Source organism: Nothoprocta perdicaria, unplaced genomic scaffold, assembly GCF_003342845.1.
Source record: "Nothoprocta perdicaria isolate Ctin4 unplaced genomic scaffold, notPer1 scaffold_13, whole genome shotgun sequence".
In the NCBI taxonomy this organism is placed as follows: Eukaryota; Metazoa; Chordata; class Aves; order Tinamiformes; family Tinamidae; genus Nothoprocta; species Nothoprocta perdicaria.
This window is the reverse complement of record NW_020454427.1, coordinates 5,429,554-5,501,642: the sequence shown is the minus strand read 5'-3', so window position 1 is coordinate 5,501,642 and position 72,089 is coordinate 5,429,554.

Sequence of the window (72,089 nt, the reverse complement as noted above, 5' to 3'; positions counted from 1 at the left end):
AATGATCCAGAACTTCCTCAGGGCATTTTCTGCAAATTGAGAAAGAAATAGACATGTGCCAGAAAACTGTTGACAGGTTTGGTACAGGTTCACAAACCCATTCACAAACCTACGTGGAAATTACATTTTCTTGATCAAAAAACCCCATAGAAACTAACTGTTAAAGACTGTTAAAAGTCTTTTTTCCTTCTTCAGGATCTCTACTTTTCGGGCCTTCAGAAAAGAAATGTGGCTTTATGTTTTTGCAGCCTACAACATTTTATTCATGAGTCAAGAGTTTTGCTTGAACACTGTTGTGAAGGCGTCCTCTGGCAGAAGGCTTCGTCTCAAGGACAGTTAAAAAAATTCAAAAAACACACTATGTCACTTTAAACACTTCTTTCTTGAAGTTTAAACACTTCTTTCTTGAAGTGTTTAAAGTTATTCATTTGCTTTAATATTTATAGTCCTTCACAATCCCACTTTCATTTCTGCAGCAGCAGAAAATACTCCCAAATTCTGTGTTCCACGTAAATAATACTAACAGAATGCAAGGCAAAAATGTATTGGTTTTAACTACTGCTCACACCAGATTTGCAACTAAGTCACATTTTAAGATTTGTGGCAAATTCTATGCTACATGATCCTACCTGGATGTGTGCTAGCTTAGCTACATTGGCTCTGAGGAAGAAAAGACTAATCTTGCTGGACCACTGCGATCCACCTATATCAAGAGAGGAATATTTCTGTCGGCTTGTCTCTCTAAGGGACACTGTAACTCTGCTAAAACAGTTCTTTCCTCTGAAATACATTTTGTCTGTACAGCAGTTCCTTTCTGAGGTGCACAGACAASAGACTCTCTAACAAACACAATTTCTGGGACAAATATGGATAAAATAATTAAAGCCAGGAATTAGTGGAATGGCTTCCTACTGGCAAATAGGAATTCACCTAGAAAATCCTTCTTTGTTGCTGTCTGTTCCCCATGGTCAGTAGGTCCACAACTGACAGAGCCAACGTTTTGGTCTGGTTYCAGGAATATCAGCACCACCACAGCCATTATTACCACAGTGTATTGACTAATAGATATTCTATTCACTCTTATCTGGTCTCAGATAAAAGAAATAAGCAAAGCAAAGCACCATCTAAAATATGAAAAGAAATCCAATCCTCAATTGCTTTTGTTTTAACAAAATGCCTGCGACCACAAAAACAAAGGACAAAACTAGAAAAATCTGTTGAAGGGAAAGGGCATGTTCAAGAGTCCTTGCATTCAATTCGAGTCCCTGGCAGGACTCAACACAGAAGGCTCATGAAGGAATTTAAAGATGGATCAGCCTGAAGAAAAAGGTCAGACATCTGAAGGTAACTGTGTGAACCGCTGTCACGTATGGCTTTGCAAATACTGGATCTTGAAGAGAAAGGAAGTTCAATGTCAGCCCCACTGCATAATAGTGAATACAACTCACCACAGAAACAATAAAATCTAATGACTGAGTTAAGAAGATAACAGTAATGACGAGATTCCTGTCAACATAATTTTAGCCAGAGGAGACTATTGAATGCATGTGGCAGAAAAAGCAGGAATAAACTGAGAAGAATGTGGCTGAAGAACAGAGGGCCATCGACATGGCCAAGGATCAATCAGGCAGCTAAATTAACAATGCACAGTCAGTAATTCTGGTCTGTTATGCCTATAATTTATGAAGATGATGATATGAAAGAAGAGAATTAGTTAAAATTACTGTATTTGAGAAATTGTGAGGAATGAAAATATGATTACATCCAAGTAGTTTATAGAATTTGGTGTTCATAAAAATAGAGCACTAAGTACAGGAAGTTCTACTTTTTTTTTTTTCTGCAATAGCACATCAGGACTTTTTTATATATAACGAATTGATTATACTTATGTGAAAACCAGCAGGCAGCTTCCCTATTGTTGCACTTTTATCTCTGTATTGTTTATTCATCTSCATTAGGTAAAGTTATCAGGCAATATAGATTTTGATGAGATATTAATCATGCACATCTATAAACCTGCAACATAAATAGATCTATTTATAGCCAGGACAAAAATAACAATTAGATAGTATCACTGACCATAAGGACTCAAAATAAGTAGTAGTAAAGGCTTTGCGCAAGGTGGCTGATAATAGGCTGAGAGAATTAGAAGGAAGATATTACATAGAAATAATCAGTGACAAATTATTAATTTCATACGTTGACCATGGGAATATTCTCCTGACTTCCTAAAAATTGCTCATGGCCAAGAATAAATCCATGGAATTCACAATCTCTGTGGAGTAGATTCCATTAGTTCACAGCAAAAGGTAAATGAGGCAGGTGAGCAYCCAAACTTAAAACAGAGTAGCCTAAGTTGGAGTGGATCCGTGGAGATGATCCCTGGTCCAACCATCTGCCGGAAGTATGGCCTTAGATCAGATCCATGGCACCATCGAGTCACATCTTGAATATTTCCAGCAAGGGAAATTCCACCATTTCTCTGGGCAACTTATTCTAATGGTTAAGTGTGGGGTTTTTTTGCTAACATCCAGATGAAATTTCCCCTGAATCTCCCCATATTTTTTAAAACTCACTCAGCTCTTCTTCGTCTAATTTTCCATCCTGTTAAGGCCTCTCTGTATGATAGCTCTTCCTAACAATTTATATATTTGTCCTCCCAGTATGGTGACATCTGCAAAACCRGTGAGGTTTTTGATTCATTTCCAACATCCAATTCATTTATAAAGATTTGAAACAGGACAGGAGCCAGTGTCAGCCTTCGAGGATCTTTTCCGACACGGCCAGTTTAACTTGGAGTCATCAGTTCAGCCAGTTTTCCATCCATCTTGTGATTTCTCTGTCCAGTCCATAATTTATCAGTTTATTGGCATAGATCTAGGGGGACACCACATGGAACACCTTGCTGATATCGAGATGGGTCATGTCCAAAGTCCCCCCTCATCCATCAAGCAAGCTGTTTCACCCTATAAGGCAATCAGGTCATTTGAACCGCATCTTTATTCTGCTGTTCATCTTCCTCACAACCCTGAGGGTCTTAGAATCCATGATCTGATAATCTCTGCAGCCAAGCCTGGCACTGACAGTTGTGCCTCCAGCCAAGTCTCCCTGTTTGTAAACAACAGGTCCCAAAGAGCATGACTCCGACGGCACATCCAGCAATTGGATTACGAAGTCGTCTTCTTCAGAACACATTCCAGTAGCCTCCTAGGTTGCTTCTGCACCACTGTGTTGCTCTCCAAGCAAACAGCTTTGCTGTCCAAGCAGTCATCAATCTAACTAAAGTCACCCATGAGAACTGCAGGGCCTGCACACATGGGGCTTCTTCACACTGTCAAGTAATCACAACCTAGCTCTGAAAGAGTTAGGTAGAAATTTTCATCCTGACCAAAACGCATGACCAAGCATGACCAAAATGTCCAAGCAAAAGTACCTGAGAATGTCTAGTCATGCCAGGCCATGCTTAGCATCAGCACAATATGAAATTTAGGCAAATCAGTCTCAAGAGTGGAGAAAGATGGAGCAGTCCCATGCCCATGCTCCTCAGTCACTAGGTTGGAGCTGGGACAGATGCACGGAGCTGTCTCTTGTTGGCTTGCACTGTAGCCCATGAGGATGGTGTGAAGGCTGCAGCTCCCTGGGCACAATCCTTTCCAAACCTCCCCTCTCCAGTGCCAAAACCTGACCCCGGAAACCCGCTGGAGTCTGTACTCAGCGCAGAAGGAAGCATGCAGGAGGCCTGCTGAGAATGGCCTCTTCTAAGCAATGCGGTGGTATTACCAGCAATCCATGACCTGCTGAGTGAGCGAATTTGGATCAAGTTTCCAGGGAGACTTTGAGCTGGAATTTTAAAGAGTGCCAAGCTTCACCTTAGCTTCCATTGAAGGAAAAGCAACATGCCCACTGTAAATGTCTGTACTACCAACAGTGGCATTTACAGTTTCCTAGTATTTGGAATAAGGTTACCAGCTTTAATTTCTAATAACTGGAATTACTCTCGGTTTAGGAGAGTCAGAGATTATTCTTGCCAAAAAAAATCTGGGTATTTTCCCAGAAAGGTTAAATTAAGATTTAACAGTTTGAGTCTTTTGTTCCATTCTCCTCAAAAGCAGTATCATATTCCAGTTGCATTATTTTTTTTCATTTCTTCACCCCACTCTTCTTTTTTATAGAACTGAATCTCCACTTTGGCAACATTCTCATATCATTTTCTCCAGTCAAATATTACCTCGTTCTAAGCCATCTCATTTCTGCTAGTGAATCCCTTGAGTAATACATCACTTGAGATTACACCACTTCTCAAAGTCAACTTATTGGCTTATCAAAATGTTGCTGGAAAAACTTAGCATTCTTATTTTCAGATGTTTCCCAACAGAGAGCCAATTAGTTTTGGAAGCTTTTAGAATCCCATAATATGGGTAGGAGGGTTTTTTTTTGTTTGTTTAATGATGTATTTATAGATCCAGAAGGTTTCAATTAGACAGTCAAGGTGAAAAAGTCACAGTTAAAGAATGTGGTGGTTTCTGTTCTAGTTGTAGACCTAAAATTATATGATGAGTCACCGGAAGAGAAAACTTACTATTTTCTTTCTTGTCTGACCAGTAATATTCCATGATGGAAAGTTTATGTACTAAAAAAGCATGCCAATGCCACTGCTTGTTTTGTGCATAGAAAACAAGCAAGCCATGTCCTATTCATTTGACTGACACAAGATCAAGAAAATATTTCAGTGCTATTATTAAGCACTTGGATTTTTCTAGGCATTTTTTTTTTTAGGAATTGTTATGCCTTTGGATATTTACACTGGAGTCTCTAGCAGTGACTTCTGCTCAGTCTTAGACGTGTTAGATTTGTTGCAGCTATTACAGAATATGAAGTAGTGATCTGCATTCCTTCCAGTCATCTTATTTATTCTACTACCATAACCAGTTTCTGAAATATCTTTATAAAAATTTCTGAAATATCCTGGTAATTCTTTCCAGTTGCTTCTTGAGATCCATGAATTACTGCTGAACTGGGTATCTGTTATTGTCTATCCATCTTTTTTCCTTCTTCTGTCCATCCTCTCACCCCAAACTTCTTAAAGRACTTCTACGCATCTCTTTGCCCCCACTGCATCCAATATTTTTACAGTGTGGAACAAYGTCAACAGCAGAGGTTCAGTGAAAGCCACAACAGTCAGTTGTCTGATTCATGTGATGCTCACTTAGCTCGTGGGAGACTGAATTTTATTCCTAGGTTTCAAACAGGTAAAGCCCACTCAGCTGAGTGCTCTTCCAACCCCTACTTACAAACACCTTCCTAACTTGCCTACGCATACATCACTGTATTGGGGTTCATCTAGGACTCACCGTGTAAACAAGAGAAATGCAMAGACATTTTCAGATGCTGTTAATACATTGGAAGAAACAGAGCCACACTGCTGAGGTATCCACAACCTCAGTGAAATACACAGCAGCGACAAAAAGACAGGCTGATTTAGGAACTCTTGCCCTCTTTATGTAAGACATACTACATGACTGATGCCACAACCAAAAGCACCAGTCACGTAGGTGACGTAGGTTGATGACACTGCTCAGTTCATACTGCTTCTGCAACTGAAATGTGAAGTTTAATTATTATTCACTTGAACCATTTCAAGTAATTCCTGAAATTAAATTTACACTTGACTAACAACTTTTAGACTAGCAAAAAATACAATCAGAAATGCAAGATGCACTGAAAATACAGCCCTGGCATACAGATCATATTTATCAGAGCAAATATAAAACAAATGCCGACAAAATGTAGAACAAAAGCAGAACTTCCTAAATTGAACAGGATCATTGGGGACCATTATCAAGGTAGCTGCACATACACAAAATGGGCCTCGGAATGGGATCACTGGGATTCAAACAGGAGGCCTAGATAGCTGCTAGCAGCTGAACGTGTAATTGGCTTAAATTTCATTATAGCTAATTGCTGTGAAGAATACCAGGAAAATTGTTTTGTTATCCATTCTGTGAAAATTACAGTCTAGATGAAACAAACGCTTTTCAGACAAATGTTTTTATGAAGSAAGTTATTACAACTTCAAGGAAGAATGCTGCTGTCACAGCAGGACACAAACCGTGGCAATTCACAGGTAAAAAGGCATTTGGCTTCTGTAAAGATCCTGCCACGCTGCAGACCTGTAAGGAAGCAGGGCACACACCTTCCAGTTGGTCTGTTTTAGCAGCATGACTTGCTTGCAGAATCCAGGCAATACTGCAGCTACTGTATTCTGCAATGGACAATAAGCCACCAGAGAATTTGGGGCAGAAAGATGAATTACAACTGCTCTTACTTACGTTTCCTTTGTAAAAGTAAGTTTGGAAAAGCATGTTCATGTCAGTCAGCAGAAGGCAGTAAGGCAGAGTTTTGAGTGTCTTAGCTCTGACTTAAATCGYCAGTTCTGAGAAGCCTGCATTTCTGATATTTTCATTGGCATATTTCAATGGGAATAAGGTTTTTAAGTCGCTAAAGTGTATGTCAAATTTTAATGTACTTGTGGAGCCTAGGGTACAYTCTTTCTCCATGACTGGAACAAGAGGTAACAACAGCAACAAAGAGGAGGAGACAGAAAACATCCAAATACCTCTTTGTGTTTGCCCCTCTGCATGTTGCAGCAAGAACCTGAGTCTTTAAAAAGACTCTTCTTTAGAAAGAAGTTGGTTGTCCAGACTTTTACTCAAGTTACAGAATAYTTTGTGTTCCTACTTTGCTTTAACATGGCCTCAAAATGTGTGCGCGCTCTTGGCCTACCTGAACCRGATGTCAGGAGAAATTTTACTGAGTTCTTGGAAAAATGCTGCTTGCCAGGCTGCCTGAGGTGGTAGTGACTGTCTTCACTAAGCCATTCCGGAGCAACTTGCAAGGGTTTTAAATGAACTCCTGGTCTGTTTAYACCTCTGAAAGATATTGAGCTTGGTGAGGCCCACTACACTTCTGCAGAAGAGCAGAAGATTTTGCTAGATATGGAAAAAAAACACTTTGATGGTAAACTCCAAAAAACATTGGCATTGGGAGGTTGAAGAATCCTTGGCATTGGAAGGTTTGCATTTGTAGGGCTTTTGGCGTTTAATATTAGATTTGTTAAAGATTTGCCATAAATGATCCAGTTATTGATTGTGTTTTAGGCAAGAAAGATAGGATCACTAATAGGCTTCCAGGGATCTTGAATACAGGGTTATGTTTTTCTTTCCCCTTCAGTGTTTTCTTCTCATTCATAGTTCCCATGGGGTATGTCAGGCTGATCATCAACTTCCCTAGTCATTCTCTCCATGCTGGGAGTGAGTTTTCCCCTTCTGATCTAGCATGTCGGATGCAACTTCAACAGTGTCTTCCTGGACATCGGTCCTTCTGCTCTCCTTGGCCAGCTGACACTGCTCTTCTGGTCAGCCTATGASCTCTGCAGCTCAGAAATGGGTGATCCTTGGGCACCAGATCACACGACAAACAGGTTCTGGTCTGACTGGGCATTTAAATCCCTCCATATTTCCCCACTTTTTCTAATGACCACAGCTGGCTGGTACAGATTTTCTGGTAGCTAAAATGAATTACATTTATATCCAGTCAGCCCTGATTAGGTGACACAATATCCACTTAATTCCTTCAGAAAACATCTTCACTGTCCCAATAAGTCAAATGTCAAAGTCCTCATCTCCCAAAATGGGAATCTTGTTCTCATGCTGTATTTAGTTAGTTAGTTAGTATTTAGTTAGTTAGTATGAGCTGAATTCTGTTATTTGCTTCCAGCAATCAGTATAAAATAAAACAGGTTTTTGGTGCCTCTGAGTGTTCTTAGACTAYTACCCCTTGGAATTTTTTTCTTAATTCCAGTTTCTCCTCCAACTCAGTCTCTCTGATGCTTTGGACCATGTTCTTCAGGCCACATCTTTTGTATCTAGAACATGTTCTGCTCTCACTTTAGATATCAACGTTTTTCACCCAGCCACTGATATGAGTCTCACCATGATTAGTGATTTCCTTCCGAGATGCATCTGAATTTTTCTTTTTTTCAATGTGGAAGCTTCCCAGTGGTTCAGCGCTAAAATATTCACGTTTCCTTTAGGCAATCCCTTCCACGTGAGGCTGTTGAGTGCTTTTAGTTTTGCAGAAAGAAGCAAACTTGCAAGACAAGCAGACAGCTTGTGAGCTAAATCTCTTGAGCTTTGAGGGGCTTGTTTGCCTGAAGGGTGAACACAGTTCAGTGCAGCTCTACCAAAGTTCCATTTTGTTAATAAATGTACAGCATGTAGCTGGCTAAATGAAAAATGAAATCCAGTTAGAATTCCTGAAGCACCTCAGGGAGGTGTTATACTGACAGAATGCCGATTTGTATCTTTAATAGGACATAATACTTGTGGAACATCAAAATCATTTTATATAGGTGCAAGTCATAAAATGCTGAAGCATCCTCATGGCTAGAATAGACTCTGTAATGTTGTCATAATAAAATAGCAGTTTTAGCATTTTTCCTTCTGTTCTAAATAGCTTTTAGGAACATGAGAGYACATTTGATATTCCTCAAACATGGCATAACAAAAACAGATTTTTTGGTCAAAGAAAGTTTAAGAAACGTTCAAACATAAGTCTTCCCAAAAGCCACTTTCTTACTCTATTACTAACGTTTACAGTTGCACTATTTTGTGAAATAAACAGCACATCCCACTACTTAAATGGATGTGATGCTTCTCATGAAGGCATAGACTTTTTTATTAYTATTATTTATTTATATTCTTCATCTGCTTTATGTATTCAGTGGATGGAGGAGGTTTCGGTCACCGCTGAAGTCGCTTTGCTGCCAAGCTGTCATAGCTAATCAGTTCTCATCTTGAACATGACTGAAGCTGTATTATCTTCCTGCCTYCAGTGACTACCAGCTGTGGGCTGAAGCAGTGATATAAGATTGACTCAGTAGTCATTTATCTGTCTGCTTCCCAGAATCACTTCTTACAATGACTTTAGGCATTCTGCTCATCTTCTAGACAAGGACCACATATGAAGTATCATTGCTTGAAAAGCCATATGGTTAAAAATGGTGAACTACCCTGTCATGTGAACTTAACCTTCAATTGCTTTCTGATTGACACCCTTTAGAAGGAAGGACTATGAAGTTACCAAGAGTAACTAAGGTGCACAATTGAGCCAGCTTAGCACAATGAGGTTGTTCTGTTTTTTTCTACTCTGATTTGGATCACAGTTTTAGATTCATTTTTTCTCTCCTCAATTTGAAAACACATCAGCGTCATACTTTCAGAATCCATCAAGAAAAGTTCATCTGGGACATCTTCTAGGTTATTACATCAGCATTTCAGCATGCTACAGCTGCAAACACAGCTTGAGCTGCAATTTCCACAGATTTGCATTTACAGTTAACAGCCAGGAACACTTAGACATGCGGAGCTTCTGCTGGATATAAACACTTCAAAAATTCTCTCTCCTTATTTTTTAATAAGGAGAGCCTCTCTCTTGTTTTTGCATGAAAAGCATCAGAATTTAACTCCTGGCGAACGACTCAATAAATCTGTTTTTATACTAGCTACAATCTTGCATCAGTATATAACCTTGGAGGAGAAGTGAAGAAAATTCCGTCTTTTGGTTTCTTGTGGATCCAGCCCTCATTAGCACTACGTGGAAACCAAGGCTATGCAAGAGCTACAGAATAGCAACTGTAATTAAGTAGGTCTTGTCCTAGCAGGTATCTGTGCTTGCAATTAATTGGTATCCATACGGCAAGCCTCAGGTGAGAAAAGCCAAAGAGTGATTCCATGGTCCTCAGGGGCTGGGCAGTCTGCAATTACCAAATTCCCTTTTCCATCTGTTGCAGTTCTGATGCAAAACTACAATTTATTCTCTGATTAACAGCTGGTCTGAAAAATTTAAAGGTGTGAACTTTTTGACTAACTAAAATAAATTAGACTTCCACTAAACCAAATCAACTCAGGGCTGAAAATAACTTCCTCAATACTCCTCTAATATGGACATTGTTTTAAAAATGAGTTGTTGGGGTTATTTTCAGAACTGTATTTCAGATGAATTTGTCTTATCCAGTAAGATAGTTTTAACATACATTATTTGACACAAGGAAATTTCTACATTTATAGAAGTATAGAATTGTCTACTATAGGGTGTCCCTAGTATCACAGTAGGATGATCCTAGGAAATGCTAAAGTGCATTTAAATGTAGCTACTAAAAATAGAGCATGGTTTGTGCTAAAATTTTGTTTATATAGTTTATTTGTCCTTTTGCATTGAAAGGGAATAACTACCACATGAAAGCTTCTCATTTGTGGGAGAAGGAAGAAAGGTGAGAGAGTCCTAAGGGAATATTTCTCAGTTCAGAGCAAAGTAGAAATATTCTCTGYGGTAGGAACTTCTGGGGAATGCAGAAGGAGTGCGGGTCATTGGCACTTCTTTTAGCATCTTGGTGCTAATAGGTTTCCTAGCAAAAATAATTATTTTGAGATACAGCAAAATCGATTCCTGAGCATGGTTTTAAGAAAGAGAAATAGTATTGCACAAAAAAGCACCATTAGCAGCTCTGCTTTCCTCTGTTACTTCTGAATTTCTCATGAAGAGATGTGGAAAGCTAGAGCAGACCTAGAAAAGAGATAGCTCACAAAAAGAACAATTGCATACGAGTTCCTCTTGCCTTTATTCCACTTGAGCTGCTCAGGTACTATTACCCAGACACTTGTCAAATGAAAAAACAAAACAAAACAGCTATGGTTCTAATACCAAAGAAGAAAACTAAAGAAAAAAAAGRAAAATAAGAAGGAATAGTGCAAGATTTGTCTCACTGGAGACCTCTCCACCACCTTGAGACCTGTCCCATTACTGAAACGTTGGATAGTGCAGACAGGAGTAAGGCAAGGGAAGATGAGGAAAGAAAAATAAAAGAGGACAGTAAAAGGAAAAGAGAGTCTAATAAAACTAATGTGAGCTAGAAGCAGAATCTTGTAATTGGAAACTGAGTATAGAAGCTGACAGCTTGGAAGTCTCAAATGAAGTTTTTGGCTCAAGGTCTTCCTGAGAGATGTTACCAAGTAAGGAACAAGATTTACAACTGTGGAAAAAATAAAAAAAAAAAAAGAAAGGAAAACCACCAAATGCACAGGGCTAGCACCAACATGGCAGTACGGAAGCGATTATGCAAAGCAGCCCTCTCTGAAAGATTTCTAAGCTACTGGAGGGCACTCTGAATTTGACTCGGAGGTGAAAAGCGCCAGTAAAGATGATCAACGGCATATTTTTACTTCCCTGGGGAAAGCTGCTTCACAGCCCTACAGATTTAAACTGGCGATTATGATGATTCACACTCCAGGCCTAGAGAAAGCAGACAATTCTTGCAGCTAGCCCAAGCAGACTGGTGCTCGTTGCATTCCTCTGTGTTGGTGGCTAYGGAGAAGAGAGCTGAGGCATCCTCTGAAGGTTTTCAGCTATAGTTTTACAGTTGCTTGATTCTAAGGGTCAGACTAAAYGCATAGATGAATATCACCTGACCTTTCCCAAACACAAACTCATGCCATGTCATGAGCTACCACCTTCTTTCTTATGGTATAGCCCAGTCACATACATGCATGTACACACAAAAAAAATACACGTACACACACAAATGCTTTGCCCAAATCTGGAAAAATCACTTGTTTTACAGGTTTTTTTTAATCTCTCTCTAAAACTGCACAAATGGCCTTTTAATTGTTAAGAAATGTCTGAAACATAAGAGTGTGATATGACCAATGCTGACTTTATTGACACAGGTGCTAAAAAAAGGCTACCTCTCTAAGCCTATACTAACAAGTAGTCTCTGTGCAGATAAGAAGAGAATGGTGGGAAAGTTAAATGTGATACAGATCTTTCTCTTTCCCATGCTAGTCTGWTAAACGTGTCTGTACAAGAAAGAGCAGCAAATTACTTTATGTTATGCAGAACAGTGCTTGAAGCTACAGGGACAAAGGAAGTTATTGCTAATTATTGACAATTATTCTCCTAATTAAAATGAAAAAGAAATTCAGGTCAGTGCAAACAGCAGGCAAATGATTTTGCAGGAATCGAAAAGCCAAAGGAAGGAGGCAGGTTGAGACACAAACCCCTGCGAGCCTGTGGAGCTGTCGGAACAGGATCCTGTGTTCGCATCCAACTTGGCCAGGGCCGTGTCCAGACCGGCTGCCTCCCAGATAATTAAGCTCTTGTCTAAGGGCCTGCTCCTGAGCCAGAGTTTCTCCAGAGAGTGGCTGGATRGACTCTGCATCCATTAGTTACAATCCATCATCTCACTGCCTTAAATCCTGCCTAATAGGATATAAGAAATAAAGTCTCTGTACGCAGAAGACAGTATGAAGACTGTCATATTAAACTGATAATTAATAGAGAGAGTGTTGGRAAAGTCAAATGAACTTGTGCACAAGGGCCTCATGCCTGCGTATCTTCCATTTTCTTCCAATTTCTTATGCAGCAGCTACTCCGGGGTAACACCTGGACACCAGTGCTGTACGAATGCGCCGCTTCCTCTCTGAGATGTATTTTGCCCTGAATAAAAGCTAAATGGCTTAAGAAACAAGTTTTGCAGGATGAATAATTAGCAAGCAAAAATTTTTTTAAATAAAATGCCAATTCAGTTCTGCTTTGTTTAAAATGTGGTGGTCCATCCCAGAAATCAGATTTCCTGCATTTACATTTTTCCTCGCAGGAAATGCAAAGGAGGAAACAAGCAGGAAACAGGAATTGGCCTATGACTCAATACCCAAATACAACCATCACACCCCAAATCACACRCTATTTTTACAGATTTTTTTCGATTAGTGCTGCCACCATTTCTTCCACATAGAGATGGAACTTTCTAAATAGAAAAAGTAAGCAYTTAGGAACATTTTCAAGCTGACCCCTTACTTAAAGATTTCAAATAATAACCATACTAAAGGCAGCATTACTAATGACACAAACAGCTGTCAAAAAACAAAATCACCAAACAACTGCTTAACTTCCATTTTCCAGCCAATTTTAAACTCAAGGTCACAAACATTTAAGCAACAGTAAAGAATAGAAAAAGAAGCAGTGTTTGATACTTCGTTTATTCTTCTGCTAAGCTTATCAGCTGTGTTATTTAAAATACGGATACTTGTGACTAGCAAACCCTGAAAAGGGGGAAAGGGCATTGAAAGGGGAAGCATTTTCCATTCAAAATTATTACTGCATATGGCCTAAAATCACCATTAGAAAATCTGCATTAGAAGTTGTTAAAAACTCTCACACAAAACTTCTGATGCCTTAAAATGTAGCAATGCCCATGTAATTACAAATGCTTTCTGAACTCAAGAGAAATTGCATTTTAGTAACATTAGATAACATCCATTCCATCTTCAGCACACACTGAATTTAGGTCTAATAGGAACTCTAAGTATGGGTGGTAGAGTAATGTAAACTTCAGTGACAGAAAACCGTCTTATAATTCAGTCATTTGCTTAATTCTGTGATATGTAAAATAGTTTAAGGAATGGAGAGTAAAACAATTATTGGCTATAGATTAAGCWGAAGACATTATTATGCTACTGATAAACTGTTGGTTTTTTTCTGTCTTGATTTGTTTATACAGTGTATATTCTGTATTTATATGGTTTTGAATATTTATATAAGAAAATATGATTTTTCACCCCATTTCTCCCATTGGCACAGGTGCAGGTACATAACCACACTTTCAAAGTCACGGTGACTAGCAACTTTGGGAAGACACTCCCTTGCACTCCAGTACACCAGTCTCTCTATTAAAATTGTTTTAAGATTTATTCCAAGTTTTATTAGTCTGTTCAATTAAACCAGGAAATCAATGGTAACAAGCAAGTTTTTCTGCTGTTTGTCTCTCCCTTAAAAGAAAAAGTCCTTGAAAATTCACGTATCGTAGGGAATGGTATAGAAGGGAAAACGAAAAAGAAAACGAAACACAGAATGGATATTTAGCCACTAAATTGTTATTTTCTATGCACATTCCTGCCTGCAGCAACGTGTGTTGGTCATTCTCCTGAAAGACCTCAGGATCATCCACGCTTTGGACAATTGCTGCCATTTGATAAGGTAAATTGCTCACACCCCCTGTGGTAGGTGCTGCTGCTCACAGCAAGGGCCCGTGGCTGCGCCTGGCCCCTCGGGAGGCCAGTGCTCACTAATTATTATTAGGCTTGTTAGTGGGTATGATTGTAAAGGAATAGGCTCTCAAGGCTGGGATAGGAGATACAGAATCAAAATAATCTGTCTTGAAATACCAATTAAGTTTAATGTTTTGTATAAATGGTCACTCTCAGCAAGATGAACTTAACTAAACTAGCTCATTTAAATATTTCAGCTCTGCAATTAAGAGCTTAAGAAATGAAACAAAAAAAACCCGTTTCACCTACTGTCTTCTTTTAATGAAGAACTGTGATGRAAAACAGTGAGCTGTCAGCACATATCTTTCCAACTAGGTATCTATGCACGTATCCACACATTTATATTCATCCCAATTTTTGTCCCAAAGTCTGTCTTTACAATGATGGTGTATGTTTTAAGTACCTGTAGAAAGCAGGCCTCAGTGAAATGCATTGATGGTAGTTTTGTACAGGCAAGTTGAGTTAGCAATGACTGAACTTTCCTTTGTTTAATATTCTAAATAGTTTTGAGTGGAATGTGAATATTCAAGGCCAATATTAACTTTTTTTTTTAATTATAAACCACTTTTTTGGTTTTCATGTCATATAAAACACTACAACCTACTCACTATTRTTATCTAAAGTTTCTCCAGTGAGAGAAATTTTAATACTGTAATCAGAGAAAAGATCTTGTGTCATGAGACTTAGGGGGTCTACTAAAATACTCCCTGTTTTTACACTGGAACCAGTAATTTTGCAAATAGTTCAAGGAAAGGGGTGTCCCAGAGCATTTACAATACAAAAAAGAAAATACTGGAAAGAAAAAAGARAGATTTTAGAGATAGAAATTAAAATCATAGTTTATTCAGTTACAAGCACATAACTGAGAAAACTTCACTTAGGTGCTTAAGATACACATTGCTTCCTGTCTAACCCTTCAGAGACCGGAATTTCTAGAACCTTTCTCAGATCTACAGAATCCAACTCCACCCAACTCCTTAAGAAAGCATCTGCTTTATGAGGAAATGGAAAATTTCTTTCCTTTCTGCTCAAACCAATGTCCCCATCTTGGTATTAAATGCACAAAATACTTTTTGGATCAGARGGAACCCATGTCTTTTCTGTCCAGCAGATACAGTTTCTCCGACATCCAGACATGGCTTATTCCAAGCCAGGCTACTCAGCAGCCTGACAGTTGCAGTGTTTTAATGATAAATGAAAAACATGAGTTCAAATCTCCTCAAACAAAACGAGCTACGAACCTTAGTGTCCCCCGCAAACCCTTCCCTCACCTCAGAAAAAGCCTTTGGCAGAAATCTGCCAGATAAAAGGCAATCTCGTGGGTTCAACAGCATTTTGTGAGAAAGGTTTGGTGCCGATAACTAACTCCAAGATAATTTTTTTGCCTGTGAACTTGGAGAACACRAAAGCTCTGCTTTGCATTACAAACAGTGCATCAGAGAAGGCAAGACTTAATCACACCCTTCTCAGAGTTCCCTACTGCTTCCTACAGCTTCCTTGATTTTGTATTTAATTCTAGAGCCTCCTCCTTTTTTTTCTTTTTTTGTATGCAACAAGGCGAGGAGAGCAGCAAGACAAGCTCCTCTGTCTATGGGAGGATCAAGTCTTTGGTGATCTGAGCTATCGCAGAAGAACACRTTTTTCTTCACTGTCTACAGCAGCAGCCTATATGACCATGAGTTTTCTATTTCACATGCCCCATTTAAACATCTAAAATTAAATGACTGTAGATTTGGGTGTGCAAGATTTATGCTTCAGTACATAACTTCCACAAAAAGGCAGTGAAGTCATCGATGCCAGAGCTCRGGCTTTCACCAGCCCTAGCCAAAAAGAAGTATTTAACAGGACTAGTAACTATATCCCTTTCCTGAGGGTGATTCCAGCCTGTTATCACAAATACAGAATTAGGATTAAACCATTAATGACAGTAAAGCCTATTAACAATATCAATCATTAATAATTCAACGAGCTGTAACAGACACAATAAATCTACTTTTAATGCAATAAATTTAAATAATTTAAATAATCATTTAAAATAATTTAAAATAATGTCACTTTTTCAAGTGATACAATTACACATTACATATAACACAACAGCCATGACTTTGTTCTCTTGTTCAAAACCACGAGGTAAGCTACTCAGCAGAAATACAGGTTTGTCTGCAGCTGGCTTAAATTGTCCTGTAATGGACTAGCAAATTTCAGCCCATTTCCATGAACAAATCAAGGGGAAAAAGCAGGAGAAGAAGAAACAAAACCAACTAAACAAAACCCACCTGCACATTCTCCCAGTYATTGATTAAGTGAGTGGACACTTGCTGTGGCACAGAAACCACAATATGATTTTATCTCACACTGTGGTCTGAGGAGGAGGCTACACTTTCAAGATCATCTGACTCAAAGCGTTARCAAGTATGTTCCTCAAATCCACTCCCCTTCAAGCCAAGCTTTACACACATACCTATGCCTACAGTAAAGAATAAAAGGGACAACATACATACTTAAACTCCCCTTTGCTCAGAAGTGGAAAGATGCTGGAAAGGAACACCTGTAAATATGTGTCCAGAGGGCACAGCCTGGCCCCTTAGTACCTCACCAGAATCTTTTTAGCTTTAACCCAGCTAGATAAATAGGCAAATCACAACAAAATAAAACAACTTCAAAGAGTTGCAAAAGCAAATAAGATTTGTAACACGTACTATAGAAAGATTAACTTATTATTCAAAAAAAAAATGTTTTCTTCAGCAGAACTTCATGAAATGTTCATTCACTGTCTAATGTCTGTGTATCTGTGATGTCTGTGTCTCTCAAGCCTTCTAACTAGCCCTTGTATAGAGTTTAAATTCCATTCTTTCAGAAAATACCTTTTTTCTTGCCTTGAGCAATGTTGTCTTTAGCTGGCACTCCAGTCAATTCTGAGGCAAATCTTCTGGAGTTCTAGTTGTGTACTCACAAACACAGGAGGAAGCCTAGAGGGAAACACTGATCTATATGTACACATTTCTAATGTATATTTTACCAGTCTAACTACATCATCTTGTGTCTCTTCTCCCCATGCTTTGTGCCACACGCTGACTATAGATTTGGCTGATGTTAGACACCTACTGTTTTCACACTATTAATGGCTTTAAGACAAACAAAAATAAAAGTCATACCTTCCTTGTGTCATACAGAAATTTCCATCTGCTTCTCTTCTTTTTCTCCACGTACCTTTCAAGTAGGGAAGAGTAGAACTTCCTTTTCTGGAGACAAAGCATTCAAAGACAGCTCTATCAATACACTTAGAAATATGAAAATTAAACATAAATCTTTCCTTTAATATTTTATATTTGCTATATCTACTATTGAACATGGTATTCCAGCTAAAAGTTGTGGTAGCAGCTACCAGATGGTTTGCATCATCACCATTTCTTGATGTATTTCGTAACCTAATAGGATGTATTTTTAACCTTAGTTCAAGGTCAATACTTTATCCTATCATATTGCTCCATTCACAGAAATATCATCCAAGAATTAGCAAAAATAAAAACAAATACAAAATTCATCCTCTGTCCACTCATAGTAAGAAATTGCCTCATCGTGCTCTATTTTTCTTCCATGCCCTAACCTGAAGGACGATGATGGGAATTGCCTGACTATAGATGTGCTCAAGGAAAATTATTCAATCCATTTGCTCAGAGTAGTATTGGATGGGTGCTAACTAGTTCTGCTGCATTTGCTGACTACTCTTCTCTGGCCCACAGAACATTTTAAATTGAGCGGTAGAACAAGGGTTTAACAAGTGGGGTGTTTGATGCTTCTTTTTCTCAAACCCAATCTGCATAACATGTATAAGGCTACACGTTAACCCTCAAGGTGATAACGAGGTGATTTTCTAAGCTGCACTTAATAGAAAGAGATGTTTAGAAAGGCATATAGTTCACTGCTGGTCTCTGGCAACCTCCAGCAAGTACAGGACACTTCAGGCTCTTCAACCTCCACGCTACACTAATATTTTATTCTATGTATAGATTTTTATGTAAAAGCTGAAGAGCGTGTCACTGGAATAGTAGGTCTCTGTGTTTCAATAAAACCTCTAAGATGCACACAGAAAATCAGATACCTATCTATCTGCCACTGAAATCAATGGATGAGAGAGGATAGGGGGAAATCAGCAGTAGGTAGGCAGTTAAACAGTAGCTGTGTTCCCTAATGCTGCATAGACTTGAAATCGGCAYACCTGAAAAAGAAGACTTGCATTACTAATACTCTGTTCAGCAAGCAGGCTGTAGCATGATTAATTTTAATCATTTTGTTCAAAAAAAGGGTATAACTATCTCTTAAAATTACTGAAATTATCAGATATTTAATTTGATGTCTAGCTTGGCAAGGTAGCAGCATAATTGTGCAGATTTTTGTGTGATTTAATTTTAAATATCAATACTAAGTGAAAAATGACAGGAGACTTTTACAATTTTTAAACTTACCATTTTTTAAAATTCACTAAACCTAACAATGACACGAACAAAAAATGTTTTCAGACTACAAAAAGATGAAGGCAGGAATAAGACAAGGCCATTTGTATTCAGGCTTTATCTGCACAAATACCCAGTTTCTGTACATAGGCCGGCTTCATTCATTATATATTTGTGTCATTCCTACAAGTGCTGTCTCTGAAAGGCTTTGCTTCCACAATCATTCTTGACTGTGAATAAAAATATGTTTCAGTGTTTCTCCATATGACTTTGCCTGATGTGCAAACAGAAGGCACAACTCAGCTGCTCACTTCTCAACTGTGAAAGGACATTGCTGCAGGGAAAAATAAATTAGTCACAAATTATATGGCTGTTAATAAGCACCCATAACCAACTGGTAACAGACAATCCTTTAGGAAGAAAAATCTTCTGAGAGTGTTTTCCGTATTGGGTGCAAACCGTGAAGGGCTGCAAAGATCCTTTCGGTGAGAGGCAGCAAGGGGCACACAAAGGGCATATGAAAATGAGCTGTGCGGCCTTACCAGCTCCTGGAAGGAGAGAACGGAGGCAGGTGATGATGCTCAGGCTGAGGCAAAGCTTGGTGCTCTTTATCTGCTCTTTAAGGCTCCTCTATACCTGACCTTTGCAGGGCAGGTCAGGTCTTCAGGTGAGCCAGTGCTGGTCATTCCAAGAGAGTGGGGCTGATTCCTTCATTAATATGTCTTTAAAGCGTCCTGCATGCTGAGTGACGTTCTCTCTGTGCACACATCCAGCTGGCAGTCACAGGCCATGAGACACAAGCTGATGCAAACTGCAGATTAAAAATAAATAAAAGTTTCCCTCACTGCCTAGAGGAAAAATCCAGATGTGGTCTAATTACTCCCTGGCCTCCACCCACACCATCAGAAATAAAATCTCAACAATATGTGACATATTGTGCGATTAGACACATTGCCCTGCAAATATATATTTTCGGAATACAATTATTATTATTTTTCACTTCTGCAGTTGCTAAGGCACAGTGTGCTGCTGCCTCTCTTACATCTTATCAACCTTTCAGTCCCTGCCTTCTCTCCTCAAGCTGTGCCAGCTTCTCTCGCCTGTTTTGAAGTGTCTTGAATGCTGCTTGTATTCCCTTGCTCTTAGGGAAATTTCCCAGTAACATAAAAAAAAAATTTCTTATAGTCCTTCAACTATTCTTTAATAATTCTGCTTTATCTACAAGGCCCACACAGGTCAGATGATGGGCACTGTGGGGTCCACCTTCCTGCATCTACCTGTCCCTCCTCCCTAGAATCTTTAAGGAGTAATCACCCTCTCATCCATGCTAGAAGAGCAGCCTGGACACAAGATTTGAAGCATTTTTGGCAGATTCTGACAAAATGTTAAACAAAAGAATGAGAGAAGGATTTCTTGACAAAAAGGATAGAAAAAATAAAGCAGAAAAACGGCAAAAGCTAAAAACAAACAAAACATGAGGAATGGAATGGGAAGGAGTCAGAGAAAACATTGTATCAGTATAGGGAAAACGATCTCCTAAGTAAAAGCTATGAAGACTATCTAAGAACTGCAAGAGTCTGTGGGCTGTGGGCCTGTGAGCCTCCRATCTCCTCTCCACTTGGGAAGGATCTTTCCTTGCAGGAGCTCCTGGCCCCTGCTCCTGGAGGCAACATTTCGGGACACTGCCCAGTGATTTCCTTCTCCCTGAGCACAAGTAGATTTCTCTCCTGGAAAGTTGGTCTGAAGGTGACATAGAGATCCTAGGGGATGAAAATCCTCCCACAACATTTCTGGATCCAGGAACTGGGCAAATAAAGAATCCAAACCAAGTCTCGGGTTTCTTCTCCCACTGTGTTACAGTTTGCAGCTGCTTTCCCCTGCAGGAAAGGTATTGGTGCTGGCAGGAGGAACAGCCTGTAAAAAATGTATTCAACCCAAATGGTCCCTTCCTCAGTGCCAAATGCTCATTCAAGAAAACGTGTGTGTGAGCTGGAACAAGTTCTGCTCCCGCATCCCGGGCAGGCTGGAGGCTCCTCTCCGGCTCCGCAGTGCCCAATGCTGCTGCCCTGCCTMATATTTCATATGACACTGATGAGGCAGACGGCTGTAAACACATTCAGTAGCCCAGCAATGAAGGCAATTTTCAATCAGTTCCCTGACAAATATTTATGGTTAACACTAACCCTGAACACTCTCATCCATGTTGAAGGGTCCAACAACCGGCCACTAATCATTCCTGTACATGAAACGCTGCAGTGTACAAATAGATAAAAATTCATTAGGCCAGCAGGACAAAGGAATGGTAACAGACTGACACAGAGACCACAGAAGTGGTTAGGATGGATACTTGAGCATATACATATACCTATGTACATCTGTGATACTCTGATACTTACCTAAATCCAGTAAATATGCATTAACTTATACAAACTGGAATCAATTCAACAGTGGCAAAAAGAGGCATGTCTGATCCAGAATCCCCCACGTGCTTGACAGGACATCCCTCTAGGCTTATCAGGTACCTGGGACAAGGAACCAGAGCAAACTCCAGCTTCTGCTGCCCTGGGGTGGGACGATCTGAAGACATGACTTGCAGATAGTACTGCAAGAGAGAAGAYTTCACTGTTCAGTTTCTCTAATAGATTTAAAAGTTCTTAATTATCTTTGAGTAAATGGCCATAGGCACTCTGTTTCTCCCTGCCTAGTTTAGATCGTTCAGCTTGCTAATTTATTTTCTTTCTTTCTGAGGAAATTAATTGTCCTCAGACAAAGTGATCAGAATATCCTAAGGCAGATATAAGCATTCAACTCAAGGCTCTAACTTTTCCAGCTTTACAGTATCTACATCCTTGGCTGAATTTAACCCCTTCTGTTTTGGGCAGAATGGATATTATTAATCAGAGATTTGACTCATTCCAAAAATAGAAGGATGCAAAAATAGAATTAGGCCAGATATTCAGACTGCTCTAACAGTGCTTGTCCTACGCCATCTGCAATCCTGTACCATTCCCAACTTCACTCCAGAAATTCCACAAGAAAACAAGCAGAATCACTTTTTGACTCCAAGCAAATCAAGCCTGCATGAGGTGCTAGTCATCATTTACAGCACTTGTTTTCTTCAAGGTTTAATGCTTTTGAGAAAATAAAACTGAAAGGAAATCATGCCAAAACACACGGAATGACACTACATGGGGATATTCTGTGTAGGTTAGATTAAATAAAGAAGCCTCCTTCATTCTTACAACGTTGAGAGGTTCATACATGCTTCATGTAACTGCTACGTTCACAAACATATGTATATTTTATTTTTGTCTCTAGAAAACTCAGGGTTTTAATGTGACCCATTGCATTCATGATTTCCCTGCCAGTGTTAGAGTGAAGGATCACTGCCACCTACAGACAGGGATTAGAGGGGAGCACAGCTCATGGGCAAGCAGAGTAAGAAAGAACACCAAATTTTAAGTCCCAGGCCTTTAATAGTTAAAACAATCACTCATTATAGAGAAGGAGCCAACAGTAAAGCACAGAAATATTCAGACCTCCTTCTCTGCTTATACCTACTGTTCATAAGCATTTCCTCAATCAGYCACTGCACAGGATGAATTCTAAATACTGCATTTGGCTGTACTGAGGTTTCTAAAAGCAAATCTTCTTCCCACCTAAACAAAACAGAACAGATCGCTGTCTGCTCTTTTTCTGTGCATGTATTTAATTGAGGCTGGCTGTTGTCTGAGGCAATCCAAAGGGGGAAAGCCTTCCCCCTCAATTATAAGTGCCAGATAGATTCCTGTTTAATGATTCAGAAAAAAAAAAATCAAGCCAGCCCAGCCTCTCACCCCAAACCAAACTACATTGAACCAAATCTAAAACTTAAGAAGAGACTGCAGGAAGGTTAACAGAACAGCACTCATTAATCAAACCAGCTTCAGCCTGGGCAGTGGCTTGGCTTCCCTTCCCTCTGCAGGAAGAAAGGGGCCAGAGGGGAACAGGTTAACCTCCAGCCTAATCTCATTAAACCCATAACAGTTTGCACGCCTTTCCTGTCTCCACACACATACAAGTACACACACAGAGCTAACGGCAGTGGGAAGGCACTAAGCTCTAATAACAACGGATCCAGCTCCACCCGAGCGGCCTCGAGCCGGCCTGGCCGCCCGAGCAGGCCCAGGGTGGCTGCAGGGGCCTGTGCAGGCCGGGCATCRGGAACCAGTGGGGTCTGCAGCCACACGAAGAGAGGGCAGGAGAAATGGGAGAAACACCCTGCAGCTGAGGCCAGGGAGAACAAACACATTCTGCGGCCRCTATACACTTCCTACATAACCTCTCCGAGACTATATGTTAGCTATACGTTAAACAGGGCTAGGCCAGTGGTGCTCACTTACCCGACAAGGTAAGAGATTAGGTTAAACTAGCTGAAATCCTGAGACTATTACCAGGAAAGTTCCTTTGGAGACCTGGCTGTTAAGAATCACGGTGATATTGTCCATCAGGCAAACTCAGCAGCCCTGGGGATTTTAAAAGAGGAGAGTAGGAAGTCGTTGCTGACCTCTCCTTTTAATTCTACTTTCAACTTTGACCTTCTGTTTCACATAAGAGGACAAATATTATTTTATGAGTTGCCAGGAATTTCTTCCAAATTATTTACTGCCAACATGCATTCTACTTGGAAACACTACGAGCACCAAAGGATGAAGAAAAGCAGGCTCAAAGATCTGTAATGCAACATAGATGCCCGTTAGAAAGAGTTGAGATTTTGTTGTAGAAACCATGTTATATGTTTCCTCCTTTATTTTGAAAAAGAAAGTAATATGATAGAAAAAAAATGAATAATGATGTAGAAAATCTCATGATGTTCTGTGCATTATCAGCAGAAATGTGTTAACATTTTTGGATAACTCGAACACTCCTTAATTCTGAACATCTACTAATACATTATCACTACATTTTTAGACAGATATTCAGTTTAAAGTATCACTGATAATCTCAAGGAAACATTCTAACACTTTAAGAAAGCTCTTTTAAATTCTGTCAATTCCTGTTATATGCAGCTTTACACTTKAAAACATACTGTGGCTCTCAAAAGGCCAGTCAGCATATGAGTAGACTGGATTGTATAATTAGGACAGACATTGTGTACTTTCACAATTTAGTGAATTTTAAACCACAGATTATTAAATATCTTCCTATCCATCTCACAAAGCATAGTTAAAATAAGCTAAACTGTCTTGTACTTTATAACTAGATCAAATTGATTCGAAATAGCAATTTCCTACAGCTCTGCAGCACTGATGTAAATCAATTATTCCAGATGAATGAAACCCACAAACGGCTCATCTCTCCTGCAGAAAAAGAAAGTTCTTCATTTATTATCATCAGGGTCCATTTTTGAGCCAGGCCCTCCAATTTTTGCTATGCTGCATTTGAATGATACGCTACTAGAGAAGAAGTCAAAAATAAAATCCAGGCTCTTAAACAATGTTTTTCTAAGACATCAGCAATACTAGAACGTTTTGAATACCCAACTACTCCACAGCAGGGAGAAATGAGCTATATATAAGGTAGAAAGTCTTTTGTTCTAATCTTTCCAGCCAGCACATCACAAGCTCAATATTTATCCCATCAATTATTCCCTCTGTATAATAGAAAAAGTAGCATTTAAATCAAAGAGAGATGATTAAATAATTATGTTCACCAAGCACATTGGCAAGTGGAAGGTTCAATATAAAGGGTGAGGATCATTACAGAACTGGGCATATAATATGTGTTCCTTTTGACTACTTTTGCAGTTCCTGGAAAACAGAAATTTGCCACAGGAATTTGGTAACAAGTGGAAAACAACATATTTTGGAACTGAACTGAATACAAACTAATTAATAAGGCTTGTTTAAAATGAATAGGTTAGGAACGGTTCTAACACTAACAGAAACTTACTCTGCAATTAGTGCGGCATGAAGGCATGACTGCTAGATGTTTATTTTACCTCTTTGGAGGTGGCTACCTATCTCATTTTTCATCTCCTAGATCCCCTTTGCTTTCAGCCTGATGTCCTCATTGCGAACGGCATGCGCAGTTAGAAACCTTTTGATACAAGTTTTAATTATGGTAAGGTTCAGAAGCAGGAGTGTAAGTGAAAGTTCTTATTTTTTAATGAATGTGTTCATTATTTATGGGTATTTCTACAGCACCTATCCTGGTAGCTTCTCTACGCCAGAAATTTAGTCTGCAATATTCCATTCCCTCTCTGATGCTGCAAAGAAATTCCTGTTGGATTTCAATCGCTGATGAAGTTTGGCAGGTTTTGTTCTGAAAAATCAACTAAAATTTGCTAGTCTATTTTGTGTTTGCCAGTAGAAATAAAAAGGGAAAAAAAAAAAGAAAAAAAAAAGAGAAACTCAACTCCAAAAGAAAACTCTTTTTTTTYCCCTCTATGAACTGCAATAATTTCTGCAGGGATTTCCTTAAGATGTGCCATGGCTTGCAGAAATAAGTGCCAGGATGAGTCTGACTAAGTCTTCCTTCAGCAGCTTTGAGCCAAGCACAGTGGGACCGTGTCCATACACACGGGCAATGCAATCCTCTGCTCACGCTCTGCCTCAGAATATGTCTCAACATGTACTTGAGTTTGCTCCAGTGATCTCTGCTTCATTAACTGGGGGTGCTATGAGCTGTTCAAATTCCTTCAGGGACTTTTTGAAAAACAGCCCTTCACAGCTTTTTTGGAATTCTGCAACATTCTAAAATACTGGAAGGAAACCTCACTAAAAACTCTGAAATTCATCGTCGCCAATATTTCTGCAATCCATTTTTAGTACTGTTGTAAAAGTTTTACCACTGATGTACCTAGAGGCTGTTAATCATACAGGTGAGTAAATGAATCTTTAGCAAAGGCACAAGAGAAGCGTAGACAGTTGGAACTCACAGGAACTGTTGCAAAAATGTGTTGCACCAAAGCCCAGAAGGTTTCCCTCAGGTCTCTCAGGTTCAGCCAATGTGGTCTCTACCAGCTGTACAGAGCCTCACATGCCCAAGGTGCATGGGCAGCCTCTCCCATGGGGAATCCTCTTGGGAAAGAGGCTAGGAAAAGGAACCAGCTTCACCCTGCAGCTGAGGGCACAGGCGGTGACACGGGGTCCCCAACAGGCCCTGGCAGGCTGACRAGAGGCTCAGGCCCTGACACGCTCTCAGCCATTAATCAGGTTCATGGCACTGACTGAAATCCAGCCCCAAAACTGTTTTATCATGTAAATACTAGATAACAATTTACTCCAGGACAGGCCCTTTACTATTCAATGCATAAAATCTCTTCATCTGTAAAATAAGATGCAAATAACATTCTATAATTAAATAGACACAAAACCCCTTTAAAAAGCAGCAGATCTCCCATATCCTTCAAAGGCAGTAATGTTCACAGTTGAGGAATGAGAAAATGGAGAAGCAATTACAAGTTTGTTCCTGGTGCTGAAAAGCAAACGAGTGTGAGAACTGGATTTCATGAATGTTAAATCTTCCTGAGCATTTGACAGGAGTGACACAAGCAGAGCAGATCCCATGCGAGGACAAGGGGTTGGATTAAAAATCAATGGAGGCTGCTTTTAATCCTTTGATTCTGCGCTAGGCTGCAGCTTCCCTCTGCAGYTTCTCTAATCTCTTTGTAGATGAAGGCAGGTAAGGGACGAACCACTCGACAGCATCTGCATCCATACGCAAACGCAGGCACAAAACTTTACACGGGAATGTCAATGCAGTGTTGCTGGCCTTTTGAAAATCGGGCAGGCAGACTCCAATTTCCTTAGGAAATAAAAAGCCTCTCTTCTGGTAAACATTTTCCTGAAGATCTGACTGTGCCTAGCAAAATTTCAATGGATCCTAAGACCAGAGCATACTCTGTATCTGCTGGGGAACATGATTGGCAGTCTTCTAGATACGTGCCATCTGTGCCTGGGGCATTGACAAGTTCTTTGAAAATTCAATTATTTGATTACAAAATATGGCTTTTTGCTGAATTCTGTAAAACAGGATTGAATAGCGCAAAGCTAGAAAATGGCTTGTGTCCCTGAACTGATGCATAATAGATATCAATTCTTAACAAAGCAGATGATGAGCACTCTTTAGCACAGGAATAGGAATAGGAAATAGGAATAGGAATAGGAATAGGAATAGGAATAGGAATAGGAATAGGAATAGGAATAGGAAAGAAACTTTTTTTATTTTTTGTAGTTCAGACATATGAACTTCTCCTTCCAATAGGAATTCAGAGAAAGAGTAATCACCTTCAGTTTGTTTTTCTGGTACAGAATACCGGAATGTTCTTGATGCTGATATGTTATATCTCTCTTAGAAAGGCAAGTATTTTTTCCAGGGGGGAAAAAAAAATCCAATTTTTACCTTCTGAACAGATATTTTACAGATATTAGCTTGTTATAATTGCCAAACTGTTGTCTCATCTCAATTACACACTGCATTGGGTACCAAAAATGCAAAGAAAATAAGCACCTGCAGTTGCCTTTGGGTCTCCAGCTACATTTTCTGCAGATGGCTCAGAGACCTCAGTGCTCTTTTGCTCCCATCCATCACAGACACTCTACACCTGCATATATGCACACATATAAACATATGTATACGTATATAATACAGCATATATGTATATGACATTTACAGGATTATGCAATGTACAAGTATGATAGGAAGTACTGTGCTAAAGAGCAGTCACTAAATATACTACAAGAGATATTTGAGATTTATAAGAGATATTTTTAACTGGAGAATAAAACTGAGGAACTATTATTGATGAGATCCCAAACATTTTAAGATAATGAATATCAGTAGGATATACTGATGCGAGGTCACATAACACCTTTGCTGTAGATGAGTAGAATGCATCAGAGGAAGGAAAAGTTTGCATAAGTTCTAGGGGAGAACAGGTTAATACGGGAAAACTAAAAACTAACCAAAATGGGTTCAAGAAATCCAGTGAACTAAAAGCTTTTGGAGGCAAGGAGCGTATCCTTGGAGTAGAAGAGGAAAGGCAAAGGAAAACATATGTGCTGCCTACCCTTTCCTCCCTTATTCTTCTGGTTATAGAAGACAAAGACTCCATTAAAAAGACCATTTGAGTGAACAGAATTATTTTTGTGTCTTTATATGTGATGAAAGATCTTGGTGTTACTAAAACTTGGCCAATTACAGCAGCTCCAACAACTATCCCTGTTAACCCCCGTTAAAAAGAGAAAAAGCACAAGCTACCTCAAACACTGCTCTGAGAGAGAGGAAGCTTTTGGCTGCTTCAGCAACAYGGGATCTATGGAAGCCTTGCCTCACTGAGTACCACTGAAAAGCTGGGCAGTGGACTTACTGCCACTTGCTTTAAAGATATACTACAAGGGCTGTATTTTGGAATAAACGCTCCAAAAAGAACTTTAAACACAGGAGATATTTGCAGATATAAATTATAGGGGACATAACAGATTAAGAGTCTGTTTCTCAATAAAGGTGTTGTATTTCAAAAAGATTAACACACTCTCGCTGCTCACTCTGACAAGGGAAAATGTTTGTTCTCCTACTCACGCCTACGGTTTCCACTGAAGACAACAGATGTTCCATACAACCTCTGTCTGGATGGAAAAACTGTGAAACTGTAGAAGCTAAAGCAACTGAAGGCTTCAAACATTTCCATGTGGAATTTTCAGATACTGTTACGGTTCTATGCCTATCGCAGACTAGTCTTTGGCCAGGGTTTCTTTTGCCTAGGAGCTTCTCTTGTCCTGATTATACATTTATTATTACTTATATTTTAATTGTTCCACAGCTTTCGGGACTACAATTGTTACCATAAAGCAACAATTTATTACTGATTTTTTTACAATTTTTCCATCAATAGACTTTATTAAAAACGAGACAAAACCAACCCCATATCTCTGTCTGGAAGCCCATAATAACTAGAATTATGTTCCTTGAAGGTAAAACTTCAACAGAGAGGTAACGATAGTGATAATGAAACTTTAATTAATCATTAGAGCTCCACAGTCTTAGCCAAGATCCATTACTCCTAACTGATATCTACCTAGTTTCAGAGGATTTCATAGAAGGCCATAAAAGGACTAATATCCTAATATATGTTCTAAACCATTTATTTATGTTTCAAGATGAAGAAAACAGATTTCTGGCCCTTTTTAATCCCCCAAAACATCCCTTAAAGTACTATTAAACTAACTGTGGCATTAACTGATGCATGCAGAATTTTTGTAAAGAAGTTTTAAGGATGATATAGTATTGGGGGGAATGTAGGGCAAAATTGCATGAATAGGGCATAACTGCATGAAAATGTAGAATGGAAAATCTACTCATTGTTCTTTCATATGCGGGACATGTGTAGAAGTAATTGTGAAGAATTTCCAGGCAGAAAGGTCTAGACACTTAAAAAAAAATGAAGATTTTGAAATGGAAATGTCTTCAGACGTGAATCAATTGTGACACCTTGACAATAGTTTGAACACAGATCAATAGTTCAAATGCACTGTCTCTCTTTGAAACAWCACAGTATTTCCAAATGCATTTAATATATTCCCAAATTGTTTATTTGCTGCTTGGCATTATTTCGCTTCTCTCTTGCTCTAGACTCTGCTTTTTCACTCTTGCAGATTAGAGAAGTCTAGCAAAACTCTACAGTCCATAGATTCATTAGCTGTGTAGAATGAACTTTTTATTGCTTTCAGCAGCTCTGAACCTGATATGTACATTTTCATTCCTTCATTCCAGCTCTAAAACTTGAAAACATGAAAATCTTACAGTATGTTAAGTTTATGCAGTCTTTAGTCCCATTAAACTCGCCTATTATGTTGATCTGGCAAATGATACTATTGCTTAAATCACGTAAGATGGATGCGTGAAGAGTTGTGACCCTAAAATTACCAGCAGCTTATAGCAATACTGTAAGAGAGAAAGATTTTTCTAAAGGCTTGTATTAAGAASACTAAAAACTATGCCATGTATGATCTTCGTTATAAAACTTAAACAAAATTCTAAAGGTTCTTTTAGTTCACAATTGTTTTCCAGTATTTTTTTAATCCACATGACCAAAGAATCACAATGAGAACAGCTAAATGTTAAATTCCATCAAGTCCAATACGATGGAATCAAGTTCAAGAAAATGAAATCAGGTATTGAAATTATTCAACAGTATTCAAAAGCAAAATCTTGCTTTGTAGAGTGCTGAAGTTTCTATTTTCAATCCCTTTGGCTGTAATACAAGTGAAGGGGCTTCTGCGAGGAGTATTTTGCAGAATGCAGCTCTACCTGCCTTCGTAGGAAAAATCCTATAGTTGACATAATGGGAGGAAACTCATGAAGAAAATACTCCAGTCCCATACCTTGAAGCTTCTACTGTCTTCCCCTCTATTCTTTTATAACAGGCTCATTTTAAATGCAGTGGGCTAAATGAGATGAGGAGATGCAAAACTGTGTATGTTTTTAAAATAACTGAGATTTACTCGGCAAAACTGTGTCTATCAGGAATGTGTCTGCTCTTGTCTGATGCCCTGATAGCTTAGTATTTGAAACTACTCATAGCTTTGCAATTAGTCCTAAACTAAAAATCTGATATATCACTAAATGTTCATGGAGATAGGTTAGTGGTTAGTACCTCCGCTTAATTAAATCAACAATTTCGTTTACTAGATATCAACACCCACATTGATGCAAAACGCAGAGGATTGTTGTTGAAGCCCAGCAAGGTAGAAGACACTTGAGTTGGAACTCATTTAGAAAAAGATAGCTCTGGAAATTCATTCAGTTCATACTTCTCCAGACTAGAACACAGGCCATCCTTACACCTTGTATGCTCAGGAATCCTTACAGCACTATGGCAGTTTTTCCATTGCCTATTCCTGCCTCATCTGGCTCCAATRCATTTAAGCAGTAGGAATGTTTCTATCCGATGTGCTTTTTTCTTCATGGTTTCTGACTATCTCCCATCTGCTAGACTTTTATCAACCTTCCACTTTTTCCTAATTTACTGGTCACCTGCCCCACTGACTCACAATGGTCTACAGTCATGCCCATTCTTCTCATGGGGCTGTGTGTTACTGGCATGTGCCACACAATTAATTACATTTTTAGTTACATCTCCTAGTTTTTTCCTTTCATTTTCCAAAGTTCTATTTTCTGCTTCAGTGACTTCCTGTTTCTTTCTGCTCCAGAGGGCTGTATCTTTTTAGCATCTTGTACAATTTTTCTTTCATCTTCAACTTTTGGTTTTCTCATCAATTTAGCAAGAATGTCATAGTTTCTGTACCTCCTTCCAAGAAAATGAATGATTGTGGTTTAGATTTTAGGATTTATAGCTAGACAGATAATACTTTTTCCTGCATTCCTATGACTAGATCTTTACAGTGAAGGATAATATCAAGACAATAGTAAGTTCAAGTTCTTATCACATTAAAGAAATGTCATGGATTTGAGAATAACTTTAGGTGAAGAAAGAAAAGCTTTCTGAGACTATAAAAGCAGACACTGTACTGTGAATAAGAACGGAAAGGCCTACTCTTAGTTTCCATAATAATTTAGGTTTTGGATGATGAGGAATCACCTACTGCCAGTTAACCAGACAAAACATCATGAGTAGCCAGGCTGATAGTTCAGACCAAGCAGTCCAGTTCTGAATTTGTGCATATTCTGGTATAGTGGCTGTAAGGAACAACATTCCTTTGTGTTTATGACTATATTCTATGACTAAAGTGCAACTAGATGTAAGCAGAAACTCCAACTTCCACTCCCAGACTACATTTTTACTACGGGAAAAGAATGTGGACAAGGCCCGTCCTCCACAAGATACCATAAATACAAAGTAATTAGGAGTGTTAGGTAATTAGGTACAGGTCCAACAGCTGTGAACTTGGCTCTGTTCAGAGCGAAACAGCAGTGTCACAGTGACATATCATGACGACACTACAATATAGTCTCTGCTTGTGCCAAAAAAACGTGTGGCAGCTGAAGACACTTCTGTTTCAAGAACATCCTCTTGTCTGTACAGACCACGCACATGTTCTTGCAAGAACACCTAGCAGTAAATGAATAAAAGCAAGAAGCAATAAACTGAAAGGTCTCTGCAAGAGGAAACATAGAGGCATGTGGCTTCTAACACAGAAAGCCTGTGTCTCAACCAGGGGAAAGGGACACAAACCAGAAAACACTTAAACACTCAGGAGGGAGAACAAACAATTCAATTAAATRGAAACAGAAAATCTGACAGTCGTATTTCAAAGGCCCAGGTTCTTTTCTCATGACAGGCAACACAAAACTGTGTTTATTTTTATTTTTGTTTTTTTCTGGATCTAACCTCTTTTTCCTTATCCACACACAAAGCTTCTCAGTCAGAAAAAGCCTTAGATACTGGTTATCCATGAATTTCTCCATGTGTTTATGTTGAATTAGATTAGTTGGCAAAAGTGTCTTTATCAGCCAGAAAAGTATCTAGCAGACCAGAAATGTCTGAAAGTGCAAAAAAATTACAGTCCTCTAATCTCTGGAGATAACACTTTTCCTGGAAAAAGCACTAACGCTTTTTTTTTTTTTTTTACCCAATAAAACCCAAAAGACTGTAAATGAAAAGTTCCCAGTCAAATCAGTTAAGAGCTATTTGCAAGCATGGAGCAAGGACAGGAATTGTTCAGAAAGTGGTGGTCATCTTAGTGGCGAAGAGAGTCACCAGCATACACAGATTACTTGCTTAATGTGTGATCTTCAAACATGCACTTAACTGGAGCTTCAGTGAAAACTTGGGGTCAATCTTAAATACATACAGGGACAGATTCTAACTGGCATTCATAAGACTAATGTATTTGTGGAGGAAAAAAAATAGAAGTATTGGCACAAGTCAGACTTTTTAAATTACATTTATAATTGGATTTTAGTTAACATGGAATTACATCACTTCTTAGGAGCATGGAGAGATAAATTTCTAAAGAGGTGTCAGTCCTGCCATGTTCAATTTTGAAACACCTCGGGAACTGGCCCCTTGGAGCAGCACGGAAAGCCCTGAGCATGGGGAGGCACCGGGAAATGCTGCGGGAGGAGGCGCTTCCAAAGAAGGGACAGCATCACCAAGACGCAACCAAGTTATCAAAACTGCTTACGACTTCTCAGCCCAGCTTTTTCTTCTCAGATTAGTTTCCTAAATTGGAAGATCCCTTTTTAGGACTAGTACATACCTCCCGAAAAGAATTTGGACAGCTACAAGGCAATTTTTATAAGGTGGACAGCTTCATAAAATAAATATTACCAGACAGGACCACAGTTTTCAGAGTGAGAATCTGTGTAAGAACTGTCTTCTTTTCTACTAGGACTAAGGGAACAGGTTTCTATTATACATGCCTAGTACGTGCCAAATAAACTTAGCAGGATGCTCCTATTTAGGTAACTAACGAATAGTTGATATAACAATGAAACATTCCTTTTTCTTTCCAAGCATCACTCTTTTTCCAGATGCAGAAATGCTCTTAATAGTAGTATTTTTTAGACTTGGATTTCATTGTGATTATTCCTTTAAAAGTCTCACTATGAAAATGTTTTTCAACCACAAATAGATAGCATCATATCATGTCATATCATTCAGGCCTGCATCCTGGTTTGCTTTACAATGTATTTGGTTCCTATCGTCATCTCGGCTTATGTAATACCCACGATATACATCTATGTGTTTTCRTTTTATTTCTTTTTTAAATTATTATTTATTTTTTGTTATTACTATTATTAATTGTTATTTTCAAGTATTAGTTATTTCTAAGTATTAGTTATTTCTATGTATTTTTATCAACATAAGCATACCTTTCTTCAATCATGTATTCCTATGCTAAGAAGTTTCCAAAACCTTATGATTTATGGCCTTATCCTCTATGGATCACCGTCCTCTAGCATATTTTACTTTATTTCTTGGCTAAGAATGCTACTGACAAATTATATTATTCTCAAAATGTTTTCTGAATGTAATTTAAAATGAATGACTTAAAATTCCCTATAGATTTTCACCACAGTTCACCTAAAAACATGGGCAAGCTTCTATCCCATTGTCAGCACTTCCTCATTTCCCACCAACTGATATGATATTTGTTTTAATATCACCAGTGTACTAATATCAGCAGKGAAGGTGCTATTAATTGATAATTACGATAGATGCAYGATCATTTCTTACTTACAAAAGTCCCRCCTTATTAGCTTCAAAAATGTGGGYTTTACATTAGGTGTGTGATAATCGCACATTGTGTGCGTAAAATTACATATTTACATAGATACATTTTACATACACACATTATGTATGTAAAATTACRTATTTACATACATTCAGTGTGTGATAATCATCCAGCTCACATCACAGAAGAAGTGGGTTTCAGGCACAGGTGTGGGAGGTAGCTGTGATGAACTGGTCGCTGCTCCTGAATGCAGTTATTACTGTAACTCTGTAATGTGACCAAGGAACCAGCTTAATGACAGGCCAAGGGCCGTCCATATCCCTACCAATTTTACATGAAATAGCTTCAAAATGAATTGTGTTCACATTGTGCAGTCACTGAATGTCCACAGCAATCTGGGCAGCTTTTTTTCCTCTCCCTTGCTCGCATTTCTGTCTGAAATTGGTGCTAGTTTTCTTAACACATGAATTAACATGTGTACGAGATTGAAAGGGCAACTGTTCCCCTTGGAAGAGTTCTTGAATTTCACTGGGTCACTGTTGCTTCAATGATACTGTAAAAAGAACAGTGCATTTCTAATTTATGAGCCTTACAAGTTCTACAGACAAGAGCCCCAAAGCCTCCCTCGTGTCATTTCCTAGGAAATGCTTACACAGCCACAGCTTTGGCAACACTCTCATAAGTATTATTACCATAACAAGAGCAAATATCAGTGGGAAATATTTCCTGACCGGTGAAATTATCACGGGGACAAGACATCTCCTCTGAAAAGAATAAAATGTTAGCCTTACACTTCACAAAAATAAACACTTGGAGCTTATTTTTRTTATAAATAATTTCCAAACCATTTCTTTAGAAAAGAGTAACAAATGGTTTGCTCTGCTTATTATATAGCTTGAAGAATTCAATGTGTATTTAAGATTTAAAAACAAACGAAATAATGTAAATTACGGAGAGCAAAACCAAAAATTATTCTACCAAACACAACTATCTTTCTTGGTATTGTTGTGACTTGACTTGTCTGTGTGTATCTAAACAATCTGTGCTTTTMTTCCTACCCTGAACACTGTGAACATCTCTTAGTCACCTCTCATCACACAGCTGTTGTGGAGACTCAGAATCAGACAGGATGTTTTGTGCATTTTTACTGCCTGGGTTTCTACTGAGTATTTTCCTACGTGTACATAAGGCTATTACCAGCACTGCACTCAAAGGCATAGGGGTACAATGCAGTATTTGAGGAAGACCAAAAGCAAAGACAGGAAAACACTGTACAAACAAATAAACTTTTATTTGAAAACACTGAGTGCTGTAGGATTTATTACTTTGTGGTAAACAAATATTCCCATAWATTACATCCTTCAATTCTTCAAGACTTCAGATTGTGGCATAAAGATAATGAAAAGTCAAAACCTGGATTTGGGTGAAATGGAATTAAATGTAGACCAAGTCACAATTCTCAAACTAAGAGTTGCATGAAATCTAGAACAAATATATACAAAAATATAGAGAGACAGAGGRAACAATTCTCTATCATCTTAATAGAGTGGGACAAATCTGCAGATGACACTTCAAGATCCATTAAGGCAGAGCAGAAAACAATTTTTATCCCAGGGCCTTAAAAGCTTGGAGGAAGACCTGAGCTCCAAGCCCATATCCAGGACTATTTATGTTGTACCTTTAGTAAGTACAGAATATAAAACGTATGAGCAGCCTCTGGAAAGGATATCAAAGCATAAAGTTTTATATTCCCACATAAGTGCCTTTATTACTGGGATACAGTCAGGTGTTTTCTCTTTCTCTGACACAATAAATATTAAAACCTGAKGCAAAGTAGCACAGCTTCAAAGGGGCTGATAGTGGCCAGCCGATTAGGAATTGGTTTTGGAAGGTGAATCAAGTTCCTACAGCAGGAGCAAGTGCTGCAGCTAGGAAGAGTCAGCTGCCACTTCACATAAAAGGAGTAACCTCTGCTCCTCTTTCAGAAGAACATACTTTGAAGAGAATTTCAGAGGAATTCTATGATTTCCAGACCTGTTTTAAGTATATCCATCTTCCCTGTAGGAGTACCATTGAAAGTGGGAAGTTGTGGATCCTCAGAAATAGTTGCACGGTTACTGCTGAGCTAAAGGAAAATATTTCCACAGCTGTAAACTTTCACCCTCAATTAACTACCCTAACTACCAGCTTAAAAAAAAAAAAAAAAAAGGAAAAAAGGGAAAAAGAAAAGAAAGAAAAAAAGGGAGTCTTGAACCGAACCCTTAGGAGTGCCATCTAACCACCAAATGAGCTCCTCCTAGTTCTCCCTGAAGCTCTTTTACTTCCCTTAGTAAGTTCTTAAATTCTGATTTATGAAAACTGTTTGCCGATGAGAGCCTGGCAGGAGCTCTGTATGGGTCTGCTAGCAGGAAATGCTCAAAGAGTGAATTTGGCCAGGCCTAGGAAATTAAGAACTCTTTGGGACAGCATAGGCAGAAGCTCCACACTCCTCCTTTTCCCTTCTCCCCCACCAAGCAATGAATTGATTCTTCTACTCAGCCTATTTTCCCCAGGTCCATAATAACCTGCTGTGTACTGAGTGGACTTGGATAACACTAGAATTACTTCCTCATTTGTCTTTGGAGGGCTTTGTTTGTTTGCTCCAACATTACAGGTGCAGAGTTTCTTTCCCAACATATTAAATGGTAAGAGCACTGTGCACATTTATCCTGAAGCAGTTCGACTTTATTAAAAAATTGATAATCTTGTTTAGAAGCCCACATCACCCAAGAAACACATAACTACAGGCCCAAGATCAAATTATCTGAATTGTTTGCAAATGAATGGCAAACTTGAAAGAGGCCATTTCCATCAGCACCATTCTGATAACCATAAAATCACAGAATCCCTAAGGTTGAAGGGACCTTTAGAGATCACCTAGTCCAACTCCCTTGTACACACAGGGTCACCCACAGAGGTTTCATGGCAGTACAGTGAAAATCAGGATTTTATAGGCATAATTGCTTCCCCTGGCACTCAGTGATACAGCAAAGTCACAAATCACTTTGGAAGGCAGGCCAAGCTGTGTGGCCAGACTGTCTGAAAATGGTTGGGTGCTATATAAATACTAAACAACGAGAAGAATCCCTGACCCATTGGCAGCAATGCTTCCCGGAGAAGGAGGGCTTCCAGCCCCTGTCCTCTGTCACGGAATCGTTTGACACCTTTGAGGAACTGCTGATGTAATTGAATAATGTGTCTCTAAAGATGAAAGCCAGCTCTGAGAGCAGGATCATATGGGAGTTATCATTAGAAGTGCCAGGAAAGAGCAAGTCTGGGTAAGACCGTTTTATTCCTGTACACGAGGCTGCTCCATTAAAGGTCTGTGCAGTATCTGCTTCTTTCCAAGCCCTGAGGAAGGTTTACAGCAGCAAGCTCCTTACCTGGTGCCCTGCAGCGTTTGCAGTGGATTCACTAGTTGGAGTCTGTCTAACAGAGGCAACAAGCCCTGCGACCTGCAGTAACGCAYGGCTGGGGATTGTTGGGGCAACACCAGGTTGCCCTGTGAACTCTGTGTACACTTCACTCAGAGTTGCACTCGTTTACCAAATTGGTTGTAGTCATGAGACACGAGCCAGTCGGAAGGAGATTCTTCCTTCCAACAAAGCAGGGACATGCCTGTGTAATATTCTATGGGTTCTGAGCAATATACACCACTTTTACTCACTTTTGTACTTTTTAAAATACTAGAAAGTATGTGTTCAATGCCTTTTCATGCAGGCACAGTTTAATAGGTATAAAAAATACAAAAGCCACTATCTATCTGTCCCAACTCTCATATGTTAGTGCTGGATTAAGACAGCACAGGACACTAAATTCAGGGTAATGCCTATTTCTGCAGTGCTGTGCTCCTATAACTGGGAATGTTAAAAAAATCCCAGGGAAAAAAAAAAAAGTTCCATATTTATTTCAAGCTGTGAGTTTGGGTAATAATGTTAGCTTTTATAGCAAAGTCAATTGCTGCATTCTTTCTATTTATTCTATTCTCTCAGGTTCCACAGTATGCAAATACCCTATGGTGGGAAAGCAGTCTCCATGGCTTACCTGGATGCCTTCTAAAACCTCATTTTTGCAAAAGACTCAACAGTTTTGCCTGTATTAGAGTTGCCACGAACGCAACTAAACTTTCTCATCAGATTACAGCAGTACAAAGCAAACAGCAGTTTATCCAGCTCTGGATGCTCAGCTGATAAGCACCAGCCTAACCCCACTGATACACTGAGGCTTACTATCTTACACACCAATTTGCCTCCACCCACTGGTGCTCAGGACCAYGGGGGATCCTTGGTTCTTCTTGCACCAACCTGCAACATGCCTAGAAGTGTTGGGAAATCCATTTTTAAAAATAAAAGAAGTGCAATTCTTCCATCAATTTGGCACTGTCAACCAGGACACAGAGTTAGTCTTTTTTATTCACTGCTGAAATTAAATGAAATATTCCTGCAGTGCAAAGAAAATGATAGTGACGGTTTGTGGCTTGAGCCAAGCTGGAGAACAAGTGCATCTGTTATTTATCATACACAAACAAACCTGATAAGGAATCCTGGAATTGCCATGACAATACTGAATGTAAGTATCATATTTAGATATGTGTTGTAGCAAAAACAGTGTTAATGAAACACTATGTGTAATAGCAACAATTGCAATAAAGGAATTTCAARTTGTGGAGCATCATTTATACTGACGGTAAAAATATATTTTTTCTTCTCTTTTTTTCTTTTTAGGAAGAAAACAGAGAGGGGAAGTCTAATTGCATGAAATTTTCTAGTCATACTGAGTACACATTCCTCCAATAGTCTACACACTACCCTCACTTTTGGTTGCCATGTGAAAGCAGTGCAGAATAATACACAGTATTCCTTTTACTGCAAAACTAGTAAGTTCAAGCCTTTAAGTCCTTGTACCTTTATTGAAAATAATTCTTACATTTTATTCTGTCAAAAGGAAGTTTATATTTGACTATTGATTTTGATGTCCTCGGATGTTTTGGTTTAGATTTGTATTGTAAGTGCTCAGATTGTTGTATGAGATCATATCTAGCTCTCATATGATCTTCAATGCATGCTAATATTGCTGTGAAGCAGGGATTGAATTATGAAAGCCTCACCCCAATGTAGGTGCTAAATAATTATTTTTAATATGCATTCTAGTCATATTATATCCTGGGAATGCTGTTAAAGTCCTTTACAGCTTATAGAAAAACACAGTATCTGCAGTTGACAGGATTGCCCTTTCCTGCAGACTCAATATGGCATCTCACCTCCATTTAACCAACACCGCCTTGCTGGGCTTCACTAAATATTTTWTTTTTTTAGGCACTACTTGTTTTGTGGTTTTTTGTTTTTTCGGTATCATCCATCTGTTCATATATTTATATATTCATCTGCTTTGATAACAAGCCTAATCCTCAAGGATTTTCTCTGGAAACTTTCTCATGTCTGATGTGGTCTAATAAGAGAATAGCTGCAGAGATTGTATCGGTCTCTTAAACAGAAGCACCGGAGAAAATGAAGCAGAATTATTCCTCATCTTATCTCCTTTCACTTGCAGATCACGAAAGAGAACCACGTCCTTCCTTACCGATCYACCAAAGAAGGAAGCTATGCAGAGAGAAGCATTATTCAATATTTAAAAGGATGAAATATGGGAAAAAAACATGGGAACACGCTGTTCACAGTCAAGTGAATTCGAGTGTGTCCCATCTTCAACCTTGAGAGCTACTTTGTTGCTGCAGTTATTTATGTGATCTAGGAAAGTCCGTCCTCGGCCAATTCTTGCCATCACCTCATGAGGAGAAATCATTCATATTTTGTTAAGACTTTTGCTTCYTTTATGAATATACTGATTACTATCTCCAAAACTATACAACAAAGTAAAACTCAAATATTTCATGAATTTTTTGCCACCAAAGTGAAAATAACAGCTGTATGTACAACACATTTAAGAAGGCAAATTAAACAAGAAATAATAGAGATTMCTTACTCCTTTGTAGGTTATAGCATATGGAGTTCCAGTTAGAGGGCGATGACCATATTTGAGTTCTTTGGGTGTATTTTCAGTAGCCAAATTTCCTCACAAAGAAGCTAGAACAGAAGATGAGTCCCCCAAAAGTTCATAAAGCAGTTTMTAATGCCCAGTCCAACACAAGAACTAGTCCAAACTGAAACTGTTTGTTTAGACTTCTGCACCAGCTGTTTTGGTCCATTCTCCACTGCTTCTACTTTAAAACATTGACTTTATGGTTAAGTACACCCTAGATGGTTAATACGATGTCACGATCCTTATATAACCTTTTTTTTTCCTTCAAGATATTTTTTATAATGAATCAAAACCTTTGCTAACATCCCAAGAAAAAGCAAGACACGAGGAAATAACCTACAAATTAAAACACAGCTCAAAACACTGGAACTTGACAGGTGTCTGTCACTCACTCAGTTTCAATATTGGAAACCTGTCATATATTCTGGAGATGATTACTCTGGAGAGCAAGCACTCCTTCATCTGGAGATGAAGGTCTCTACAAAGATGCTAACAATTTATGTGGCTATATCAAGTTTTCACAGCAGGAACTACTGCCTGTCAAGGAGAACTAGTCTACCACGTTCCTGGCTCTCTYTGTACCCTGAAGCACAGAGCACAACTCGGGAGCAAGGATGCACCAGGACACAAGTGCACCTTAGCTTTCCCCCAGTTCAGTCATTATATGCAAATAAAGTTATGTTTGAGCTCATTATAGGAATTGAGCTGCAAAATTGCAGCTTTACCATTTTGCTTAACATGACCTGGGGAGTAAAACAGACATACAGGGCATGCGCTGCACAAGGGTCATATCCTGAACTGAAGTTACTAATTCTGCGGCTTAATGTTCCTTGTAATGCAACATAAACCATCTGTACCTTGGCCAAGAACTAGCCTGGGTGATATTAAGCATGTAGGATAAATGAGATAAACAACATTATAATGCGCCCCACATCCTCACCCCGGGGCTTAGCATTCAGATTAGCTTCTTTACTTCAGTGTGAAAAATCAAGTTGGTAAATCTCTATCTTGATAGCATCTAACTTTCAGGTCTATTATTCCTACCATGACAATGAAGGGCATTGTTGAAGCTTCAAATGTTTTCTTGGCTCAGCTTAACAGCAAGAAAACCTGACGATAATTAATGAGGCCGGGATTGATTGGAATCTGCCTATCAGAGGCGGCAGCTAGGATTTGCAGAGGTAAAGAACATTCTCCCTTCTGATATTTGCATGATGCTAGATAATTTGGGATCACTTTTCATTAGCTGAACTTGAACATGTCATTTGAGCTTTCAGAAGGCCCAGCCTTATTACACTGGATTCTACTCAAGAGCTGTTTTGCCTCACTGAATCTCCATTAAAGGTCAACTGACAACACTGAATGTTGGTGAAAGAGAAATCATTAAATGTAACATTATTGATCAGTGYGTAATTGTCCCATTAAAATTCATGAAGTTACCAATGATTGTTCCTCTCCAATAAAAATAATTTACTTGTTAAGTGTGTATTTGATGTTACATCATACATCAGGGAATTCTGCAAGCAGTTTCCTTCTTTTAACAGAAGTTAACTTTTATCAAAGGACTAGATGAGCATGCTAGTTGTGATTACCCAGCATTTAGACCTTTTAAAATAACTTGCACAAGAATCAAAGTRTGAGGTTTTCGTTACAGTATTAGGACTCTTTTCTTCCCATGAGCCATGCAGAGCCTAGCTAAGCAAATCAAGACGTGTCACCTACTGGCATTTTATGAAGACCATGCAGCYTCTCAGTCCATCCATTTCAGGTGCCAAAAATGAGCAATTTCATCAATTATCAGCTATCTCTTCTTTCTCTCATTTTTAAGCAATCATCTGGGTAAGGCTAGAGATCCTTTTTTGCAGCCTCTCTTATTGCTCCATAAAAGCCTTAACTTGTTCTGTTCAGAATGACAAAATATGATTAGATTAGACAAAAAGCTCAGTCTCTTCTGCTGCTTACATGTACAACTAGGGAGCATGCCTTGCTTTATTGCCTAATAGATTTAGGGACTGAMGGGAATATATTGTGGTTATAAAGACATCTAAGACACATGTCCCATCAAAGTTTCATTTTCGTGCATAAGGTTTGGGACTGGCATCTACATAAGATTGGCATCTACACGTTGCCCCGATAAGAAGTTGAGACAATATCTAATCACCAAGGTATTTAATTTACAAGTACTCTAGCGATTCCCAAAATTAGATGCAGTGCTCTAAGATTCCCCTCTATCCTTCAATGTAGCTAATTGTATAAAATGAGCCAAGAAGTGGAATCCATTTCTCTTTCCTTCTTTTGAATGCTAAAGAAAGTAAAGCATTTTCAAGAGGCTCTYTGTCTTTAGTATTCCAAGTAAGACACACACCTAGCATTGGATATCTTAGTAAAAGGAGAGAAAGCAGAAACAGATACTGAAATCCTGCTTCTAAGGAATAATTTTTCATGTGCTTGTTTTGTTTTTAATCATTTATTACCACTGCATCCTGCAATTTTCAGAAATATTTTTWTTTTTGCTTCTATTCTCTCACTTTGTTGGGTTAGCTGACATTTAAAATCCAGCCAGACAACTAATGGCAATTCTAACAGAATACAGAATAATGAGCTTTGTGTTAATATGAATAGCTTTGGGATCAGTAACAGTTTACTGCCAAATTGCAGATTCAGGCTGATTYGCAAAGTCAGTCTAAAATACACAAGCAGCATCAATCAGTCAAGCTTTATTGCATCTGCTCTTGTTGTAGCAGTTATATATCTTATTAAAATATGCAATAGGAATAGATAGGAGAAGTGCACAACACATAGAAACTAAAATACCTACTAAGATCCAAAATAAAGATACACTGATTTATAATACAAAGTAATTACACATAAAAAGCTCTGTAGCAAACAGCACTGCAGAGAATATTCCAGTATCATGTTCTCCACAGTCCGCTATCACACTGTTACCTATCAGRAACCTACGTCCACTTAACCTTTCAAGTTCTCTTAATTGTTCTAATGCCAAAGAGAGAGTCTTTTTTTCCTCTTCTCATCAAATAACCAAGTAAAATAGTTTTCCAGGTGATCTATTTTGCTATCCATTAATACTGCATTCAATTCTCTTTTCCTATAGAAAGGAAAAAATCCTTTTTTTTTTTTTAATCCCTCCTGCTTTTCCCGAGATACCTCCTTTAACCGGCAGTCTGTGCTTTTATGTCAGAGATGAATGCTAACAAAGCTGAGGGGGTGGATGAGCAGGACCTTTTTATCCTTTATACAGACATGACTATACAACTTGGTATTTGTTCTTCACTCGCCATCTTTGATCCCCCATCCTCAGCTCTAAAGGGGACACACCTCTCCCAAGCTCCTTTTCCTTTGCATATGGGCCTAGTGAGTCCGATCCTCAGGCCTACTTGTGCAAAGCCAATACAAAACTCTCCTGACATTCCCATGCCAGGGTCTTCCCAGCAACCTTGGGTAGCCAGAGGCAGAGTTTTTTCTAGCAGAAAATCCCCTGCTTCATTCAGGTTTTCCCTCAACTCTCATTTAGGACCTATTACCTACTAAAGAAAGACTGGAGCATTTTTCATCGCCATACATAAAAGCTAGCCTTTATACAACAAAAAATAAACTAAGTCCATGTGGCTTTGGGCACTGGGAAGATTTAACCCAGAACTAAAGTTCGGACTTTCTCATGAACTACAGTTCAGCTCAACCTACATGCCTGTGTGGAGCTAAGCATGATTAGGCTTCACCAAAGAAACCAGAGCWCTGCTTAGGCACAGCGCATACTGATCTACAACCATCTCTGCAAACAAAGCATCTATGTTGTCTCACTTACCTTTTCTCAGTGATACAGCTCTAGTGCCACCTTAAGAGCTACTGATACTTTTTACATTTCCAGACCCATCAGAGACTCTTGCCTGTCAGGAGTCCTCTCATTTTGCTTAGAACTAGAGCAAACAAACTAGGCAGAATTGTCTATTCTCTTTGTTCCTATTTACACTGCACGCTGGCTCCCTGCACAGCCTAGGTGGGCAGGTACACACAGGCGTTTCTGTGATTTGTGCAGCTTCTTTCATCTGCTGAACTCATCAGAGCTGACGTCCCCGCCGCCGATCCCCACCAGAGCTCCCSGGGACGCTGCCCCGCTGCTATGTGGGGCACTCACTCCCTACCATAGAGCCATCTCAGCAGGGAAAGAGCAACCCAAGAGGATTCCTTGTTAAATACTTTGATTGAAAAATCACTAGGTAACTGAAGTAATGAATAGTCGCTGTAGGTTTTGCCTGTCAATCAAACATTGRTTTTTTTCACATTCGGGAAGACTTTTAAAGTATTCTCAAGGTATTACTCATCCTTTTGGTTTTTCATTCTTTTCTTCTCTATCTTGTAACAACCAGACAGACATAAAAGCCATAAAGGTTTCAAACCAAAAAGACTGTCAGATTTTCCAGCTGGATTTTACCTCAATGCATTGCTTAAAGCAAAGAGTGCCAACCACAGAATATCATAATCATACTTACTATCAACCCTAATGAGTTTCAATAATCTGTATCATTTTTAACTATCATCAAGCTGAGCTTTTCTCATTGACGGAATCGGGTACAAAATATGGATTAGGAGCCAGCTGTGGCTTCAGGATTCATCCTTTAAACCCTTGGTGCTTCTTTGTCTCCCCGACTCCGGACTATTTACCCAGGTGCCGGCAGTCACACACACCTGCACTCTGCCCAGACCAGCTAGGTCAGGCTCTGCGGCTGCCCAGAGGTAGTTCTTTTTCCAGAAACAACACTAGAAAACTATGTCATGTTAGGAGCTGTTTTAAGTAAGCAGTCTAATACTTGGACCAGGTTTCATTAAAGGTTATCAACTACAGTAGCTTATACAGTCTATAGACGTTATGCAGACCACAGAATGACTTTAAAGTAGGCTTAGAGTGTACTGCAGAAGATGAAGAACTGGAATTTGGGTGATGGATTCAGTTTTTGGCTCTGATATTTTCTGGTACCCAACTGACTTTGGGAAATTAGTCATTCATATCGGGATTCATCTGCCTTAACTCAYGCATCTGAAGCTGCGATGACATCTGAGCTTATTTTGCCTCTTCTTTTCTCCTCCCCCACTTACTCACACACTCCTGTCATTCACTTGGCATTCATATTATGCTGACACATACATTTAGATGTCTAAAGCTCCTTATATTTCTCAGGTGTTCTTTCATACATGCTCAGCATACACATTTCTGACAACCTTGACATTTCTGATTTGTGTCCAAGCCCCATCATGATGTTTCACCTGATTCCAAGACAGCTACATCCCTTCACTGCTGTCCATAAAGACCTTATTTTTGGTGCTCCCTGAATTATGATTACTCCATCCTAGCAGATTAGATCTGACACTCTTGCAGCAGAAAGGAGGCTTGAACACCAGATAAAAGCACTGATTCCTTAAGGGCTTGTCTTGGTTTGTAGATTAGTAAACACCAGAAGAATGTAACAAGGGCAGGATTTTTCCTGATTAGATTAGCATGGAGTGGCTGTTAGGATAGGGATGACTGGCAGGCACTATAGGTGACTCTTTTCATTATGACAGAGCAGGGCTATAGTAATTTTGGTAGTTAGAAAGGTAGTAATAAGGTGTCCTGAAGTCACTGAGGGGAGGGCTGGAACAGGGAATATGACAGGACTGAGGATTTTTATCTACAAGATGGACAAGTGTAGAAAGAAGAGAGAGAAAGGACCCTGAGGCAAGCCAATACACTATTGAGACATGCCATGTAACAAGCCCTAGGAAGAAATGCAAAAGCAAGTACATAAAGATCSTCCACAAACTCCAACCTCCTCAGCTCCACGGATGGACATTTTGATACTGCTTCTGGGACAGAAAGCAAGGAGAGGAGGAATGCAGGAGAGCAGTGAGAAGGTTTGGGAAGGCTTTAATCATAACACTAGTATGTAAAGACTTCTGTTTGTTAATATTTCTTATTCCAGTTCTAACTTTAATGGCCTGGAAAAGGCTTCTGATTCACAACACTGATGTTTCAAGAGCGCAGAATGCAATATCAAGGCTGAGCACAGACACAGGATCTACCCAATTCCTCCACTGTCAGGTCTGGAATAACGAGGTGGACGAGGCCTCCCRAGCTGCACAGTTACTGTGCCAGTCATGAACGGGTGGCCCGTGTCCACACTGTGACATTCCGTGAGCTACAAAGTACCTCTCACTGATGGGAACGGCTGTTTCTCCCTTTCCGCACTGAGTTCTGCTGTTGTTTGCTCAGCCATGCAGTAAGTCCTTAGAAGAGTGGGTGGTGGGATGACTCTGAGAACTCTTTACCGGAGAGCTTTGACAGTTATTATGAAGCAGTGTATCTGTGTGGAGAAGCAGTGTRGAGAAGCAGGTAGAGGGTGAAGGGAGGGTGATGATTTGTAGATGCTCTCCGAACACCCTGCAGGCAGAACAATGCCTAAATGACAGGTGAGCCTCAAAGGATTGATAGATTTCCACAACAATTGGGCTCTTTATCTTTTCTGTGCTCAAATTTCTCAGCTGTAAAATGGGGATAATTACGTTTTCTTCCTTTCACCTGTTTTCTGTCTTTTTTTTACCAACAGAATTGACCTTCTTTTTGCWTACCTCTTTCTAACATTTCCATAGCAACACCAAGTGCCAGTGACTATTTCTTAAAAGGCTCAAAAAGCACAAAAGGGAGAAAACAGTTAYTTCTGTGAAAATATTAATATTTAGATGTACTCATTCTCACTTCTGAATTTCCCCAGGTTTGAACAAGTACCTTCTAAAATGAGGCAGGCTTAAAAAAGAAACTGAACTGAGCTCACCTCTTGCTAGAAAGACCAGGCCCAGACTTAGCATCTCGCAGGCCYTCACACCTCATCCTCAGCAAACTGYTAATGAGTGATTTTAAGGGCACAGAACATTTTGCAGAGCRGGCCTATTAAGCAGTGTTATGTACTTGTAAGCGGCACAGTGTTAGTCCCATAAGCAGCCCTGCAAAGCAGGGGCAATGTTGTTAAAACCAGCAGAGCTCCATYGCGGCAGTGGAGGGGAAGCCTGAATGAGGCCCACGTGTTCAGGGCACTCTCTGCTCTTCGCTCATAACAGGGAGAATTGAGGGAATGTTTTCTTTTGAAATCACATTTTTATTGGTATGTGGTGCAGCGATTCCCAGCCTGAATCTAAATGCCAGAACTGAAGCTATGGGAAAAACTACAGAGCATTACAGGAAACTTGGCCTTGTTTAATGCCTCTCTCCCACACTGTTTCCCTCACCTAGTAAACAGTAATCTAGGCATTGCTTGTGCTGCGCTACTTCAGCGCAATGGTAAAGTAACTTTAATGTGCAATCATTACAGATGGATGCACCAYATCCACACAGTAAAACAGGCCACAATTTTCACTTCACTATCATAGTAGACATCTGGGACCCTACTCTCTCTTCATAAGGCTCACTGGTTGTAGTAGCTGTCAAGAACATAATACTATAGCGCTACACTTTGCTGGATATACCCCAGGATATATCTATATATGTGCATGGAAATATTGCAGTTTAAAAGTCTGTCACTGCCCATGCATATAACTGAGAGCTTTGCTGGCACTTAWGAGTGAATTGAGAGCATTTTTGTTCATTGTAATTATCTTTTTCTTTATGTGTCTGCTCAAACAAAGCTGCATTACMTGAAACTTGAGATCAAAGACCCTAGTTCTGGATATGATAAATAAATGGGTTTTATTGTCCCAGAAAGGTCACCTAATAAAACAAGGCCCAAGAAAGTTTGATGGACCTTAATTTGCTGTGTTAGGCCTTATGACCTGACACGGTGAACTTATTGCTTGGTACATAATTGCAGTTAGAAAATGGTTTCTAAAAGTTGACAGGCGTTAGAGAGGTTTTATATCTACTTTTACTTGCTTTGACAGCTTAGAATTGTGATGTGAGGAGGCTGCCAAGATTTTGTAGTGCAATTAAGTGACAAGCAAACTTTAAAGGGATTTAGAATTGGGCTGTAAGTTGAAAACCAGGCTCATGTCTGGATTTAGATTTGATTTCAATGGAATGCTTTCCTGTTTTCCTGCCCTTAAGCTTTGGCTTCTCCAGCAACAGACACCAAAAATAAGTTACAAAATTGAGGTCCTACAGCAAAGTACATTCTTAAGAAAATGCTTTTCAGAAGCTTCTGGAAATTTTCTTTTTTTTTTTTAGTTTTCTTATTCTATGTGGTCTTCTCTTAGTTTTAACTTCTCCTGTCTCTTTCCTTCATTTTAATAGTAGTGCTAAAGTTCCTTTCTGAGAATTTCACGTACTGTTAGCTCACGGTTTTTCTTTCTTGTATATACAGTTCTTCCTTCCTATGTTTTTATTTTCTTTTCCCCTTTTCATTCTCTCATGAATCTGTAAGATCTCAATGCTGCTTCAGCCTGTCTGTTTCCCCCTCTGCCTTCTCCTCGTCTTTTACCCTCTATGTGTATAGAATCAAGTCTTTCCCCAGGAGGCTTCCAGTGCAGGTAATGTCTTTTTCAATCAGAATACCTCCTGGCGACCTCCTCATAGTCTSCCATCCTCTATTTTTTCTTAATTATATGTGTATAAACATTATTTAAGAACTCACAAACTGGTCTGTACAAGCAAAAGCTCTTCCAAGCCTGTGAGCTTAAGATCTCCATGAAGCTCTGCATAAAAATATGGGGCATTAAAGTCAGGTTATTGAGCAGCAGATGTGAAATCCTTACACTGAAGGCAATGACAAAACTTTCATTAACTTCAGTGATGCCTGAATTATACCTAAGGAAGCCTGAGGTGCCACTGCAGGGTTGGTCCTACTTTTCATACGATGAAAGGAGAAGAAAACCAAATAAGTTTTAAGGAAGCATAAGAACACAATAACCTGAAAATTCAACATCCGCTCAACCGCAAAATATTAAGTGTACACATGCTTACTTTTAGAAACGTCTCTGAAGCAGACGCCAACTGTTCCCCCATGATAGAGGTAACTGAAACTTTTTAAACTGACAGATGAATTMCACTTTTTAGTATTTAGTATTCTCTTCCTACAGGCGTAGCTTTAAAAGATTTGGCTTTGAGTCAAATGAGCTAATTCCTCATTTAAATGCAATGAGTAGTAGACAATATATAAGTAAACAGGAAAAACAACTCATTTACTATAAAAGTAAGTATAGCCTCCACCGGTAAAWGCAAAGTGCTTTGCAGCTGCTGTCCTCAAAGTGAGAAAAAGCAGCATTTCCACTAAAGACAGCGTTTGTGTGATTTACATGACACCACAGGACTGGCTTTGTAAGATGAAAAATGCACCAAGCATTCCRAATGTCACTCATAAGCAAAGCAATGTAAAGTTCACATGGGATTCAGCAGAGGAACTGGCACAGTGCCTGCTGAACCCTGGRTTACAGCACTGTGGATCTGCTTCAAAGCCACTTTCTTGCTCAGCACGTAATGTGAATCTGCTCCTTTGGCTTTTTAACCTGCTTTGAGAGTTAAGCTTTTTCAGAGTTACAACCACAGTTGGCTCAAGGAACTCCAGCCTAACCTGCCTGTGCAGGGTAGGAGTGAACCGTAGGTATCCTGGGGATATGTGAGTGTGGATATGGTTCATTCCAACATGCCGATGGCTCTTAAGCTGTGCTATAACTGCAGCCTGGAAATGGGATCCTGGAATCCTTCACAGCTGTAGGGCAGAACCAACAGAAATYACCTAAAACAGGAGTCTACATCCAAAGGGAACAGTATCTCTTTTCCTCCTAAAGAGAGTTCAAGAAGCATTGAACTTCGTAGCCGCTTTGTGTTAACATTAGTCTGCTTTGAACTGCTCTTTGATGCCTTAAATGTCACTACAAAATCTGCTTTCTTTCTACTCCAACCCTATGCAGTAAACTAATCAGAGAAGGGAGGCACTCCATTAAATTTATTAGGCTCTTCAGATTTAAAGAGATGGTGAGCTCTATCACACACCTGGTGGCTGAAAGGCACCCGGAGGTGCAATGGCAGGAGCAGCCCACACCGTCCCCTCCAGCACATCCATCACGTAGCAGCTGGGGAAGGAGGTGACCGATGTGAGACTCCTGGCAGCCTCCTGGAAAAGCTCCTGCCAAGCTCAGGATGAAGACTCTTGCCACGTGTTTACAGGCTATTTGCTAGTTTCCTGAGGCTGTAACTAAGACTTTGCATGGGGAAGATGAGGGTGATTTCTGTGCTGTACAAAAATGTTATGCCACCATGAAGGAAGAGATGGCTGGATTTGTGTTCTTTTAGGTAGTGAGAGACTCCCAGAAGTGCAGCGGCTCCTCACAGAAGTGCAGGAACGCCAGGAGACAATAACAGCTCTTACTATGTATGTTAAGACTGCACTGAAGTAACTCTCACAGACAATCAGCATGAAAACTCCCTTGGCAATAGGAAATCTCCWTCTCTCCATCCTTTTCCCTTGTTTGCTTTACAATAAGCTGGTGATACATGTCCTGCAATGAAAAATAAATAAATACATATCCCTTAATTAACAGGGGGGTRTCTTTGTTCACTTCCTGGTTTGCTGTCAGTCCCAATAACATCAGTTGCAGAAGACAAAAAGAGAACCAAAGACCATTCCCTACAAATTTGAACAGCTCATATCCCCTATAAGCACAGTTCATGATTAAAGAAGAATCAGAATTACATTAAGAAAATAGGAGCCAGTTTCCCTGAGGGCAGCCTCTGGTCATGGGAAGCATGGAGTACAGCGGCATTCCCCAGCAGGGTTAACTCACTTTGAAGCACTGCCCTTTGGAAAGGCAACCATCTGTCCAGAGGCCRAACTTCTATTCTCTGCAAAGCACATTCCCCCTCTTCCCACTGGAGAGACGTAAATACCTTGCTCAGTGGTTGATTTCTACCTTGAAGAAGTAAGTCCTTGCTCTTACAGCACATTCAAGTTTTATAACACAGCAGCCATCATGACAGAGCATGACTTGAATCCCAAGTGCTTCAAAGTGAATTTAATGTCTGGTGCAATGCCACAGAAGTATTCTGGATGACTTTCACATGATTTTCTAGGGAGCAAACAACTTCTAGGTTTTAACTCACCTTTTCTGATGTTGACAGAATACTTCTTTCTCACATACTCACAGGTATTACTCACTATGAGCAATGGTCTGTCAGTGTAAGGAAGTAGGAAATGCACATATAGCACTTGCCACAGTCTTTTGTCATGTGAGGAGTTCAGCTTTATCACTTTATCACAGCCATACGCATGCTAGTTTTATGAATAAACTGCTTTTATCAGAAAGCATGAGTTTTCATAGCTGTGTTCATACTGAAGGGGAGAAACGCAGTATTGATGATCAAGACTGAACAGGACTATGGGAAAGTTCATTAGGAGACCAAGTTGTCTTTGCGAAAGGAAATCTGCCACGAACATCAATCCATAGGATGGCCTTAATTAGGACTGTATTGATCCTCAGAGTGGGAGAAAGGGGAAACGATTCTAGGTGACAAATTCTCTGCTCTGAAACTCGCGCTCTTCTCAACTCCTTACATGCTCAGGCTTTTCCTCATCTTCCTGCGCAATAGGCTGCAAGGTCTTGAAATGCTCAGAAAAAGGTGAAAAAATGACTCTTGCAGTTCTACGAGCACCACAAAAACCTGGAAAATCTGCAGAAACCAAACATTCTCCCCRGATCCAAACATCTCTCCTGCTGGCATGTTGTTGTGTGCGCTGGGCCCCACATCCCCCCACCAAAACCCGCCGTCTGAATTTGAGATCTTGGCCTCAGTAACTGGGAGTTTAGCTTCAGGCACTGACACCGGGCTTGCAGGCCAGGAAATCACCCGGATTCACTGGCTCCTGTTACTGCCCTGCTGCCTCCACACGTTGGGAGGAGAACAGATGAGTTCTGCAGCCCCATCCCCTCAGGCTCCTGCACAGTAGAAACTCCAGGGCATGCAAGCTGAGGGAAACAAAAGCCCAGGGAAACCCACTGCACCGGGGAAGTTTAGGTGTTTCATCTCCCTGCCGTCCTTCCAACCATAACTGAATTCACTTTTCTCTCCACCTGCATGATRGACATCTGACTAATTGGGCCTGAAATTATTTTTTCTACGATTGACTGCAAGCAAAGACCTGGGGGAACACACCTGAAAGCCACGAAGTCTAAATGCACAGTGCAGTTGGCAACACTTCCCCATCTCGCACAGTGCCAGGTGTTACATCCACAAAACCCACTATCTTTTCCAACTCTCCTTCTCGAGTATTCCTAAGAACAAGGTATTTATAGCTCAGGCACTAAAACTACCTCTAACACTTGCTTCTAATGTAGGAAATCCATTATACCCAGGCATTCTTTCAGGCCATCATCCTCCAATACATTAAAGAAAACAAAACCTTTACCAGCCACCAGAACAGTTAGTATAAACACACRAAGTGGGAAGGATTTACTAGCCGAAAGCGTGAAGAGAAACTCAATGAAGGCATCCCCCAGGATTCACAATTATACCAGAGGAAGAGGCTGTAGAAAAAATTCTTAATATACCTTAGCAGATGGTAAATCCCAATGCATTTCAGGGAACAAATAAAGAAATAAGCATGTTAGCCTGTCTAGAAATAACTTGCTACGTTTCCAGTAGCTCTGTTGGAATGTCCAGAAAAAAAAAATGGTGATATTTTTAAAAAACTATTTAGTTAACTACTTTTTTTCCCAAGAAAAGTAGAAAATTTTGAGGAGTCCTTTTTTTTTGGAATTACAACATTGTAAATACAAATAATAGTCTCTCACAGCTGCATTCAAAGTCTTTTCTAAGGGATTGAATTTTTAATGAGAGAGAAGCTCTATTGCTGAAAGAAGGAACAGCAATTGCGAAAATTTTTCTCTTACAGCCAAAGCAAACCTTAGYGTGAATAGATGATCCACAAACAGAAAATGCTAAGAATCATACCCATCCTTAATGTGAAGCTAAACTTTTCTTAAGTCTTTATTATTATTATTACTAAGTTTGAAATACACATTTGTTGTATACATAATTCACTCATTTTCAAAAACTGCCTAAATTCCAAAACAGGGGCTCTGCTTACAGTATTTTCAACCCAACTATAAATAGATCTTCTACAATCTCATTATCAAGCATATTCTTGTGAAAAATTTTACCTTCTTTTTAAAATCCAAAAGTTTTAAATATTTCCATGAAGTTTAAACAACTGAACTTCTGAACATTCCTCTTGGCCAAACTGCTTATGTTTTTGTGTCAATACCATTTCCAGTCTTTAGTAATAAAATTATCCCATCTGTCTGAGTTATGCTTCCATTAATCAAATCTTAGAAACATCTAACTAGTGAAGACTTTATATTTTTTTCTTTGTCTTTAGTGCTTACCAAGCCAGATGTAAGTTCTTAGATATGAGTGAAAGTAGCTGAAGTTTGTGGGAGAATTTTAACTGTTTGCAAGGTAAGAAGAATTCATTTGTTTTAAGATATCAGCATGAACTGGATTTTTTTTAACAAGGTTCACTGTGGTACTGGAGCAAAAGAAAAAAAAGCATTTGTTTTCTAACAAAATGCTTTTGTTCTTTCTTTTTTTGTTTTTGGGTTTTTTTTTTTTTTTTGATACCACTAATGTATGTGTATCTGAATGTCTATGAGATGCTGACACATAGATATGACAGTATGAAAGCCTTGAAAGGTCTGGGGACATTTCACAGGGTCAGTTTACAAGTTTACAAGAAAGATTTTACGCTGTAATGAAACATAGCTAGTGACAAACAATTAATAATTGATTAACAAAGTGTTCACTAGTTATTTTTATATTTGAAGTACATAGTGAGTAGTAAATACCAGAAGTCCAAAACATGCAAATGTTCTAAAAGCATGTAAGAATTTCTCTTCTTATCTAGATAAAATTTACAGAGAAGGAATTAACTGCACAAAAGAAAAAAAACCCAAAATATGTACCTCTTAATATTAATTTCTAGGTTATTAAATGAAAATATTATCGAAACAATCCCACAGAGCTGCTTCAGTAAACATATGTGCCTTATGAGGATGTTATTAATGGATACTCTAGGTAATTTGGAAAACATTTTGCCCACTTCTGGTTATCAGGCATGTTACGGGATAGCTAGGAACAATTTTGGTCTGAACTGCTGGAGTTACCAGCCTCATTTGCAAAACATCTTAAATATATATATMTAATATGTCTTATATTTAAGGCAGTTCTCTCTGCAGACTTTGTGGGGGCATWTTACTGCAGGCATCACAGAGTAGGGATACGAGGAGAAAGAAAGGCCTGTAAAGAACAGAGCAGCTGGAGGAGCCGGGTGCTTTGCCCGAGCRTGTAAATCACGCCGACCACGGCAGAGCTTTTTGGGACTGTGACAGGGAGCGTTTCTGGCCAAGCCATCAGTTATTCCGCTGTCCTTCCCCTGCCATCAAGTTACATMCAGTGACAGCCTGAGCCCTTTTACTTGGAATCACGGCTTTTCTCTGCTCAGCTGAAACACGTCCCAGAAGTCCATGGGAACCTTTGCTGAATTAAAGACTGCCAGTTTTAGAGAGTTATTTAATATGAGATCTCTCCAGAAGCCTGTAAAGATCCTGACAAAGAAACCTAATGATTTTACCTAGTAAGGCTGTCCAGCCGTGCTGCAGTCACAGCAATTTCTTGTGGAAATTCTGCCATACTCTTGCAGTAGGAGTTGTCTGTCCTTCCATTCTGTCAGAAGACAGAGGTTCTGTCTCACTGAATATCTGTGAAATTTCACCTGGATACGGAAATCCATGAGGAATCTCTACAGGCCAGGTTGGGTCTCTCCTTAATCCCTGACATCAAGCTATGATGTGCACTCCTAACCATGTATCTCCTATAAACATCCCTGGAAATAGGATGTATACTCCAACAAGGAAAAATCAGACATCTCATTTTAGAAACAGTTTCTATATGAAACTAAATGACTTAACTAGCAAGGGAAGTGCGCATTCATATATTTGAATAATTTCATTTGTATGCATGTCTACAGAATCCTTCTTTTAAATCACACTTCCTCCTCATTTCGCTTTCAGAAACCAAAATGCAAGGACATGTCTTAAATCAAAGGCATAGGGTCATGCAGGATACTGCAACACATTTTAAGTAATAGAGAAACTGCTGGTGCAAAACAGCCAACATATAGGAAAGGCTTCTATTATAAAGCCTCCTGCATCTAAAAAATGGCAGGACTGGCTTATCGCTTGGGATTATGTTATTTTTTTCCTTTCTAAGGACTGCAGCCATCTTAAACAACAGGAAATTATAAACAGAAGGAAAATCAAGGTTAAAATGTAAATATTGTGGAACAAGCAAGTTTTTAAGTATCACCTTCTTGCATATCAGTACCCTGTGATCCTCAGAGTCCTATCAGYTTACTGATAAAAACAAGATTTTACCTCTGTTAGCACTGCAAAGAGCTCCCAAAGAGTGGAATGAATTCTACTGTGTTGAATTACAGGTTCTTTATTGCTGGTGGTAATGTAGCAGACACAAAAAGCAGCTTGATTCCTAGATCCCCAGAGAAGCTTTGAATGCAAGCAACTACAAAAAGTCATCGTTTGGCTTGTAAACTGCACAAATTGGATATGGAAGTCATTAAAAGTGAATGAAGAGGGGCCCTCATGTTGACAGTGTTATATAGTCGCTTCAGGAGCAGACTTTAAGGTCAAAAAGTACTCTTATGTTTTCCTGCAGTAGAGGCAAAATACCTTGTTTCAGGAAATCTGGTACAATTTCCTTTATTCTGAAGCTTCAAGATTTCCTTTCTAGCTTATGGAAGTATTTCCTTTTTAGGGGACACTGACATTGTTTTCCTATTTTTGTATTGCTGTTCCATTYTCTTGCTGTACTCTGGGCTCTTGTTTTCCAATATCCTTATATAAGCAATATGTATATATATGTGTATATTTTACTTCACTTTATTCCTTTTCACTCTCATTTTCATCTGAGTCTTTGCACCTTAAACATTACTTTGGTGCTTCCTCTCCTGCCTGTCTTGGATCCACAGCCACAATGTGCTGTGTCTTTAATATTCAGGCATTTGAATACATTTATTTATTAATAGGATATTTAGTAGAGAAAAAGAGGATCAAGGTTTCTCTCAGCAATGATGAGCTGCGCTACAGGGARTGCTGAATGGGTCAGGGAAACAGAGACCAATCTTGTCTCTGCCACAAACAGGTTCTTCACCAATTTGAAAATCTGCCACAAGAAGTTTAGGAGATGGAAAGATGGAAATTTAAAAGTTTCATGGCAAGAAGAAAAAGAGCTAATCAGATTTGCAACTATATGCTAGCCTCACCCTCCATCACACAGGGAAGAGCTGAACAATCATTGTCACAAGATTGACTTTTTAGGAAATTAGGAATGCTTTCCATTCCCTTCCACTCCCTCTACTGTCTTCTGACAACTACAGATTCCTCAGTTTTCTAAGGAGGAAAGGAATTTTGCCTTTAGTGGGGAAAAAATGCTTTTTATTACTCTTTAACATCGTACTTTGATCTGTTGCGACAAATCAGTTTATGCTATTTCTACAAAATTCTGTAACTAATTCAGTAATGAAACCTCATTACTAGCTGGCTAAATAATATATGTTCTCATCACAACATTTCTCTCCCAGCATAAATGAACACTACTAATTAAATGTGAGGCCTCATATTTTATTTAAGATGATTCATATAAATCTAACTGGATATGTGTTGACCTCCTAAGAGGCAGAAAATTATCTAAAATTTCCTGGTTCACTAAGAAGGGAAAATCATGCTAGTAAGAAGGCACAGCAAATTCCTGGGTTAGCAGTAATGCTGGGGACACATCAACTAGTGTGGGAGGAAACTGAGTCTTAATGAAACAGAGTAAAACAGAGAAAATAGAGCAAACTAGTGAAAAATGAGCAAAGGCCGTTCGGGCACCGCTCCCAAGGGCAAGRCCCCTTGTGCCACCAGCAGTGCGGCCTAGGCTAGGCCTGGCTCCCTCCCAAGCCTCCCAAGCTCTGGCTGCTAAGGTCACCATYGCAAAGTGGAGATGGGATCCCTGAGGAAACATTCCCACTCATTCCCTGGCCATTCCCAGGGCACTCTTCCCACTGCTCCTTCATCTTTGGCTCCTCAGGCTGCCACATGCACAYCTTGGGCTTCTTCGCCTCAAGAATATTTTGTTCTATGCCTCTGAAGATCAGGAAGGTTGGCCTTACAGTTGACAATTACTACAGGGTTCATTAAAAAAATATATGTAATAATATATAAAATAGTACACAAAAGTTCACTGTAAGAACATAGCTGTAGCTGATTCTAATGGAAATTAAAACTTGGCAATACTTTCATATGCCAGTTAGGACATTCATGACCTATTAGAGCTGCCTTATTTTTACAGCTATAATTATCAGTTGATCTATATTTCAGTCTTAGACTCTGCATTAGATCAGCATATCTTAACTGTATGTATGTATGTATGTTAAAGAGAATATCTCGCGTAGAAATTCCCAGCTGCACTTCCCCAGGAGGCATATTAACTAAATACATCGAAAAATACTACACAGACTTCACCCCTAGGAGCATAATATCAAGTACATTCTGTTTTCTTTTCCTTCTGGTCGAGTGACACAGCCCCTAGGTCTCCGTGCAGCCGAGGGGCAGGTGCAGAGCAGGGAACCACAATGGTGCCRTCCCCGCTCCGCCAGCCAGGCCGGAGGCACAGGCCAACAGCACCATCACGGAGCCTCTCCAGGGTGGGTCATCGCCTTCCTTCCCTTCACTCACATCTTTTCTCTTCTTGTAGCTTCTTGGAATAGCAATACCCAAAATGGAAACTGCCTTTGACAGGTAATCGCTGTCTAACCCTGACCAAGGAGGAAACGGGCAACACACCACAGCTCTTCACCCCTCAGAAGGAACCTCAGGAAGCGCAGCGGACTGCAACCCATCACTGGCACGGAGATTCCAGTTTCCCCTATTCCTGTAACTCTTCCTGAATTTTTAATATTGTGTAACTGAAGTAACTGAGGGTATCATTCTCCCAGATCCCCCAAGCTCAGGAGTCCAAAATACTCCCTTGCGTATTATTTACTCAGACAAGTATGTGCTCATTAAGGCTGGAAATAAGCTGCAGGAATAAAGTATTTGCACATTTGAAACCTTTCSCTTTACTTTTATCAGAAAAGAAAGAAAATGAACCAAAGAAAGAAAACTACACAGATTTGCAAAAAAAAAAACCTCACTGGCTATCAGCCAAGCAGACATTAAATCTGCACTGTCTACTTTTCGTAGAAATGTTCTGTCTTTAATAGCCTTAAAATGTATGGAGGGTGAAGACTGTCTTGCGAGCCTGAGATGAAAAAAAAAAAAAAAAAAAAGAAAGCAGAGCAGAACTAGTGCCTTCAACTTCAAAGCACAGTTATTTTCAACAATTTTTTGGCAAACCTGCTAAACTTGGAGGAATGTGTGCACTGTTGCTCTCCATCCATCTCCAGAAATCAAGCTTGCTCAGGAAAGGTACTAAGMAAAAGCTATACAAGAAATCAAGGACTGCAAGAGAGGGGCTTTAGAGACAAAACTTCTTTTCACACCTTAACGAATTTCAGTATTCGACAAAAGTGATCTCCTGTGCTGCTTTACCTGTGTCACATAATGCTGCCTCTATTTACATTTCAAGAAGAGAACATAAATTGCAGCACAAATATCCTCTGTCACACTGGCAAATTTAATTTAACTCTTTACCTACATATTTTCCTCCCCCCACTCCATTTTCTGTTCCCAGGACTATCATCACATATTTGTTATTCAGATGTTTATAACGCAAGAACCATGCAGAGGTACTTGTGTCACCTGGCACTTCGCACATTTACCATTGCAATTTTGGGGTGTGTGTGTGTGTGTGTGTGTGTGTGTGTGTGTGTCTCTGCACTCACGACAATCACAGCCATTGCTCTGCAAATGTGCATAGGCAACAATCAAAAAAACTACGTAAGTAGTATTTACTGGCAGGGAACTCAAGGGTAGCACTGGTGTATTTCACTAAACCCTGGACTGCCATCCAGTCTAAGGCTCTTCTGTCAGGAACCCAAAGCTCATAGGAAATTAGCCTCAAACACAAGGAGCTAGAGGGTATGTTTTACTAAAAACAAGGCTGATTCATTATTGCTACTGAGTAAAATTAGATTGCCTTGCTGGAGATGATGCATGTGAAGGTAGTTGATTATTAAAATCCCATTTCTACTTTAAAAGATGGCAGTAGATTTTTCTTTGCTTCTGTCAGAGCATATAAATAGTGGCATTATTTTATAAGATTGATAGATAAACAGAAATATATTTTAACCACAAATATAAATAGCAATATATATGTGTGTGTATATATATATAAGATAGAGATATCAGGTATACATACACACACACACAAAAAAAATAAACTTTAGCAACAAGTCTAGTTTTATAATCAGTTTAGGTTCTATAATTTCCATTCACTGGGCAGAGAAGTAACTAAAATTATGTACACCATTCATTGTGAAAAAAATATTTGGACATTTTTCCAGAAGAAAGCATTGCATCCAAAGAAAAGTTAACACATTAAACTGAATCAGAATCAACTTTCTATGAATGTAATCACAGCAACATGATTTTTTAATGATTTTTTTATATGTAGTTTCGGTAGCATAAGGCAACCTGCACATCATATTTTCACCTGCACATGGGAATCTTCAGCAGAAGACAAGGCAGATAGATAGACTAGATAGACTGGACTTTGCCTTCCTAAACTGTCTTCCTTGTTGGCCTTTTGCCTTCCTAAACATAAGAGATTTTTTCTGTAATCTTCTGTACTTCTGATTTTTGTTTGTCTTGAATATTGTAGAACTGAATCATGACCCTTTGATGCATGTGGAATAATGCTTTGATTCTCATGCAGAGGCACTGAAGACCACAGAACTGCTTTGGAAGTAASCTGCTATACTACATTTGATGGATGGCATTCCTACCTTCAGAATTTTAAAGACAGTGCAATAATTTGATAAACATTATAGTAATATATAATCCAAAGTTCATGTGAGTTGGCACAGGCCTGTCAATTCAGTTGACTTGATAGTTGAACTGATAGTTGACAACAGAATAATTTCAATATGTATCAGCTGAGGATCTGACCTCCATGCATTTACCAAAGCCCGTAGAGTAATAAAGAAAAAGACTTTCCAATGTCTTACACAAGAAGTCACCGTTTGGTTAACATTTCACCCAGCATCTTATGGGATTAGGCATACAAGCAGGCCAAGTGCAAAGCAGTGCTATGATTTCCCACAAATAGCAATGCATGTGAAGCAAAGATGGTGTGCAAAGGCAATGAGTCTGCTGAAGCTGATGTGGCAGCATTCTTGCCTTCAGGGAGCAGAGTGTTGTCAAAAGCATACAAAAATTTTCATTTTCTTTTGCAGAAAAACCTGAAGATTAGTGAAATTGTAACATGAAGACAAAAGCTGAGTGTAAGTCTCTCACTTGAGGTTATGYCACAGAAAGACTTGTCTGATAGAAGGGAACAGAGAGCTATTTAATACTGACATTCTTTTCAGAAGGCCCTTTCTTTGAGATGCATTTTATCTTGTTACTAAAAAAATTGTTCCCGAAAGTATGTGTTTCAATACAGCCACTGAGAAACTGTTTTCTTTTACTCCACACACATACAGAGGGGACTACAAAAGCTACCTTCAGTACTGAGATGCATTATGGAATCTTGAAGCTGAGAAGCTTTTTTTATTTTCATTTAATAAGACTTTCTTTACAAGATCTGCTGCTTTCTCCCACATGCTGATACTGTGTATACAATGCCATACGCACTGGCGAACAGTAGGTTGTTATTTTAGGTTTTGCTTCATTATCATAATAGAAAGTATTACACTTTTATATGTCATCTTGCAGGCAATGAATATTTATATAAGCCATGCATGGTGCTCATTTCTATTTCTTAGCGCTAAAATTGGACTTAATTAAACCATTTCTATTGAAAATTGATATTACTGCACATTAGCTACCTTTATTGCCACAAACATGTAAATCACTGTGAAAGCATTTACTTTTGTTATGGAGTATATTAGTTACTTTACATTCCAGAACGCCTGCTGATTTAGTCTTGGCGTTGAATATGAAAATTTAACTTAATGCCAGAAGTCCCAACATAGCTTAGGGGATTGGAATCCATAACAAAAACATTACTGGGAACTGCAAGTTTTCCTGCATTTTTGAATAATCTGGTGCAAAAAAAGAAGAAAATGATATTAAAAAAAAAAAAAAAAAAAAGCTGTATGGGCTTTCAGGAACTGTTTCAAGCAAGGGAACATCATCCATCAGGAAGGGCTTAGAGACACCTTCTCACTTTGCAGAGCAAAGAAGGAAAGGAGCCCTTGGGGCGATATTGCCAAACTGCACCGCTTTTGGAAAGCCCTGGCAAAACTCTCCTCTGTTTCCAAACTTTTCTGCAAGAGGCTGCACCCCACAACAGCAACAATAACTTGATAGCAGTGCTTGAAACCATCCGCAAAACAAACCATAAAAAGATAATGATAATGGTTTTCACTTTTGATTAAAATTTACTTTAATGTCCACCGAAGATCAGAAAAGCATCCAGCAGTAGAAACTGTAAATGTTGTTCTAACTCTATTTTTGCACATCTTTTTTTTCTTTGCTCTCTCCCCCAGAATTTCCCAGGAACAGTAAATTAAAGTGACTAGGGCCTGAGCAGCAAGTTAGGACCTTTATAAAGGTCCCATCAATTATCACTATCAGCTCAGGAAATAAACCTGGGAACAGCACATATAGCTTGTTTGAAATAAAGAATAGCTTCAAAAGCAGGGAACAGAGTAATTCCTCCCCTCCCTTATTTATTAAGGGCTTCTTCATATTCCCTACTAGAATTTTTTGCATTCTCTCACATATAGAAGTAGAATTGGCTGGTAATAGGAATTTTCTTCCCATTAAAATTTCATTGAAATGTCAAAATTTTAAATTCTACAGTAAGCTCTACCTGTGTGGTCTCAATTTTCCCCATTAACTATTCCTTTTTATTTGGCAGGCAAACTTGGGCATATTTTTGCTCCGTTGGGAATAGAGCTGCTCACTGGGCATACTTACTTAATTAGCTTAAGTCATTCCTTCCATTTCATCAGACGCATAAGCAATTACTCTGAGCTTTACACTAATAATAAAATGCTTATAGTATAGCATAAATTGTAACACCCACATTTTTTCCTTACCTTTTTACCTCTGGAAAAGAAGGATCATGTTCAATTTACCTAGCATATCCAAAACAGCTCCTCCATAGCTACCCACTGTAAGAACTACAGACCTGCAGCCTGTTATTTGTGTGCAAATCTGGGATGTATCGGAGGTGCCAAGGTTCAGGACATCGTTACTTCTGACTCATTTTACAGTCAAGGGAGAGTGATGGGCAATTGCAGGAGGGTAAAGGGGAGGCTGCATTCCCTGCTGCGTTGCACCATACGTCTCTATTAACGTTATAGAGAGCCCGGAGCAGGGGTTACAGAATCATCCATTTGTAAAGGATTGCAGAGATCACGTAGCTTGCCTGGCCATGCTTTTAGCCTAACAGTCACCAAACTGCTCTGGAGCAAAATACAAATCTATGGAACATCTTGTATCACGTGGGTTTTCATTTACAGAAAAGCAAAAWTTAAGCAAAACCTTTGACTGCTATTTATATTTTTACATTTCTGAGTTTAATTGGTTATATAGGATAGATCTGCAGTTTCTTTCTCTGCTATATTACAATCATTCTCTGCATCAGCTTTTCATATTTGCAGTGTACAGACTGATTATAGATGAATACAGCTTCCTTTTCCCACACAGGCTATCCCCATGTCTGTCTTGACAGGTATTTAACTGATCATTTTTTGGAAGATCTCTAGGAATGGAGATTGCCTAATGTCACCAGGCAATCTAATTCACTGTTTCATTCTCCTGTTAACACTCRAGTTTATTCTGTATCTAACCTGACTCTTCTTTAAAGAAATTATCTTTGACTTATCTATCAATTAATTGGTTTAGTATTCAGTTTGTGTCCCAACAGATTTGATACATATATTACCTAAATACTTCTACTGTTTCCCTTCTCCTTTCCAGAATAGGACTTCTTCCCTTTCCTCATTACTACTAATGTCACAGGCCATTTGACTACACTTGAWCTACTTAGTAAAAACGATAGAAAATTATTTCATACTTTTGGTTTTTCAGCATCACCTAGTAGTAAAAACGCAAGGAATGACATTTCGGGCAGACAAAAGTTTTACCTGTGTCTATAGTGCTGTGCCTATAAATGGCCAATAGCATTTGCTTAGGAAATAAAGCAAGCAGAAGCTGTATTTCTCTTAGAATCCCCTTTTTTCTGCCTCCAGGAAAATACTTGGAAACATACAGAATCAAAAAATGTATCTCTACCTTTGTGTTTAATGACATTTTATAGAAAGCTCTTTAAATTATCTATAAATAGTTCTTAAGTTAATGAGTTCCATGGTTTTTAGATACCATGTAAGAAAARTAGTTCCATTTGCTTGTTTTAAAACTTCTGTCTAATCATTTAAGTTTTGCTGTCTAGCTAACATTTTATTAAAAGTAGTAATTTCATATTAACCTGCCTGATACACTCATGATTTCATGTTGTTCTACCAAACCCCTCCTTATTCATCTCCCTAATGCACTCAATTTCTCCATCCACAGAAGCATTTCAATTGCTTTGCTCATCCTCTTCACCCAYTTCTATATCTTTTCCAGTTTACTGGTAAATCTTTCCCTCATGAGTCTCAAAGCAGTCACTTCTTTGGCCTTTTGCTGACTCCTAATGAATTCACTTCACAACACATTACTTATGATTATTGATGTTCCTTGCTAGCTGCATTTTATTTTGTGCCATTTGATGCAGTGAATCCTGTCACAGCGTGTCCAGAAAGCAGTCAAACTAGCCCAAACCTATTTATTCAAGAGAAGGATCAAACTGCAGATTTAAGGACCTTTCAGAAAAATTAGGTCAATGGTTTTCTCCTTCCCCAGGGAAGGGAACACTGTCCTGCCTGCTTCCCCTGATTAGAATTAATATGCAATCAACAAGGTAAGAATAATAAATCAGGGGGCTGGAACATCTAGATTTTTTTTTTTAATCCTTGAAAAGCAACATCTTGAGTTTTTGTGGCCTTTTCAGCATGTCACATCTGCTTTTTACTTTAATTATCACTTCTTAAGGGCACACCTCCACCATTAATCCCAGGTGCCGTGGAACATTTGACATGAGGCTCAGTGCTCCCGTTTGGAGATACGCAGGAAGAGATAACCCTAAAAGTTCACTGCTGAGTAGAAAAGACAAGTTGTCTCCCTAATACCTTGAAACCACAACTTYGGCTGTCTTCTAGGGCTTTGTAAATGTCACACAACCTCAATTTGCAAATCTGAGTGAAGAGTGGCCAGCACACGTGTTCAGTGGCACAGACCAGCAGTTTCCTCCGCCTGCAAACTCTATTCCTCACCAGGATCACGTCCCTCTTTCCTTGGAAGTCATTCAGGCAGGCTGGACATCACAATCCAGGGGAGATAAAGGAAAATGATTCAAGTGCATTAACTGAATCTCCAGAATAGGTACAAAATGGAGTCAATAGCTGCTGGTATCATTACACTTTTCTAAAAAACACCCCTGCTGGCACCAGTTGGTCTCAGTCCTGCTTCAGTAGGGATCAGGGGGAGCTGCGGAGTCCCTGGGTCGGGACTGGCGAGGCTGTGGCCGAGCACCCTGAGAAACTCAGACAAGCACAAAAAATGCACCTGGCCTCTTACCAAAAAGCACAGCATTTCACTGAATGAGCAGATCATTAGAAATCAACTTTTTCTTTCACAATATCATACCAACACTTTTCTGTAAATGTCCATCTTCATAAAGACTCACAAACRTTCCTATATATCTATAAATTATTGTGGTTCTTATTTCCCATTTCTGCCTCCTGTTTGCAGAAATATGTACAGATTTCATGGAATTGGCAGTGTAATTGCTTAAGTAATTTAACTACTTTTCAAGATTCCCACTGCAGCACAATGACCAAAGTAACACAATTGCTTTTGTAAGCTAGCAAGAAATACTGGCTCTTCTTCAGCGCCATATATTCTCAATAAGTAGTTCCTTAGCAACTAAAACAGTATTCCCTGCACAGAAAGACAAAAGTTTGAAAATTTTATGTCCTGCCACTATTTGCCCAAGGTGTATAACATAAATCAAACTTACCAGGACATTTTTATGTTTTTATGCTAGTTCGAGCCAACAGCTTAACCCAGGCTCAGGCTTGTTTCACATTACTTTTTATGGATAGTGCAATATGTGCAAACTTCCTTGGGAGCTAACAGTGTCCACTGGCAGTGCAGGGAATTGGCATCTTCAAATAATTTACTGCAACCATGTAGTGTTAGATGCTACATTTTCAGCCAACTAAAATATAGGTATAATTACATATCAATGTTTTAAAGTTACCCAAATTATTAAGAAATATTGAAGAACACTCTTTTACTTTTGAAAGGTAAGAGCTTTTTAGCATGACTGTACTTTTCAGTATTTAAAAAAACATTTTTTAATAAAAGCTTTCTCAGTATTTATGTATGAAAGAATGCTTAACCAGCCCTCCCTCCAAATGCAGCAGGGTAGAGCTCTCAACACACTTACCTGCCCAGTTTGCATTTTGAGAGTTTTCTCCACTGAAGAATGATGTTGTTAAAATTGAAACCACATCAAGAGCACAGAAAAAGGGAGGAACAATCCCACACCAGCTCCTTTAGGTGCTCTATCACCTGGCATTTCAAGGTGCTTCACCTGACGCACATCAGGCAACACAATCCTYTGCCTTCTTGAGGGCTGCGGGTACAGGTGTCCTTCACTGAGGAGACGGAGAAGACAGAATTTAGYCCATACTTCTCTATGTATTTTGTGTGTGATACAATTCTCAAAATCTTTATTAATGTCTAGATACTCCAGAGCACAAATACTTAGCCAAGTTGTGCTAAAACTAACAGTAACAGGGAAAAAAATATCARCAAGAGTTGTTTGAAAAGTGAAAAAGGCTTCAATTCCATTGCAGGCAAGTTTTTCAGGCTAAGCTACAACTTCASTTTCCTTTGAACTTTGCACACTGAGTATGACCATTATTCTTTAATGTATTGCTGTGAGTCACATTCTTTCCAATTGGAAACGTCTTCAGAGCAATCTTCTCTTTAGCTTAATCTTGAAACAAGCACAGTATTTGCTCTTTGGTCAATGGGTATTAAAAACACACTTTTTGGAAAGGCCTGCGAGACCTAATGTTTGCACACTTTACTGTTGATTACTAAAGGGAAAAGAGATGGACTGAAATATTCCTTTACTCTCTTCTYTTGTACTATCAAAGCCGCTAGATGAACTGATAGCAATTTTCCCATCATTGTGAAGAGGGTTTAATGTGTTATTCTGTAATCTCATTGTTTGACAGTGARTCACTTGAATGACAAAATGTGATCTCTCCCTGTAGGCAGTTTAATATTGTGAGGACACGCTTGGTGCTGAAAAAGCGGGTACCAATTCCCTGATCTTCAGAGCTTCCAGATTGGTAGCATATTTTCTTCTCCACTCTGCATATTTAACTTCCATTAAAATTAATGAAAATAGCCAGGACATCAGGACATACAATCAGTAAAACGGAACTATAAAAGCACATTTTTTAAATAAGATGAAATGATCAATTTAAGGTTAATTTAGGATTTTAAGGAACAAATTAGAATATCCAAGAACTGGCAAGCTCTGAGGTACTTTTGTCCTCGGCTTTCGCTAGTTATGGCACCAATGCAGAAAAGCTACAATATGTCCAGAAACATCTTCCTTGACTCTGGCACACACACACTGAGTCCTCAGTAGAGCAACTCACAAGATCCTGTCTCAGGGTGGAACAGCTGGTCTCTGCCAAAGCAGCCAGAAGGGAGCCTCCTCCTCCGAGCAAACACTGCACTAGCTTCTCTCAAATAAGAGAGTTGCTCTTGACCTACTACTCTAAAATCAAAAAGAATGTTATTATTTTCCACAGCAAATATTATGCTATAATGAGTAGATCCATCACTATCTTTAACTAGGTTGCACAGTTCAACACTGCTTAAAAAAAATAGACTAAAAAAAGCAGTTATGTTGAAGTATGAATTAACYGGGGTGAAAAGAGGGCAAATTCTGCAACTGCAAAGAGCAGACAGCTTAGGAGATCCATTGAGACAGCTACACATGATGCTCAGATGAAGCCCAGTGCTGGGACAGGTCCCCACTGCGCAAGTCCCTTGTGGGACCAGCTGCAGGTGAGGAGGCTGCAGGTGGACCTGCCTAACGAGGCGCTGCCAGCACCACCTCTCTGGGACCAGCATCCTGCCACCCGCCCCCGCTTTGTGCTTCCTATCTCTGCCCGGGAGAAGTTTTAACCCTGCATTACTCGTCATGTTGGAAATCATGCCTTTTGATAGAATGGGCCTGAAGAGCATGCACAGAGCAAATATCACCCTGCTTGTGTGGAAAACTGAAATACCAAGAGTGAGAATACTAACAGAGAAGGCATTCGGAGCGCTCTGCACCTGCAGCACCAACGGGCAGCCACGTGGGAAGCCCATTTCCCAACCACTGTAAAACTCCTTCCTGAGGGCTCCGTCGCAGCAGGCAGAGAAGTGCTCATGCTGGAGCTCCTGCTCTGAAAGGAGGAATTCAGCTGCATGGATATCACATCACAGCCTTTTTTCCCATTCCTCAGCTCCACGACTCACTATGTTTAAATGTTACAAATCAGCCCCTAAAATTTACAGGGAAGCAGTTTATTTTTAAAGTGTGCCAGAGCTGGGCAAAACATTTAACAAGTTAGATACAACTCCAGTAGTTTGGTGCTAACTTTGTTCACTCACTGAGCAACTGTGCAACAGGAAGTAAATTTAACAGAACTTTATATATGTAATTTCCTTTTACACTTAATCTAATTATTAAACATTCCCTATGTAATTTTCAGCAAGTATTTTGCATTACATCTACAGTGAAGTTTAAAAAATGCTACAATTTTCTAATTAGCTACATATACATTTTTCAGAGAGCAATGTCACAACTCATTTTTCAGTTACATATCTGCCCAGGGTTGGTGTATCAGGATTCACTGGCTTGCTTACACGGTTTCGTAATGTTTTAATGATACTGTATAACAAGGGTAATCCAAAAAAAAAAATGCATCTGCAGACCAAATAATKGTACATTTTTAGTTTTGCCTCACATGCGGTAATTACTAATGGCCATATGCAATATTTCCATTTGGATTATAATAATTACTCTCACTCCTTCAATTACTACTCATCAGGCACCAATGTAACCTTTCCCTTCATTTGAACCCAAATGTCAGGCTTTCATAAAATGTCTCAGAATTAAAAGAAATGTCATAATTCCACTTCAATATCTTTTTCTCCATCTGACATGGCACTAATTGGACCCAAAAAAAAATCCTGGAAATGCCGATTGCTCCCTGAGGAGCAGATGTGTTTGGGAGTACCTAGAAATCCATTTGCTCGTACCACAGCAGAGTTTGCATCCGGGGTGAATCTTGCAACTGTGCAAGACAGGARGGTTCCATTTTGGCAGCAATGTGTAAGGTGGCAGAAATTATATATACTCAGAGGTACCGTGTGAAAGGCTCTTATGTCAAAAAATCAGTTGCCAACTCCCTGTCTAAAGATCTCAGGTAATGTGCACATTGGCACACCCAGGCAGTTCCAATTACGGTGGGAGAGAGGCATAAAAACAGTTTCTGGTTGAAGGAAAATAATATTCTGAAGAATATCAAGCAGCTTAGGCAAACATTTATATATCCACATCTTGTGCTACCTCTGCTGGTTTCACATTATTTCTCACAAATACATGCTTCAGACTGCGCTATTTCCAGCCACTATGTAAGCCTGCCAAAGGCCAYGGCATGGACCTAAGATGGTCTGAAATAGCTGGGACACGAAGATGGACTGTAATCCATCAGAGCTGTTTGCCCCTACTGCCGATTCCGCAGGCGGAATCCTGCAAAATCCCATACAGTGGCCCCTTTGAGAACCAGGAGGCCAGAATYACACGGATATACTACATATACCACCTTCTCTTGGCTTCTCATACATATACATACCATGAAGCCAAAGAGGATGTTAAACTGGTCCTTCAGCAAATAAACTACACTAGGATCAGCTATTTGCTAATCTGGACTTGTTCTGTATGTAAAAGAGTTAGGAATGTGGGGGGAAAAACAGCTCTTACCACTATATTTTTGTTGGCAAAACCCTTAGATGTATGCTCGTACTTCACTTGCTTTCTGCTATTTCAGAGAAAGAATTATTGTCAGAATAGCTTGCTTCATCAAAAGCATTTAGCTCCGTGGTTCAGCTCTACAAAAAGCCCTTCTTGAGGTGAAGACAAATGATTAGCCTGAGTCACTGGGACGGGCAAGCCAAGTCTGCCTCCACACTGGCAGCGGGCCCAGAGAGGGGCTTGTTCCTGCCTCGCAGGGCATTAGCTCTGCGGGTTGGTAACGGAGCGGGCTGCCAACCCGGACAGCATTTACAGGGGGTTGGACACAGCTCTGAGAGTTTGGGGGATGGAAATTGTCATCATCTGCTCATCCTTCCCCTAAGGCGGGAACTATAATTTAGCACCACTTCCTGATACTAGTCCTTATTTTGAAGATAGGATTCCCTGTGTTAGATCTTTGTGTTCCATGGCTTCACCTTTCCAAAGGGCATCTTGGATCTGATAATGACCCAATTAAACCTCATTCAAACTATAATAATAAATAATAAAACTATAATTAATAAAACTATATATATAAATACATAAATAACTAAATAGCTAATAAAACTATATAATAAAACTATAATTAATTGATAGGGGACAACAAAGTATCTAGCCAGTGCAAAGCCTTGGTGGAAGCTAAAATGAAAATGGCACACCAAGCTGGCACACTTCATAGGACATATTGGGTACTTAAAATTTGATCATTCCCTCCCATCGTAATTTGTAGCAGGGACACAAACTGACGTGGCATGAATCTGCTCTCGTGACAAATCYTTTTTTCATGGCAAAGAGTATAATGAAAATTGAAAAAGGTATTGCACTAGCTTAAATCAAGCCCATGGCAGAATAATGTATTTAAACCTGTGGCCTTCTGAAATGCAGTAGGAAATGTAATTTAAGCTGCAATCAATTCCCCAGTTAGGACTTTTATATGTATGAGAAATATATATGTTTCTCATATATTAGAAACATGATTATGCAACCACAGACCCCCCCAATCATGTCAAATTCAGCTATGAAAAGCCTTCTGTCAGATATTTTATCATGAAATTCCTGTCAGTTTAGTTCCTGCCATAAAAATTATGTTTTCCAAATGAATATACTGTTAGCATATTTTAAATATGCACCACATTTGCATAAAATATACATAGGAATTCAGTAACTTGTTTAGTTTGAGACAATCATTGCATTGACAGATGAGATTCTAGAATCAGAGAATAACACCCAGAGCAAAGCAGACTTGGCTGCATGGATATTTTCCTCTTTTTAATACTACTTAAATACTTAGGAGCAGGTAAAGACATACTTTSAGATGAAAACTTCAGCATTTGAACAGCAGAGCTCCTGTTCAGTAAATAAACTGGGCCACATCACGAAGTCTTCACGCAGTATTCATGAAGCCTTCATAAAGATGAGATTTTCACTGCACATATTCCTTCATACAAGCCAGTCTGCAGTCACAYGAGAGCAACTTGAAAATGGTTCGTGACTCCCCACACATCAAACGAGCACTATAAAGAGTCCCCTAACTCCGCTGCTATTTCAGATGTTCTAGGAATTCACAGCACGAAATAAAGTATAATTAATGCTAATGAGGAGGTATAACCATTGTGCCATTATTGCATAGACTGTTCAAATAAAAATGTAATAAGACATTTTTCAACGCCCAATTACTAAGGATAGAATTTGTTCTTCAAAAGGTCTAGCCTAATGGGACTTTGCAAGAGAAATAAAGGGGATAAGTAGGTCGGAATTCACTCTTACAACCCGTGGGCAGCTCAAAGCTGCAGTACAAGTGTCACACAGACATGACAGAAGGCAGCTGGTGTCCATTCWCCAAGAGGTTTTGCAATAGGCACTTTGAGAGTGAGCACTGACCAGACCTGCTCAGCACAAGAGCATTTGGGGCTCCTCACACACACTGCTCTGCTCCTCTCTTACTCTGAAGCGTGTAAGGCAAATAACATTAGCAATAACCAACGTTACTAAAGTATACAGCAAACGTTTACTGCTTTCTCCATCTGCTAGCCGATGACCTTCAGCTTTGTTTAAATGAGCAGTTGCCCCTGGTTTACAGGACAGCTCACCGAGCACTGCAGAATAAACAGAAATCACAAAGTCAAAGGTGGTGCATGAAGGAGAAGCAGCAGTTTAAGACATTTGATCACAAAAGTAGAGCTATTTGCATCCAAGAAATGGCATGTGCGCTGCATTCTGTTATTAATTTGCRACCTTTAATCACTGAAGAATGTATTCCCAAAGCACTCTGGTGAAGATTGGGAGAATCTCTTTCCCACTTGGGATTTTATTTGATTTTATGAGCTGTCTGCATCCTTATGTCATATAAAATTCTTTTGTTACGTTCTAGTTCACATTTTTTGTACTGATTMAACTAGAAGGAGACACGATAGTACCTATCAGTAGGCACGAGTGGGCTGACTGCTCAAATATATGTCCACAGGTTCATTGTACTCCACTCTAGCTTTTCCACCATTTGAGCTGTGTCATTCAAGCCTAATAATAACAGTAACAATAATAATAGGTACAGCTGAAGTGACAGACAATGGTAACTTGCTAGTGTGACTGACCAGCAGCCAGGCACCAGGCTAACGAGCTGCCTCACTCAAGTCCATTAAAGGATTAACAAGAGCCTACAGAAGGTAGCTGTGGTTCTGTACAATGAAGATGGGCAGATGAGGACATGTCCAAACACAGCATAAAGTTGTAGAGCAGGAAGTGAACACATGGCGAAGCTAATGACAAGGACTGGAGAACCAGCTTAACATATGGATAAAGCAATTAGCTGAAAATGAATGATAGACACATGATGAACAATTAGAAGAAGAAGATAAAATCCAAAATATACTGCRGA